This window comes from Populus alba, chromosome 1 (assembly GCF_005239225.2).
Source record: "Populus alba chromosome 1, ASM523922v2, whole genome shotgun sequence".
Taxonomy (NCBI): Eukaryota; Viridiplantae; Streptophyta; class Magnoliopsida; order Malpighiales; family Salicaceae; genus Populus; species Populus alba.
Genome location: NC_133284.1, coordinates 35,814,367 through 35,872,658, shown reverse-complemented (window position 1 = coordinate 35,872,658; position 58,292 = coordinate 35,814,367). Strand labels below are relative to the sequence as shown.

At 32.0% G+C, this 58,292-nt stretch overlaps 8 protein-coding genes and 2 non-coding genes across 10 annotated transcripts; 7 read left to right on the top strand and 3 right to left on the bottom strand.

Moving 5' to 3' along the window:
* Nucleotides 1-10,339: 10,339 nt before the first annotated feature.
* LOC118055199 (selenium-binding protein 1) lies at nucleotides 10,340-14,618 on the top strand. The gene is made up of 7 exons (XM_035067020.2): nucleotides 10,340-10,619; nucleotides 11,608-11,803; nucleotides 12,322-12,549; nucleotides 12,810-13,041; nucleotides 13,218-13,325; nucleotides 13,428-13,700; nucleotides 14,154-14,618. Exons 1-7 carry the CDS (start codon nucleotides 10,487-10,489, stop codon nucleotides 14,433-14,435), a joined length of 1,452 nt encoding a protein of 483 aa, XP_034922911.1. The 5' UTR covers nucleotides 10,340-10,486; the 3' UTR covers nucleotides 14,436-14,618.
* Nucleotides 14,619-15,263: 645 nt separating this feature from the next.
* LOC118055200 (protein RALF-like 32) lies at nucleotides 15,264-15,638 on the top strand. The gene has a single exon (XM_035067021.2). It carries the CDS (start codon nucleotides 15,264-15,266, stop codon nucleotides 15,636-15,638), a length of 375 nt encoding a protein of 124 aa, XP_034922912.2.
* A 3,478-nt stretch (nucleotides 15,639-19,116) lies between these two features.
* LOC118055201 (uncharacterized) lies at nucleotides 19,117-19,859 on the top strand. The gene is made up of 2 exons (XR_012168987.1): nucleotides 19,117-19,658; nucleotides 19,790-19,859. It is a non-coding gene; the product is annotated as an uncharacterized protein (transcript).
* Nucleotides 19,860-27,625: 7,766 nt separating this feature from the next.
* On the top strand, nucleotides 27,626-27,697 carry TRNAP-UGG (transfer RNA proline (anticodon UGG)). The gene has a single exon. It is a non-coding gene; the product is annotated as a tRNA-Pro (tRNA).
* Nucleotides 27,698-28,170: 473 nt separating this feature from the next.
* LOC118055202 (uncharacterized) lies at nucleotides 28,171-31,065 on the bottom strand. Its single transcript, XM_035067023.2, has 8 exons — nucleotides 30,766-31,065; nucleotides 30,616-30,681; nucleotides 30,399-30,465; nucleotides 30,177-30,277; nucleotides 29,601-29,645; nucleotides 29,185-29,505; nucleotides 28,998-29,100; nucleotides 28,171-28,657 (listed from the first exon to the last, which is right to left on the bottom strand). The coding sequence occupies exons 1-8, from the start codon at nucleotides 30,886-30,888 to the stop codon at nucleotides 28,578-28,580; spliced, it is 906 nt and encodes a 301-aa protein (XP_034922914.1). The 5' UTR covers nucleotides 30,889-31,065; the 3' UTR covers nucleotides 28,171-28,577.
* A 3,192-nt stretch (nucleotides 31,066-34,257) lies between these two features.
* Nucleotides 34,258-36,551, bottom strand: LOC118055203 (probable xyloglucan galactosyltransferase GT14). The gene has a single exon (XM_035067024.2). The coding sequence runs from the start codon at nucleotides 36,033-36,035 to the stop codon at nucleotides 34,431-34,433; it is 1,605 nt and encodes a 534-aa protein (XP_034922915.1). The 5' UTR covers nucleotides 36,036-36,551; the 3' UTR covers nucleotides 34,258-34,430.
* Nucleotides 36,552-39,543: 2,992 nt separating this feature from the next.
* Nucleotides 39,544-44,546, bottom strand: LOC140955225 (uncharacterized). The gene is made up of 8 exons (XM_073407262.1): nucleotides 44,258-44,546; nucleotides 43,997-44,092; nucleotides 42,430-43,613; nucleotides 41,162-42,152; nucleotides 40,897-41,017; nucleotides 40,019-40,758; nucleotides 39,868-39,950; nucleotides 39,544-39,696 (listed from the first exon to the last, which is right to left on the bottom strand). The coding sequence occupies exons 1-8, from the start codon at nucleotides 44,544-44,546 to the stop codon at nucleotides 39,544-39,546; spliced, it is 3,657 nt and encodes a 1,218-aa protein (XP_073263363.1).
* Nucleotides 44,547-46,318: 1,772 nt separating this feature from the next.
* Nucleotides 46,319-49,375, top strand: LOC118055204 (heat stress transcription factor A-5). The gene is made up of 2 exons (XM_035067025.2): nucleotides 46,319-46,624; nucleotides 47,915-49,375. The coding sequence occupies exons 1-2, from the start codon at nucleotides 46,385-46,387 to the stop codon at nucleotides 49,160-49,162; spliced, it is 1,488 nt and encodes a 495-aa protein (XP_034922916.1). The 5' UTR covers nucleotides 46,319-46,384; the 3' UTR covers nucleotides 49,163-49,375.
* A 682-nt stretch (nucleotides 49,376-50,057) lies between these two features.
* Nucleotides 50,058-51,098, top strand: LOC118055205 (fasciclin-like arabinogalactan protein 12). Its single transcript, XM_035067028.2, has one exon. The coding sequence runs from the start codon at nucleotides 50,150-50,152 to the stop codon at nucleotides 50,879-50,881; it is 732 nt and encodes a 243-aa protein (XP_034922919.1). The 5' UTR covers nucleotides 50,058-50,149; the 3' UTR covers nucleotides 50,882-51,098.
* A 2,863-nt stretch (nucleotides 51,099-53,961) lies between these two features.
* On the top strand, nucleotides 53,962-54,354 carry LOC118055206 (protein RALF-like 24). The gene has a single exon (XM_035067029.2). The coding sequence runs from the start codon at nucleotides 53,962-53,964 to the stop codon at nucleotides 54,352-54,354; it is 393 nt and encodes a 130-aa protein (XP_034922920.1).
* Nucleotides 54,355-58,292: the final 3,938 nt, after the last annotated feature.

Sequence of the window (58,292 nt, the reverse complement as noted above, 5' to 3'; positions counted from 1 at the left end):
TTTGAATTTTGAACGCTGCTTGCATGATTTTAAAATGTTATTTGTTAGTTTTGTTTATTAAAACATGTTTTTTATGGTAGTGTGACTTTTGGACCTAATAAAGAAAGCCATTGTTTTAGAGTTGAAAATGCTAGTTTTTGATGGCTTGACATATGTGGGTTCTTGGCATTTTTCTGGGTTGTTAGGTCAGTGCATTTTTGGGAAGAACATTGTCTAAAGAATTAAATTTGGAGAAGAACACATTGTCTTATACACTAAACTTAGATAACTTAGACGCAGTTTTTTGATCCATTGTCTTTTTCAACATAGACACAGTTATCCTTGTTTAGAGAACTTGATATCAAGTATGTATAATCCAGCTTTAATAACTGTATGACTTGCATCCTCTATTTTGAACTTGTCTTAAAGTTTTTTGATTTCTATATGATTTGGTTTTCATCGAAAAACTCCATAAAATGTTGTGCAATTTTGACATAATCATCCTGAATGTTTATATTTACGATTTTGATAATGTAGAGGTGAATGGAATGCGCATAGACTTGGAATTTATACCTTTATATGATTTACAACATGCAGACGATTTATTGCTTTACTTTGATGAGTGTATCAAGTCTAGACCATTTGAAACCCATTTTGCTGGGTTTTAGGATAAGATGTTCTCCGTATTCTTTCATTTTTTTGTGTTTGATCTTCAGCGCACACTTTGTTCAAGAATATGAGTTTTTTGTATGTTTTTGGTTTTTAGATTTTTTTTCCGTACCTTTGTTTTTTTTCTGATTTTATTTTATTTCTGAGGATACACAAACTCAAATTTTTGGTTTGGCATTACAAATCAAAACCATCAGGATATTACTTTGGTTAATCGATTAGGAAAAGAAAAAAAAAATCAAAAAATTATATCTGGGACTCTAAATTCTCCAAATGGCTAAGCCATTTGTTTGGCTAGTAATCGTTTCTCAACTAAAGGGTTTTTTGGTTTAAAGGTGTGTTTGACAAACACCTTATATTAGCTTCTTAGACATACTGTTTGATAAGTTTTGATATATAAGAAAAATAAGTAAATTTTATTAAACAATAAGCCTAAAAATAATTAAAAAATAAAAAAAATAAAAAGTATATGATATTTTCTTTTTTTTTTGTTGAATATGGCGACAAAAAGTAATTACTTTGGAGATATTTTATAATAAAAAAAAAGAATCTAAAGAACTTTGGCATTTAAAAAAAAAAACATTTTGGCGGTGGATTTTAACACACAAGTTTTGTAATAAATTCAAAGGGGATTTGGCTATATTTCAAAAAATTAAAAATAATATAATCCATTGTTTTTGTCAGAAGGAATATATTATTTACTATGTAATATAGTCGGAATAAAAAGTCATCAAAGGGGATAATATCTCAAAATATCGATAGATTAAGTTTTAATAAATACTTAAATATATACAATTATATCTTTATTCTATATAAGGATAAAAAACATGTATGAGGTTTATATAAAACACTATTTTTGAAAATAAATAAATACAGACTCATTCACACGAGTGTGCACTCATAATATAAGGATTTAAAAAATAAACTGAAAAAACTTTTTTTATCCTAAAATATTATATTGGAATTGATATGCATAACTAAAAATTTCAAATTTGGACAAAAAAAAAAAAAAAAAAAAAACGCTCGAATTAATAATTGAGGACATTTTCAACCAGTTTTAGACCAATTCATTGAATTAGAAATCAAGGTTTGTTCATCTGTAACACAATTCCATCCATAGTAGTAGACTGATATAAAATAGAAAACATCATCAGACCATAGCAAATGAAAGAAAAAAAACTTATGCAGCCCCTACCTTAGGTAAAGGTGTAGTATGGCAGTGTTAAATCTTCTATTTATACGTAATTAGTCATTGCCTACAGAAGTCTCTAAAAGACTAGTAGGATTTTTTAGTAATCCATAATAATATGTGACGGGACTCCTTTATCCTACTAAAGACCATTCAGAACACTGCCCGAAAAGTGGTCATCACAACATCACGCCCTATAAAATAGTGTGCGACAAAATAAAGCATTTGTTCTCATATTCTTAGGTATAAGTGATATATAAAACTAATATTTATGTGCTTATTAGATGACATGTTCACTTAACTAACCCGCATAAGAATTCTATATGAAGAGATCACTTGTGTATATGGAAAGGCTCATGTGACAGTTGTGTAAATAATCATTAGACTTGAGATCACTAAGTTATCTTATAAAAAGAATGTTATGTTTTGATCCAACTACACGTTCTAACGAAGGGTAACAAATGAGTAGTTATTGAGTATAGCATAAACTATATGACGGTATTTGAGTAATCAAGAGAGGATTCATCACCCTAAGTAAATTAGAAAAAAAATATCACATCTATTCTTCAATGGTATTGATTGTAAATCCTTGCGCAAAGTGGAATGAAATTTGAAAAGAGTTTCAGTTCTTATTCAAATAATCAATGATATGGTGTTGAAGAACAAATATAATTTGACAAAGTAACACATTTTATACTATAATGTCTAAATTAGAATATTGTTCATAAAAGGATAATAATTATTCTAATAAACTAGTCACTAAAAGATCAAATCAAACTCACTTTTGAATTTTCTAATATTTGAAGATCATAAGTTACTAGACATTATACTTGATCTTTAAATATAAATCAATCAATTGTTAAATTAATAATAAATTAATTTGTTTAATTTATTTAATCATATTTTATTTAATGATTGTGATTTATATTTTTGATAACTTATTAAATGACCTACTAGTTACACATGTAAAAACTATTTGTTGGAAATTAAAATGGATGATTAATCAAGTGTGTCTTGATTATAAAATAAGTTTTAGAAATTGAGAAATTGAGTGTAATTTTATATAGTGAATTACAATTCTAGACCTAGAAAAATCAAGTAGAGACTTTATTGAATAAATTTATAAAACTATCTTAAAATAATATGTGTGATATTATTTAGGGGACAAATTGATTTTTTGTTATTTATAGAGTTTTTAAATTTCTCTATAAATAGAATGTTATACCTCTTTTTCTGTACAGAAATTATGCAAGTTACTTGGACAATTGACTGTGTTTTGCGATAACCCAGCCTTGAAGCAACTATTCAAAACTGAAAATAATATCAATCTTTAGGTAATCTTTGTATATACCTGAACAACCATAGATCTCTGATAAGATCCTTATGGCTAGGAGAAATTTAAATTTATCATTTTTGTTGCATAAGTTTTAGAAAACCTAACACTAATGTATCTTATATTTGAAGTATATAAATTCACTCCCAAATCTATCCATAGATAAATTTATTTTTTTTATCTTTATTTTACTCTTTATTAAACATGTATTTATCTTTATCATTTTTATTGTTATATCTCACTTATAGTCAAATGCTATCTTAAAATCATCCACTAATATACCTTTCAAATGTCCATTCCTTCGATGACATTTCAGTGGAAAAAAAAAACAATTAAAGACTTTTTTTCTGGCTTAAAAGAAATTATACAGGTTCAATCCAATGGTTATGTAAGACATTAATGTACCACAACTAAGAAATTCTAATTTGAAATTTCAAACAAACAACGCTCTCCCGGAGCCCACCGATAGAGATATGTGGAAGGTGACGTTGCGTGACATGTGAAACGAAGAGAATCTTGCCTGATCGAACATAGATTATTTCAATGTCAAAACAAAGACATCACCTCATGTGCAATGACTCTTTTATCATAACTCGAAGAATTAATATGAAATCAGAATGATTTAATGTGCTTAAATAAAATCCTTCCTTCTTAAAATTTACGTTCATGTATAACGTCGAATTGGCTTATATTCAAATTAATCAACTAATAATTAAGAGCATTCAATATCATATAATCACACATTAATAAGTTTGAATTCAAGAGAATAACATATTTTTATAAGCAATATTTTATAAACACATAAATTTAATATACAAAAAACTATATATATTTTTTTTTTTTATCCTGAATGGTGTAACTAACTAGTTAGATCTTGTGTTTGCTCCTTAAAAATCAATAGTTTCGAAGTGCCACAAATCTAAAAGACTACTGAAAGCTTACATGATCGTTAACTTCAGGATATCAAGAGATTAATCGAGATACGCATAAGATAACCAAACATATTACGTTACAAAACAAAAAACTCATACTTTTTTATATACATAACAGATAAATTCATATACAAATAGCTTATCTAAAATATACTCTAAACTTTAAATAGCAAATAATCCACATTTAATTTATTCAACTCAACATAAATAATCATTAAAAAAAAAATAAAAGTAAAGTTTATTTTTAATTAAAATTATAACTAGTGTTTATAACATGACGACACATGATAAAAAAATTCATTAAAAAATAGGGTAATTTAGTATTATGTGCTAGTCATGATATAACTACAAACCTCAATTCAGACAAAATCTAATTTATTTATCTTTTGTTGATTTTTCTTGGAATTTTTAACGGTTTAATAAAATTCTAACTATTTACACTTTAGATAATAGCCCATGTCCTAACACATTTTACACTGAAAAATACATGAAAAGTTGTTTAAGGATATCTGACTTTTTTAAAAATAAAATTGCCTACTCCTTATTTTTATGGGATTTTGATCTCCCAGCACACATTATATTAGTCAAAGATTTATCTCCATCTTAAATTATTTTTTCTCTCGTGAACCAATCTGAAAATTAAATTAGATTTAATTAGTTTTAATAATTGTACTCCTTTATCTGATGACTAGATGACTAATAAAAGAGTACATCCAGGTCCCATCCCGTTCGACCCACTTATTTGTACAGCTCGCACGCTCCGAAGCAAATACTACCGTTGGTTATCTGACACGTGTATATCCATTCCCACTTGTAATCTTAAGCTTAACTCATTTGAATCGGCAGGTATGCGTTTGACAGATCATAGCTGACACTTTCCAATGGAATAATTCCTGCATGATATTTGGTGAAGATTTTTATTAAAATGAATCTGACAGCTGTCTTGGTAAAAGTTTTATGTCATGCGCTGAAGTGTTAATTTATTTTTTTTAAAAAAATAAAATATATATTGTTTTGAGAAAAAATATTAATTAATTCTTTTACCAAATAACAATTTTTTATCCATATTTTTTATATTAAAATTCAGATAGGTTCTAAATGAATTAAGTTCTCAAGTTCAATTGTTAAGGTTACAGGATGCGTTTGTTTTTTCGGTTCATCCATGTTTAAAAAAAATTAATTTTTTTTATTTTAAATTATATTTTTATTATTTTTTAATTGATTTATATGCTAATATCAAAAATAAATTTTAAAAAATTAATATATATATATATATTATTTTAATATATTTACAAACAAAATATACTTTAAAAATTCACATTTATCATAATTCAAACACAAACACACTGTTAATAACCATGGTAAAAATTGTGGTAAGCTTTTATTTTCACAAGATCCTATTTATTTTTGTATTTTAAAAAATATTTTTAAAAAAATTAATTTTTTTTATTTTTTTCTTCAAATTAATATTTTTTATTGTATTTTTAGATCATTTTGATGCACTTATATAAAAAATAATTAAAAATAAAAATATTATTTTAATACATTTTCGAGTGAAAAACACTTTAAAAAAAACAACCGGTAACTATAATCTCAAACAGACTTAATAATCTAAAGCATGTTTGACATAATAGTTGAACCATTATTTAAAAAAAAATTATATTATTAAAGTAATTTTTTATATATTGTTTTTAATAATTAATATACTGATATCAAAATAAATTTTAAAAAATAAAAAATATATATTATTTAATATATTTTTAAAAAAAAAAAACAACAACATATGTCAAATATCTACCAATCCTCTCTATTTGTTTCCCGGAAAGTAGTTTCCGGGAAACCATTTTCAAAACTTCCTGCTGTTTGTTTGTCATTTGGTCAAAGTCAACGAAAAACACTTTCCAGTCAACGAAAATACTTTCTAGTCAACGAAAAACATTTTCCAAATTTCCAGGGAAAGAGTGTTTCCCTTTAGTATTTCCAGTTTAAAAAGAAAATTTGGACAGGAAAGTAAAAATTTGATGGAAAACACTTTCTTGGAAGTTGCATGTATCAAATCCTCAAACTTTTGATTGCTATATATATAGGGGCGAAATCTATCAAATTTGGTGAACTTCTTTTTTTAATTTAATGACTATTATTTTATTTTTTTTTAATTTTTTAGCAATTTCATTCTCATTCAACTTTTTAATTTGTAAGATTTGTTCTCATTATTTTAATAAACTTAAGAAAAATAAAAATTAATAAGTTATTTTCTAGCTCATTTTCCATGACATAATCAAACACTGGAAAGTGTTTGCCAACTTATTTTTCATTCTACCAAACATTGAAAATACTTTCTCGGAATTCACTTTCCTCGAAATTCATTTTCCAAAAAAAACTACTTTCCAGCAAACAAACGGAGCCTAGATTCACAGGAAAGAAATAGCAGGCATTCAATATTATATTATATATCCTCCCCAGGATTCACGTGTGGACTTATGATAGCTATCATTATCATGACGTAAGAAAGTTTACATAGAACATATTTTTAGGCAACCTTAACATATATATGACTCATTTGTCCTAATCCTAATGATAACGTTATATATTGTTAACAATTTACTTTTTTAAAGATAACGTTCACTTCAATTTAATAATATACATGCAACATAACTACTTGCAATCTAAAAGCATCTACTTAGCCTATATATTTTTAATTACATGACATAAATGGAAATTGCAAATTTTAGGTAAATACAAAAACTACAAAATGCTATCAATAATCATTGTTGGTGGACCTAGAAGAACCTAAAATGCATATTTAATTAACATTTTTTAGAACCAACAATTGCATTTTACACTCATACAATTTCATAAGATAGAAACCTTGAATACAATAGCTTATTCTTCTAGGCATCCCATACTTCTACAGTAAAATTCTTTATTACTAGAATAAAACCATTTTCTATGTCATTTCATCATTATAATATGCTTAATCATCAAAATGACATACCACTTCCTTAGACCAATAATCTCAACTGAGGGATCAATTTTGTCATATATATATCCAAATCATCAATTATAACACTTTAATAATCTCTTGTGAATGACTTAATATCTTTACCCTGCTATTTATTTATTTCTTTAACTCTCACTCTCACTCTCACTCAAGTGTTACACTTTTTAATTCAAGTTTAGAATATTATCATTTCCTTCGAGACTTTATTGCTTTCCATGTGATAATTTTATTTCCCTTATATACTAATACTTTCTTTACATACATAATCTTAAATTTTCTGAAAAGTACATATTTAATCTTGGGGGTTTACATATTTGTTTATATATATATAAATTTTTTTTTTGACTAGGCAACTAATTTAATTTTAAGGATGAAATCATGAAAAAATATCATTTTTAAAAACTTGCAAAAGAAAAAAAAAAGGCAATAAAAAATAAGGATCAAATTTTGATAGGAAAAAAAACCTCATGGAGAATGAATTATAAAAAAAAACCCTAAAAAATGATCAATAATGAATTTGAAAGATAAAAAAAAAATAGAAGAGGATGAAATTGAAAAAATATTTGTAATTATATGACTCAAGCGTGTTTTAATTATTATTTTTAGATGACTCGAGGCATAAACGTCACCAAGAAAAAAAATGCTGATATATGGACAAAAAATAAGGGAAATGACAAGAAACATCAACTTTAGAAAAGAGAAACAAGCTCAAGAAAACTAGGTGAACCATCTAAATTTAGGCAAAGATCTCAAACTCACAACCCATTAAATCTAGATCCGAGCCGAATCAAGTTCAATCCCTAACCAATTTAATATTGATTAGTCAAAGTGAATCCAACAAAAAAAAACAATTAAAAAAACCCTAGAAAGTTCGGGTCATTATTAAAATTAGTGGAAAATTCTAGAGAAAAAATTAAATTAAAAAACTTATATCAAATAAAATAAATAGCATTGAAAAGATTGGGAACAAAATTTAAAAGAAAAACCCAACAAAGAATTGTAAACAAAAAGACCTAAGATAATCAAGTATTTTTTAAGACCAACAAGAAATTCCACATGGAAAGCAAGCTAAAAAAAAAAAAGGAACCCAATCTTCAATTGAATAAAACACTATAGGATAAAATAGGAAAAACAATTAGCTTAAAAAAAGAAAAAAAAAAAACCAAGTAAACCCAAAAAAAATCCTAAACCTAGTCAAATCTTTAAAACTCGCAACCCATACAACATTGGATCTAGGTTCAATCAAGAAGTTTATTATGAACCAATTTAAAAATAACAATTTTAAAAACTTGTCAAAGCAAAAAAATTGGCAATCAAAATAATTGAGATTAAATTTGATAGGGAAAAAAAAAAACCAAAGGATGGTGAAATTGTAAAACAAAATCAATTTAAAAAATGATTTCGAATAAAAAAATAGGGACCAAATTTAAAAGATAAAATAATTTAAGAGGGATGAAATTGAAAAGACATGCTAATTTTATAAATTATTCAAGATAAAAAAAATCATAATAAAAAGAAAATAGACCAAATATGAAGAATCAACAAATTAAAGGGTTTATCTTGAATTTTTAAGGGACCATTACAAAAATCTAGGTTGGCAAAGAGAGAAGAAGGGGGGAAGAAATATTCGCTGATGCCAAATTGTCGTGAATCTTGGAACATGTGCCGCCTCATTGAGTTAGGGGTGCTGAGACCTTTCAAATGTTACCTCGAAATGCAGCATTTGATTGTCGAACAACCCCTTATGTGCTACCTAAATAGAATGGGGGTTGTCCACTTGTTGACATGTGTACAACACATGCCAACTATTTTTTTTTAAAAAAAATTATATTTCATAAATGTAATCTTGCAAAAATGCTCATGAGTACTCTTGAAATTTACAATAAAAACAATGTAAAATGATAAATAAAAAATTAATCTTGGGTGAAAATTTTGTTGGTTTTGTTTTTAAAAGCATCAAAGTAATTACAATATTATAAAAAAATTAAAAATACAAAAATATACTTTAGTAGTAGACATTAAGTTATTTTGTTATAGTTAAATGAGTACTTTTATTATATAAAATAAAATAAAATAATCAATATTACCCCGTCCAATTTGTAAAAGATAATTATATCATGTTGAAAAAATTATTTTATCCCAATAACTAGTTCAAAAAGATTTTGCAAAGGACAATAATAAACTTTCATATAAGAGACTATTTATTTTTGTTTATAATTATATTTAAGTATGTTTTAAAAATACATTTAGCTTAAAAAATATTAAATTAATAAAATTTAGATATAAAAATAGTAACAAGATAAATTAAAAAATTATATTTATTATAATGGGTTGATTAACGAAACTCATAATGATATTGATGAATATCTGAGGAATAATTAGGAAAATGAAGACACTAAAGCTGGTTTTAGTTTACATGACATACCATCAAATTGTTTGTTTTAAGTTTGTTAAATTATTGGCTAATGAAAAATTATTTAAATTATATATGAATTTTTATTTGAATTATGTATTTAAGATGCTTGAACTATATATGAATTTTTATTTGAAGCATGAATTTTTTGTTAATGTATTTTAAAATTCCTTACGATCCGAGTTTGTATTGCATTTTCCGTACCGTGTTAAAATCGTGATTTTAACAACCTTACTTATGAGTGCTCTTAAAATTTACAAATAAAAACAATGTAAAATGATAAATAAAAAATTAGTCTTGGGTGAAAATTTTGTTGGTTTTGTTTTTAAAAACATCAAAATAATTACAATATTATAAAAAAATTAAAAATACAAAAAATATATTTCAGTAGTAGACATTAAGTTATTTTATTATAGGGTTAAATGAGTACTTTTATTCTATAAAATAAAATAAAATAATCAATTTTATCCCATGCAAGTTATAAAAAGTAATTGTGTTATGTTGAAAAAAATCATTTTGCTTCCGATAACTAGTTCAAAAGATTTTGCAAAGGACAATAATAAATTTTCATATAAGAGACTATTTATTTTTGTTTATAATTGTGTGTTTAAAAAATATATTTAGCTTAAAAAATATTAAATTAATATATTTTAAAAAAAACTAGGTAAGGCGTCAAGATGCACCCCCCTGGACACATTCAACAAAGGTATCAAAAGGAGGCTAAATTCAATTAAAAGAAATAAAATAGGACTGCCATCTCAGTTTCAGCAAAAATAAATAGAAACAGCTACACGTTAGATGGGAGTTGTGCTCTTCTAAAGTAAGATTGCATGACTTAACTATTTTGTGTAATATTACAAAAAAAAATAAAATTGTGTTATAAATTTGAAACTTCTTGTTTCTTGCTGCTCATCATCATCATCCACAGAGAGAGAGAGAGAGAGAGAGAGAGAGAGAGAGAGAGACAGAGATGGCTACAGGGACAGAAGTGGTGAGTGCTCATGGACACGGATGCTGCAAGAAAGGACCAGGTTATGCTAGCCCACTTGAAGCCATGTCTGGTCCAAGAGAGTCACTTATTTATGTCACTTGTGTTTACGCTGGTAATTGTTGTTGTTGTTAACTTTATTTATTTTTCTTTCCCATTATTTGTTTTAGTTGTGGTCTTTGTGTGCTTGATTCTTTTTCTTTGGAGTTTCTTGAAGTTTTCTTCTTGATGGATGACAGTGGTTTTCTTGGTTTCTTTTTCTGGGAAAATTTTGTTGTGACTTCAGATCTTGATAAGCAGTGTATATCTTCATACTGGCACCAAAATTTCTGTTCTTTGTGATTTTTTTCCCTTTAACTTTCTTGGATATGATCTCTGATCAAGTTAACTTACGGAGCTTTGTGCATATAATTGGTGAAACTTCAATTTTGGTGGGGTCAAAGGAATATTATTGTGAATCTTTCTTGTTCACAGTTGCTTTTGTTTATAGACAGAGAAAGTGAGCTACAGGGATACTGGGAATTTATTTGCCTTTTCATTTTGATCAAAGATTTCCTCCAGTGCCTGGGATATGCTGGGGCATCATATGATGTAGAAATACATTTCCTCCAGGGAATGCTCTCCTGCTGCTGCTGCTTTTAAGGAAACATGATTATGGTTTTCGCCTTTTTTTGGATTCAAGTTTTTGGTCTAGGAAAGTGGTATCTCCTATTAACGAAAATGATCTTGTTTAGTGCATGCTTACAACATTTTCTTGACAAGAAATATGGGAACACTTTAATTCTATATGTTAATGGACTTTTATCTCTTACTTTTGAGAACACTACATGTTTAGTTTTATAGGAAACCTCAGATTTTAGCAGAATATTGTGAGATGTAGGCCTGTTCTTGATTTGCATGGCTTAACAACTTGATATTTACTTTTAAATACTTGCTACAGTTTCTAATGTATGCCTCTTAAAGCTGCTTCCTTTATTGATGGATCAATTTTAAATGAATTAATGTTCCCGAGTTATATCTTAACTCCTTAATATTATCATTCTTGACAAGCTCATGGAAAATAAGTGATGATAAGGAATATAATTTTTTAAATATCTATACAGGAACGGGAATAGAGAAGCCTGATTATCTAGCCACTGTGGATGTAGATCCCAACTCACCTAATTATTCTAAAGTTATCCACAGACTACCTATGCCAAACTTAGGAGATGAACTACATCATTCAGGGTGGAATTCTTGCAGCTCTTGTCATGGAGATCCATCAGCAGCCAGGCGTTATCTGATCCTGCCTTCATTGATGTAAGATACTGCAGTTTATTTTATATTTTCGAATTTTAATCTGGACAAGAAGAGAGTTGCATTGTTGAAAACTAGGAGCTATGCACGTGGATTTTGGCATTGAACCAACAAACACAGGTACTAACATTGTTATTGGAGGGTGCTTTCATGGTATAAAATCAAAACAAATATAAGAGTTGATTCTTAGGTTAAAAAATTAACCATGCTGTTTAAGAATTACCAAGCTAGAGTTGGGTCGTGAGCATTCATGAGTGCGTTGAAGTTTTGAAGATTTCGTTTCAAAAAATGTCATGCAGTGGTACCAACTGAAATACTCCATTGTTTTTTTATACTCATTACTTGCCACTTGTATCTGAAAGCTGAAGCATGCTTTGAAATCCATGAGTTTGAATCAGTTCTTTGAATATCAAGTTTCCTTTTTATTCCAGTCAGATATCTCTGCCATCTAATGATCATCAATCATTTAACTTTTTAAACCAAACACTCAATAAGTTTCTTATGCAATCTATTTCCAACAGATCTGGTCGCATATATGCAATTGACACACTAAAAGATCCAAGGGCTCCCTCATTGCATAAAGTTGTTGAGCCTGCGGATATTGTAAAGAAGACAGGATTGGCGTATCCACACACATCTCATTGCCTTGCTTCTGGAGATGTCATGGTATCATGCCTCGGAGATAAAGATGGAAAGGCAGAGGGAAATGGATTTCTTCTACTTGATTCAGAATTCAACGTAAAGGGGAGGTATTTGTCCATGCCCCTAACCTAAGCAGCTTCCTCTTCAACTTTTTGCTTTGGTTAACGCATATGTTTGGTTTGATTCACTTAATTCACTCTACTGGTACTAAATAACTAAAAAAATGTTTTCCAGACACATGAAATGGGGTTGATTATGTATCAACTTTACCTTTAATGTTCTTGAAAGTGTGCTGAGATGCAAATTTCACTGAAGAGTAAGAAAAACGTGATTTTTATAACCTTTAAATCATCTTCATGACCATTAGGTGGGAGAAACCAGGGCACAGTCCGACATTTGGTTATGATTTCTGGTACCAACCTCGACACAACACCATGATTAGCTCCTCATGGGGAGCTCCTGCAGCCTTCACCAAAGGCTTCAATCCGCAACATGTTTCAGATGGTCTTTACGGGAGGCATTTGCATGTCTACAGTTGGCCTAATGGTGAACTGAAACAGACATTGGATCTTGGCAGTACTGGACTCTTGCCCTTGGAGGTGATTTCTTTAGATCAATATGCTAGCTGATTCCTATTATTTAGATATGGCCAACGTTTCTTTGCTTATGATGCATGCACGAACTCACTTTTGTTTATATGTTGTCATCATTGCTGCAAGGAATCGTGACTCTTCAAATAAAATCTCTGATAAATCCCTGTTTGACTGATTTGCAGATAAGGTTCCTTCACAATCCTTCTAAAGACACAGGGTTTGTTGGATGTGCCTTAACAAGTAACATGGTACGATTTTTCAAGACCCCTGATGAATCATGGAGCCATGAGGTATGCAAATGGTAGATAAGATGCTTGTTTTCCTTGTGGATAATGTCATTCTAAAATGACTCCATTGCCAAAATACTTGGCGATCCCCATTTGTCTTTTCAGTTGGCAATATCAGTGAAACCATTGAAGGTGCAAAACTGGATTCTTCCAGAAATGCCAGGGCTTATAACTGATTTTCTCTTGTCTCTTGACGATCGGTTTCTATATTTTGTCAACTGGCTGCATGGAGATGTCAGACAGTACAACATTGAGGACCCCAAAAATCCTGTCCTGAAAGGGCAAGTCTGGGTTGGGGGGCTGATCCAGAAAGGAAGCCCAGTAGTTGCTGAGGGTGAAGATGGAAAAACCTGGCAGTATGATGTTCCAGAAATCCAGGTTAGTATGATCATTGTAAATCTAAAGTACTAACACCTATATCTAAATTGTCCTCCTAAAAAATCTAAACTGCTTTACTATTATTTTTATATGTCAGCTGACAATACTGTAATAATGGATTCTAGTTTAAATGCATGTTAATCTGATTATCCTTCCATAGTAGAATGCATTTGGCCCATCCCTCACGTATCACACAGCCAATTTATATTGATGATGCTACAATTTTCCACCGGACCAATTGTGCAGTGGGAGTTAATTAATTGGGAATTTGGAATGAAGAACAATTTTTTTTTTTTCTCAATTTGTCGTGTATGATTCTGGCTCATAAAAACACTTATGGAATAATGTTTTAGTTTTGGATATCTTCCCTAGAGCTTATTTGTATCTCTGCCAAAGAGTCAACCTTAACTTGCATTGTGGTACAGATTGATAAACTTCATAATTTCTGTTTAGGGACATCGATTGAGAGGAGGGCCTCAAATGATTCAGCTGAGTCTAGACGGGAAGCGGCTTTATGTCACCAACTCACTTTTCAGCACTTGGGATCGTCAGTTTTATCCAGAAGTCGTGGAGAAAGGATCTCATATGTTGCAGATAGATGTTGACACTGAGAAAGGTGGTCTTGCAATAAATCCAAACTATTTTGTAGACTTTGCATCTGAACCTGATGGACCTTCCCTAGCGCATGAGATGAGATACCCAGGAGGTGACTGCACATCAGATATATGGATCTAAGCATTCTGGATGGTTTGGCAGTGAGGGGTTACCTGAGAACAGACCTTAGGAAGTAATAATATCAATGTGTAAATTGCAATGGCATGTTGTGGCACTTACTCTTTGATGGATGAGTAACTACGTTCCTTTTAATGCTTTAATCCATCGTTTAATATCAAATGATAATTACAGTTTCATAATCAACACGAACTTATGCCTGATCTGGCCATCATGGCCCTTTTTGGGTTTGCTCCCTCGATTCTTTGCTAGTTTTTGTGCTTGTAAATCTCTTTGGTATTCTTGCCCTTGGCTACTGGCCTCAATATCGTCTAATAGAACTGTCTCTCATTCATCAGAAAACGGGTTCCATTTTATCAGCTAAGATTGTAAGCAATTCTTTGATTATATACATGACCAATTAAACAGAAATCATAACGTCCATGGTCTTAGAACTTCATAATTTTCACATATTTGAGAGATTGAAATCCTGAACATCATTTATTGATGATGAAGTTTGGAAATCAAGAATACTTTGATTTCCTGCAAGATTGCAGCACTTGCCTACTTGCTAGCATGTGGCTTCAAATCTTCCTTGGCTGGTTTCTTGAGTAAAATCATGTTGTTTTCTTTCTTTTATCAAAGTCAAGACTCAAGACATAAGTATCTGTAGGGATTTGAGACAAAACAAAAGAAAGATGACAGAAAGTTATTGGTGGGATGTTCACGTGAATTTGATTATAAATAAGTAGCGAGTACACAATAATTGAAAAATGTCTTGATAGAGACAGCTGAGCTAAGTAGCACCTAGATAAAATGGAAGCCTAGTGGAAGAGAACTCGCGATCAAGAAATGGAAACAAAGAGGAACAGAAACATTTATTCCTTGCAGCTTTTTCTCGCAGCCTTCTTATTAGTTCTAGTGCTTGTAGAACTGAGCTCCCAGTTTAGAGTTGCTGCTATGCAAGCAAGTACTGAACGAGTGCAATACAGTGGTTCCATGGTAGAATGTAGTGATGAAATGGCGGAGGAAGAATTATCCATGGAGTCAGAGACAAGTCGAAGAATTGTTAGAGCTGTCAAATACATTACTCCTGGTGTTTTGAGGTCCGACTCACCATTCTGTGGCAAGGTTAAGAGAGGTGAACCCTATCAAGGCAGCTGCCTCCCTCCACCATCAAACAATTACAACAGAGGGTGCAACAAGTACTACAGGTGCAGGTCATGATTAGTATTGCATAGTTTGTGATAATGTGGAGGGCAATTTCCTCTTCAGGAACTTTATTTTCTCAATAATTGCGTGTCATTAAGGTCTATTTTTATGTTCTTAAGATTTGCAATCAAAATAAAATTGATCCGCAGGACCGGATTCCTATGCATCATCACACCTCTGTTGAAATCAAATACATTTTGTTCAACTGCTGCAATCATTGCTAGTGATAAAACTGCATCATTTTTTATTTTTTATTTTCTAATTCTCCTGTCCAAGGATATGATCTCCAGTGCTTACTCAGTAAATACTATCTGGTTGAGCCGGGCAGGCATGGATTGATGGTGGTTCGTACAGGAGTATACATTCTCCGATGACTCCACCTGGAAAATGACAGCCATTTAATTCAGCAATGAGTCTAACCTGGACCATTACTTCTTGAAGACTCTCCGGTTGGTCTTCGACACACACCTCACAAGCTGATCTTAGAACAAAAAAGTGTCAATTTGCTTAGCAATGAATGGTGGAATATGTTCACCCCTTGATATTGACAGGAAATATAGGAAGCTGTTTCAACATTTTTATCTACACTTTCAATTTTTATGGCCATTTTTTTCCAATTCAGAATTGATTTTCTTATAGTTTTTCTTTGGCTCTCATCTGCGACCGATGATCATATGTGCTAGCTAGCTAGCTAGAAAGAAAATTTCTCAATTTTCAGCCGAAGCATTTGGGGTGAGAAAAAAAAAAAGGAAACCAAAAAAAAAATATAAAAAAACTGAATAAGGAAAAAGACAGATTAAAAAACCCAAAAAAAAATTCTGGTTAGTTTGGGTGGATTGCAAACTTTTGAAATCATCCAAATCGAATTGAACCGATTCTATTTGAACCCTAAACTAAAATCAAGTATAAAAGGCTAATTTGTAGATGTTCTGAGTTGTGTATATGGTGAAAGCTTGCATAGAATCTGGTGCATTACATGAATACAATATTCTTGTCGAGAAGTATGTTTAGAAGTGTAATTACAGTTGCTTTTCAAATTATTTTTTACCCAGAAATATATTAAAATAATATTTTTAAAATTTTTTTGATATCAGCGCATCAAAATGATGTAAAAATATCAAAAAAATATTTATTTAAAGCAAAAAAATAAAATAAAATTTAATGTTTTTTTCAAAATTATATTTAAAACACAAAAACAAACCGATAAGTATGATAAAAAAAAATTTTTTTTTTTCCGAGAGGAATCGTGAGTCATGCATTGGTTTCTTTGCTGATTGGTTTTGGTACTGTATTTTGCCCCTTGGTTTCTTTCCTCATTAATAATTGGAGGCATGACTTTCGAATTGGTAATGAGTAAAATAAAAATAAAAAGGGTGATTGCAATTTGTTTTTTACATAAATAAAAACCCGAAAAGGCCCACAAAAGGCTCGAACAAGCCCAATCATTGAAACATAGTTGTAAGCTGTTCCGTGGAGTATAGAGAAGGCATGATTCCTTTATTGAAATAAACAAGACTCCACATAGAATGAAACAAAAAGGTGGCAGACATTTTAACATTGAGGAGATTGGGTGTGTTAATATTAATTAAGTATTAAGAAATAAGAATAAAACTAAAAGTTGTCCAGAAAAAATTGATTTATTTTTTTCTTTTGTATTTTTATTTTTTTGTATTTTTATTTTTTTTTAATTTAGTTCTTATACAATGTGTTTGTAGAGATTTAGAGTTGATAATTTATTTTAATTTTTTTTTTATATAGTTATTGCAGTATTAAAAAAAATATTTCATTATCAAGTTGGTATCAGAAAAAATATCACAACATCATGATATAGTCTATTTTTTAAAAAATATTAATTAAATAAAAAAAATTCAAAAACAAATTAGGTTATTAAACTTTGTAGAGTCAATAACTTGATTTACGAAGTTTGACAAGATAACTCTGGTTGCGATGATTTATGGGTTTAGTGGTGGCTTTTTCTTTTAAAAACCCCTAGGATGGTTTTTAAAAATTGATTTTTTTTCCCGGATTTCATCATTTTTATTATATTTACAATATCATATTTTATTATCATTCTTTTTATTACTTTTTTTTTTTTGCCTTAACAAGTTTTTAAAATTAATATTTATCTTTTTAATTTTATCATTCAATATTAAATTGAACTTCTTGGTTGATATCAGATATAAGATTTTTTACTAATTTTAAACATAAATTAGGTTATTTCAAGTCTTTTTGTTTTTTTATTGTTTGTTAATTTCTTTAATTATATTATTAAATTAACCTGATTTAATTGATTTCAGTCAAGTTAATGGCCTAATTCTCATGTTTTCTTTTCTTCTTTGAATACATTGGCATCACCTAAGTATTTTTTTTTTTTTTTTTAATGTTAGAACCAATTTGGTCTAGGTCGTGGCACAGCATGGGCTATTAATCTAGGTTTGCTCGAGTTATTTTTTTGAATTGATTTTTTTTTCATTCTAAGCCTTGAATATTTGGTTAATTAGAATTAAGTTTCTTTGGATTTGAATTCCATATGGTTATCACAAATTCATACCCTAGATCATGGGTTAAATATGACATTTTAATTTTTTTTTTAAAAAATCTACCAATATTTTAAAAATGTTTCATCCATTGTAAATATTTTTGAAAAAAATTAAAATTTTTTATTTTTTTATTTACTTCAAATTAATATGTTTTTAGTATTTTTCAAATTATTTTAATGTGCTGATGTTAAAAATAATTTTTTTTAAAATAAAAAAAATATTATTTTGATGTATTTCAGCATGAAAAAAAATTTTTTAAAAACACACTCACAACCATATTCTAAAAACTTTTAAATCTCAATCTTCACATCATTAACCAGTAGTCATTTTGTACTTATTTATTACTATTGGAGTTTTTTTATATATTTATTTATTTTCCACTTGCAAGTGTCCAGGTTGTGATCTATTGATCTCAAAAGAAACCAATTCCTTGTGGAAATTTACTAAGAGTAGATCGTTACTGTTGGCTTTTTACCATAATCATAACAACGAATTCTTCCTATAAATGCTTGGGTTGATTGAATTTTCTATATTAGATAATTCTTGATTATCATGTAAAAGTGAGATAAAATCAGTTTATTTATATGTTTAATAAAAAAAATCATTTTAGGGTATTGTATTTAAGAATTAAAAGGGTCCCAATTCAGTATAGGCCCATTGAAAAACCCAATTAAAAACCCATTGGATACCTTGTTTTATACCAAGAAAAAAAAAATCAAACCAAACCAAACTCATTTCATCCTGTTTGAATTAATTTTTAATTCAATCTTAATCAAATTTTTCAGAAATTAAAAAAGTAGTTTCTGTTAGGTTTTTAGTGCGAACCGAACTGAAACCAGTTTTAAACGCCCCTAAATATAAGCACACTTGACATCCACTAAGTAAATGTGAAACCAAAATAAGTTCAGACAGCTAAATTCAATGACATAGTAAAATATGTATACCAAGTTGAAACTAACACTTGAAAAAATCGAAAAAAAGCGACACATCATAGCTGGGTTTGGTGAAGTGCGGTCCCTCATTCCTTCTGTTTATCCCTAATGCGTCCTCCACTAACTAGCTTTACAGGAAGGAAAATCATCTCCATTTCAATCCATCACCCTATATTTAAGTGCTTGGAACTGCAAACAAAGACAAGCACCAACACCAGACCAAAAAAAATTAAAAAAATGGAGCGGAAGTGCTTCCCTCATTTCTGCTTCCTCCTAGTGATCTTGAGCCTTGCAATATTGCAGCTCGGCGACAAGGTGGCGTCGAAAACGAATGGATGCAATGGTTCGATAGCAGAATGCGATGAAGAATACGAGTTCTTGATGCCATCTCATGTTAGTAAAAGGTATCTTGAAGAGAAGAGGAAGTATATATCACCTGGTGCTTTAAAGCCAGACCAGCCAGTTTGTAATGATGGCGCCAGTGGTCAGTCTTATAGTAGTAGTTGTCTTCCACCTCCATCTAATTCTCCTTCTCGCGGTTGTTCCAAGTACTATCGTTGCAGGTCTGATGATTGATGATCCAAAGCTTTTGTTTTCCTTTGCGTTTTTGTTTGATCTGTCATCAAGTTTAATGAAAATTTTAGACTCTATTTAAGATCCAATTAAACTTCATGTTTATATTGTTCATATATAGGGGCAAGAGGACTAATTAAATGCAACAGCTTTCAGTTCTTAGAAAACAAGAAAGATGGCTCTTGATATGATTTTGATATGATTTTTCGATCCTTCTGTTTTACTCTATCCCCGTGTATCAAGATTTATCTCTTTTAGCACAACACCCACAATAGTTTTGGGCCCATTTTCAAAGCCCATTTCCAACCTCTTGTGGGCTCAGGCTAACACCCTACTCAGATGCTGGGGCGCACCCAGCCCTCAGCTCAGGTGCTAGGTGAACACCTAGCTCTTTTTTTGGGTCCGAACGATGTTCTCAAGCCCAGTCTCAAGAGGTATGTTTGGTCATTTTTAAAAAAAAAATTTAAGACTCTATACAAATCTTTTAATATCTATTAAAAATAACTTTTTACATGTAACTTTTACCAATCATATTAACTCATTAGACATCACCTTCTATTAATTATCAATCACATGAACTTTTTATATCAAGTTATCATAATTACTTGAACCAAAAAATTAATCAACCATTGAATACATTAATCATTTTCATAAGCATCTTGTATTTTGATACTATAATTTGAGTTAAAAATAAAAATAAAAAACTAGAATTGTGTTTCTTTTTCATTTTGAACCCAGAGGATATGGTGAAACATAATCTATAATTCAAATTTCACCTGTTTCATAGATATTGTATTGTAAACTATATATTATATATTTCCTAATGATTAATGGAACACCTTTGCTGTGAGATTATATGTGTTGCATGCAAAAGCTAGTGATATCCAGAGTTCAATGTCGACGAGATTTAAAAGAAAATAATTGTTTTATTAATACAAGTTACCTCACCTAATTAGTAAACCATGTCTTATACTGAGTTGATTTTCTTACATAACAGCACAATATAAAAAAATATATTTTATAATTGGTAGGCCAGTTGAGGTTTTTAAAGCTAAGATAACAAATTAACTTGATGGTGATATAGATAGAACAATATGAACTAGCTTTTAAATGTTCAGCCACAAAGCCTAAAATTTACTCTCTTCTTGGTCCTTTTATGAATGAGAATGAGAGATTTTTTGTAGCATTTTTATTAAAGAAAAAACTAAAAGGGATCATGCTTTCACTGATGCTTAACCAGTGCAGTTATATTTCTACTCTTTATAATAACAACCAATGAAATGAAGATTATAAAGTAAAATAGTCTTTTCATAAGGTTAAATAGGCATTATTAAATTGGATGGAGGTACATCAATTTTTTATTATTTTTATACAGTATAATGATTTAATTATCTTTAAAATTAAAAAAATAAACTGACATATAAGAGTGTTTTAGTTTTTTTTTTTACTTTTTTTCAAAACAATAAAATGACTAAAGCATTCCTAAAAGCAAAATTTTAGGTGATTTTTCATATTTTCATCATGATATTTTTGTTATAATCAAGTGTATTAAAAAGCAATTTAATATTTTAATTAATATAAATATTATTAAAATAAGTGGTTAACGCGTGTATTACACGCATTAATAAGTGGGTAGTGTTCGGCCACTTTAAATTATACGTGCAGCCCTTTTATGCCTGAGCAGTACATGTATATAACATATCTCTAATTTGGCATCAACGGCATTTACTTTCTTTTTTTTTCCCTTTCTTTTCTCTCCCACCTTGATTCTCACGCTAAGCTTTCTAATTTTTCAAAGCAACCCTTCAATTTTATTTCCTTTGGATTTAATTCATGTTCTTTTGATTACTATTTGTTTTGTATGGGATAATTTATAAAATTGAAATTATTTTCTAATTCCATCCTTCTTCAATTTCTTCATCTATCATATTTGATTCTTATTTTTTTAATTGTTATATTTTTTTTTTATCATTTTCTTGATTTATTTTGTTTTTTTCACTTTCATCCTTGATTACTTTATTTCATTTAGTTTTATGTCAGATTTTGCACTTATTATTTTTAGTATGATTTAAAAATATATATATATAATTGAAAGTTTGTCTTCGTGATTTTTGTTGGTTTGCCTTCTATGGAGTAGCATGATCTCATGATCCAGGTCACGAGTTTTGAGGATTGGCCTGATTTAACTTCGGTCTTGTTTTAGGTTTTTTTTTTTTTTTCTCTGATTTCATGTTTTGATATTAGATTAATAGGCCTCCAGCTATCATGATTTTTTATGTTATTTTTCTTATAGGGTTATCTTGATCTCATATCTAGAGTCACAAGTTAATCAAGTTAACTCGAGTTGACTTAGGGTTTTTATTCAATAGTTTTTTTAATTTCACCTTTCATTATTTAGTTTTCATGGGACTTGATGTCCATTTTTTTTTTTTTCTTTTGCACGAGTTTTTTTAACTAAAGATGGGTTTTTTTTGTTATTTTTTTAAAAAAAAATTTTTTTTTCAATTTGTCATTTAGCTTTTTATTTGAATATTATCATTTGAATATTTTTTTTATATTAGAAGAAATTTAAATGATCCATCACTTAGCATAGGCCATTAGTACAACGTTTTTAGTTGTTATCTATACTAAGTGCAATTATAATTCTTTATTTTGTAATGGAGCTTTATGTTTATTTTAAGAATGTATTTTTATGTATAAATATTTGATATAAATTAAGTAAAATGATTTATGTACATACATTAAAATCTTGTTTTTTAATAAAAAAAAATTAAAAATTATATAAACATTATTCATTGATGGAAGCAAAGAAATACATTGATTAACTTATTAGTTAAACTAGTTTGGAGACAATAACCTTTGGATGCTTGCATAGAAGCACAAAATAAAGTGGAATTAAGGATTTTGGTGGTTCCAATGATCATTTTAGAGGCCATAAATAGAGGTAACTACAATGAAACAATGAGACTAACAAGCTCTATCATTAGATATAGATTTGGAATACTTTTTTTTTTATTATTATTAACGTGCGTGTCCGGATCAGCTTGCGCGCAATTCGACTAATCCCACGGACCCTGAAGTTAACAAGTATGTAAACTTTCAGTGGCCCTAAGGTTTTTGAAACTAAATTTGAAATACTTCTTAATTTGATGGGAGTGGGGACATTGAAGCAAGGGATAACTCTACAACACATATATAAAACTCACCCACACTATGTCCTGGTTAATTTAATATCTAAATCAGTCCATGTTAAAGAAAAAAACTTATATAACTCGATAAAAAAGAACTGACCTCGTCAAAAATCAATTTACTAATTTTTTTTTTTAAAAAAAAAACATTGGTCAAAACAATTTTTTATCATTTTTCTTATTTTTTTTAGTTAATCCTCCTTACATATGATTTGAGTTTTGTCTTGTACCAACTCCAAATCAGATTTTACAACTATATTCTAAAATTAATATTCTTAGCCATTTTATTTATTTATTTATTTTTATAGAGATACATCTATAGCTAATACTTATAACGATTAATCATATCAACCTTTTTAATAATTAAACACACCCACTATCATAAAAAATTAATATCAATTTAAAAAAGGTTAACTAAGCTGGGAAAAAAACATAGAAAATGGGTATTAATTAAATAATATATCAAAAAATTATTTTCAAAATTTTATATAAAATAAGGCATCAATTAAAATAAAATTATTTTTTTAAAATAAAAAAAATAGATTAGACAATATTGGGTCTAGTAAGCCAGGCCTAGTGCCTAACCCATTAAGCGACGGCCCACACGTGGGCCTTTTTTTTTTTTAATTTAAAAGGGTTGATGTAAATGACACATCATCCGCTGAGCCTAGAATCTGGTCACTGGTGTGGCAAAAAAAAAAAAAATAGGGGGTTTTTTACCCAAAAAATTATTTTTAATTCAAAAACTTAAAAAACACCCAAAGAACCTTGTTAAACTAATTTATAGCCCTTTAAAAACACATAAGAAAATCAGTCCAAAATCTAAAGTCAACCTAAAACCCAAAATTCTTCCCATGTCAATATTATTTTTCTTAGGTGTTTTCAATGTAAAAAAAACATATAATCATAACCCTATCACGGTTGTGAGGTGCGTGTTCGCATTCATCACACAGAGGAGTCACGACCATAGGTTTTTCTTTCTCTCCTTATTTCCTTTCTCTCTAACTGGAAAATGGTTTGTCCATTACAAAAAAAAAAAAAAAAAAAAAAAAAAAGTATGGTTATTTGTTTGTTAAGTTAAATTAAATCATCATTCTTTTGATTGCAATGTATAATCATTTATTAAGTTAATTTATTTTTTTCAATTTTATCCCTTGACACTTGATTTTTATATTAGATTGGTAATCATTCTTTCAATTGCAATGTTTTGGTCTTGAATCATTTATTAAGTTAATTTTTTTTTAATTTCATCCTTTTATACTTGATTTTTATACTAGATTTATTCCTCATTGTTTTAATTGTGATGTATGTGGTCTTGAATCTTTTACTGAATTAATTTGTCTTTGAATTTTATCCCTTGATATTTTATTTTTATATCAAATATGGTTCTCATTCATTTAATTGTTATTTTTAGTTGTTCTTATCCAATTTCTTAATTAAAATTATTTTAAATTTCATCCTTTATAATTTGGATTTTTTTTTTCTTTTTGTGTCTGATTTGGTTCTCTTTCCTTTCAAGTCTAGATTTTCTAAACCACTTCTTTTTTTAATTTTTTTTTTCAAGTTTATCCTTAATTATTTTGGTTGGTTGGGAATATTACATTGTTATTTTTCGGGTTTGGTTTTTATGTTGTGATTTAGCTTCATGATCCGTGTCACAAATTCTAAAGGTGGAATCAAGTTGGCTATAGTTATTTTTAATTATTTTTTTAGTGATTTCATCCATCATCATTGAGTTCATTGGAAATTGATATTTGATTTTTTTTTAATTTTTTCCTTTAAATCAATATTTTATGATAGTTAAGGTTTGGTCCTTAATGTTTTTATTTTTAATTTAGTCTTTTTATCAAATTTTTTTTTTTTCAATTAATCCTTTGATCTATAATATTGATTTTTCATTTTTTTAAGATTCAGTCCTCATTCTCTTGATTTTCATTTTAGATTCATTTGTTAATTTGATTTTTTTTTTAATTTTACCCTTCAATTCAAAAATTTTGTTTATCCTCTCAATGTTTTTTTTTTCAAATGAGGTCCTTATTCTCTTAATTGCTATTTTTTATCCTTCATTTATTTATATTTTATTTCATCATTCAACTTTATTTATTGAGATTTGTTCTCCTTGGTTTTCCTATTGTTTCTAGGCCCTATCCAAGAGTCAATCTAGGACAATTATTAAGTCACAGGTCAAGTGGGTTGACTTGAGTGAACCCAAGTCGACCAATCTTTTAGTTCTATAAAAAAGTAAAAAATGATGTCATTTGGAAAGGAAAAAAAAAACAGTTAATAGGTTTTGACCCGGTTTTGACTGGGTTTTCTCCAAGTTAACTGAAACATGGTCCAACTCGAATTTTTGGTCGTCTTACACTTGATCAATTCTCCCACAGTTTCTTTGAAAATTCAATCCAGTCTAAGTCAAGGGTCACCTAGGTCACAGGTCAACCCGTAAAGCGAGCCAAGTTTGAAAATAGTTGCTTTCTATATGTGGTGCTTTCAATTTAATCACAACCTAGGGTCATTGGTTTGAAAAGTTAACATGAGTTGACGTTGTTTTCTTTCTCGATTACATCCTTTGAATTAAGTTGTTCATTTAAAAAAAAAAAGAATTTTGTTATTTTCTTTAGTTTTCTTTTCAGTTAAGTTATTTCTATCTTATGATCTACGTAAGAGGTTTATCCAAGTCGCTCAAGTTTTTTTATGTTGTTTTTTAATTTTTTATTTTTTTTATTTTATCTTTCAAACTTTGATTCTTTTTAACATTAAATGTTTTTTTTGTTTTGCCTCATATTGGGTTATTATATTTGCATGATTGTATTATCAGTTTTTTGACAATCTCACTTGCTTTTAAAGATGTTTTGTTTTTTTAATACTTTTTTTTGTAATTTTTTTTTAAAAATTTAATCCTTTTATATTTTTATTTATGGGGATTGAAAATCATTATTTTTTTTTATTTCTCTTTCTATAATATCGAGCCATGGATTTGTTCTTCATTCTTTAAAATACAATGACAATACTTAAACATCGTTTTTCACACTAAAAAATTCAGTCTAACCAACAACAAAACACGAGTCTATCAATCTAGTTTTGACTTATAATATGGGTACCAAGGCTAACTCTGATCGATGAAAGCCCCAAGACTAAGGATGTCTTCAGCAGGAAAACAATGGCCTCATCTAACAGTATGTTTGTGACAACATCTCTTGGACATGAATCTATGGCCCAGGATCAACCCTAGATTGGAATGGATTTCATAAACTTGCATAGCATTATCTCGATGTGCTTCAACCTAAATACTCAGCCAAAAAATTCAACATGCTCTCAAGATTATGCACCGATAACATTTAATGCTTTAAGAAATTGTAGGAATAAACTACTACTTTTTCTCAAAAACCTAGATGGATGATAACAGATAAATTTATTCTCATATCCACATGATCATGGCATCTCGATTGTTTGTAAATTCAATAATCTTTGTATATGGAATATTCTTAACACATTTATATGGGTTGCTTCATGGTGAATTCCACGACTAGATCATTTCTACCCCAAGAAAAAGAGGATCTTTTACCTCTATAAGGTCGAATCTGAGACCTCTAGGAACAATACTCAGGCTATCATTTGGAGGAACAATACCTTTATTACTCCTCCATGACAAGTTTTTCACTTTAGGCAGGATTAATAATTCCCAAATTTACTCCATTGGAAATCCTTGGGATCATAATGGTTTTGGGTCCTTTTCGTTGAAGTTCTTCAAAAAAGTTATGTGATAACCACTTCGAGCTAAGCACATAATTTGTTGCCATCCCATGCAAGGTGATCTGCTATTCTTTTAAGACTCAAGTGGGATTCTAGCTCGCCTCAAATGGTGGAACAATGAGTTAAGTAAAGGAACATCTCATGCATGCAATATCCAATGCAACATAATATATATATATCTATTGCAATGCATGTAATTAATGGGAAAAAACTCATGAATGAATTGAAAGATATATATCTTATGGGATAAATACAACACGAGAAGAAAAAACCATTTATTGATGAAACAGATAATCGATTGATGATCATCCTATTATTAGCATGAAAGGTTGAAAAAGAAAGAATTTATACAAGGAGGTTGGCCTTGAATTGGCATTGCCTTATTCCAAGCGCTAGCTTATAATATCATTCACTAGCTAGCTAGCTCCTCTACCTCGCCTTCCCTGCATCGATTTTCTGCTTTGCAACCTCTTCCTGGAGCGACTGGATGGAGGCAATGGGGATTCTTTTCTGGGTCACAACGTGGAAGCCCTTCGTAACTTATGTGTGGTGGTTCTTTTGTGTTAATGGTATTTGCTACATCTCCTGCAACAAACGTGCTCATCAAGAGCATTAAAACACCAAAAGCCATCAATCCTTTGGACATTGACATTGTTAAATTATGATGAGAGCAAACAATACACAAATGTTGTTCTTTTAAGAATTTTGATTTGGTGACAGTAAATAGCAAGGTCTGGCTTATATATAGCATAAACATGGAGTGTTTGCCATTTATGGCACAATTTCTTGCGGATGTTAAAAATAGTTAATTCTCTTCACCTTTTCAGATTGTAGACGCACCAATATCAGATCGGTTTCCTTTTTACCGCTCACTGTTCTCCCTATCCCTGGTATTATGGAGAATCGAACAGTATTATGCAAACTTTCCTTAACTATCACACAAATCACTTTGACCAAATCAGCCATGTGATGAATATGTTCAGTATATAAAATAAATATGAGCTAGTTAATAAAATGGGCATTTGGTCTAGTGGTATGATTCTCGCTTTGGGTGCGAGAGGTCCCGAGTTCGATTCTCGGAATGCCCCCTGCTCTGCGTTTTCCTTTTTTATCCAAAAGGCAGTGAGGTTTTAGATATACCATCCCAAGCCTGTTGCTTACCATCTTTTTGACAAATGGGTCTCAACTCGACCAATCCGCTCTCCCCATATTTTGGTCTTTTCCTTTGGGTGATATTTTATTTTTTATTTAAAAAAATATATCAAAATAATATATTTTTTAAATTATTTTAAATTTAAATGTCAACGTATTAAAACAATTTATAAAACACCAAAGAAAAAATAATTTAAAGCTAAGAAAAAAATTCTAAAAATTTTAAGAGCATAGTTAGACCACAATATTAAATAAAACCTAAAGGTCCCCAAATATTAACTTCCTGGCCAGGGATCGGGAAAGATAAGTACTTATATCCAAAATGTGAGAAGTTCATTCAAAACGTCCAATTTTAAACACTTGGACATAACCGCAAGATTTATCAGTATCATATTTTAGCACAAAGAACTCATCAAAAAACCAGCATGTAATACCAAGCTGGAATACAAATGCTAAATTATAAGAGCAGCCCAAATATTGACAACCATGAAACAAAGATGTCCAGCCAGACTCCCAGTTCGTTAAATTTTAAGCAAAGTAACTGCAATTCTTGGACAAAGTTCAATAAAATTTCATTGCAACTATCTATGGTCAGCTATGCGAGACTTGACATTCAATCTCAGAATATTTAAATAAAAAGTTTATGCAGTACAGAGAGCAAATGTGATGGCAGCCCTCTGATCTCATCAATAAATATCTCCAGCCATGTTCTTAGCATACCAGGTATCATTTATTGAATCTGATACCCACATATAGGAGCTCAAATGGCCACATCTTGCATTAGACATTGAGAGCTTAATTGGAGGTCTTGGTCTGCTAAATTGAGAGCTTCCACACTTCGCGGACATTAGACGATCCATCTGCAACTTCAGCAACAAGACTTGCAGCCATAGCACCTAATTAAAAAAGAATGGCTATCTACTGAGATATTGCCATATACAGAAACCTCCATGGGTGTATCTTTACGTTAAAACATGAGAGAATATGAGGTGACAAGAATGACAGACAACAAAGGTAACATGCATTTACATAATTCAATCTTGGGTTAAATTTTATGTAAATTCAATCTTGGGTTAAATTTTATGTAGAAACAGTTTAAAATAAGGATGGTAGTACATGAAACAGCTAAAAAGGAGATACTGCATGAGCACATAAATGCAGAATAGAGAGGGAGAGAATCAATCACAAGTGTACGTACTAAACTACTGTACAGTCATCTCAAAAGGACTAGCTCACCATCTTTTTCTACCATAGAGAGAAATTGTCGTGTTCCTCCACCTACTCCAAAATAGTGCTTTTTGGCTGCCATATATACAACTCCACCAGGATGGCTCAAGCACTGCAAACGAACACTTTCAGAGCTCAAAACTATTAAGTTCATGACAGAAAAGAGAGAATAACCAGTAACACAATCAAGCAATACCTTCTTTATAAGGCTGTAGAGATTGTGTTGAGCAGAGATTGAATAGATTGTCTCTGCCATCAAAACAATATCATAACCAGAATGTGGACTATGCCCTGAGCTGCAACTAAGGTCCTTCTCTTTTTTGTTAGCATGAGGAAGACATTGATGGACTTGGCTCCAGTCACCAGCAAAGAAACGCAGTTCTCCTTCAGTATCAGAACTTGCATCTTCTGATGTAGAAGGGCTCAATTTTTCTGAAAGATTGGCATTTACATTGGGAATGGTGAGACATCGAAGGACTTCAGCATTGAAATCCTGGAAATGTACAGCACTAGCACCCTGATTCAGCAGAACAAGAAGCTCAAGAACGATGTAGATTTTCCAGGATCAGGAACTTCATTTAAAATAGTGATGTCCAAGATGCAAAAACTTACCTCAAGGAACGCAAAGATCCCAGGAAGTCCATGGCCACACCCAAGCTGAAACAAGTGCAGAGACTCAGGAAGAAGAAACAAGTAAAGAGAGATGATGCAATAAAAGAAATATGTCTCATAACATTTCACAATCTTCGTTCATGATGACCAAAAAGTTCTCCCTTCATAATATTCTTAGCTAAATCTTGACAAGAACTACAGTAAATTCCCTTAAAATTGCAAGCTTACAGACTAAAACCTATAGTTTGAGGTGAAGTTCTGTAGCTCCCTGGCTTTGCATAGCTTTACAGTTCACATTTAAAACAAAAATAAACCTGGAACCACACTAAGTTTGTAACCGTTATCTCACTATTATATTGATAGAATAGATGACACAAAAGATCGACAGCTAAAATCTATTGAGAGGAACCCAAAATGCATAAAGTTCCAACAATCAAAGTAACAGCAATTAGACTCATGCAGCGAAAAGGGTTAGATTTAAAGCAGTCAACAACAACAAATTCTAGCCAAACCATAGTATCAGCATATTGAAGCAATGCAAAATAGCATACAATCACCTGAAAATTATGTTCCCACCTCTAAAACTCGCTTTCCACTAAATGATAAATGGCCATTTCGAACCTCTGCTTGAAGAGCTTTAATAAGGTCTAGTGAACCCTCCCACAGCTTTAACCCCCCTGCATCCCAAAAAACAAAACGTATCATAAACAAAAGCAGAAAGCATAAAAACAAAAACAAAAATACAATAAATCAAGCAAATTAAGTAAATGCAACAAAAAAGAATCAATCTTTGCACACCTTCATATACACCAGGTACCAAGTCTGAGTTAGGCAACCCAAAAACCTCTTTAGTACTAACCCTTCCCTACAAAAAAACAAAACCCACAAATTAATTTGGTCGCAACTCACTTTAATCAAATCAAAATCCAAACTTTTGTTCTCTATCAAGCACACCTAACTATAAGCAGGTTTCGAAAAATAATAGAAGCTTTACAACACGAGCAAAACAACTGACCTTGAGTAAAGTAAGACCGTCTTCTAAGTTAACCGGCTCCACAGAGCATTTTACAATCAAAGAAACCTGTAAAAGTCATACGCAATCCAATCAGTATGTATTAATGTATTGATGGATGGAAGGATGTACTTATGGATAAATGGGTGACACTTCAGAGGAGAGAACTTCAACTGGAGGAGGAGGGGGAGGGAGAGGAGGCTCTGTAGAAGAATCAAAGAACCCTGACGCTGCGGATGATGAAGAGAATAACTGAAAGTTTGAGTTCGCGGCCATTTTTTCTTGGGGTCTTCCTGGTTTTTGAGCTCTCCCTCACTAGTGGTTGCAGAGACAGGGAAAGTGCAAGTGTTGGGGTTTATGGTTTTGGACTTGCAGGCTGTTGCTAAGCTCGTTTGATGGTTTGGGTAGTGGACAAATCGTAGTTGTGGTCCATGGACTATCGTACGCCATTAGGGTTAAAAGGCTAGACAAGGATTTAGATTGAAGTGTGAATTATTAAATTGCCTAAATCTACTATATTTATATAGAAATACGTTCTTAGAATTATTTAAAAATAAATTTAATATCTAAATTGGTTTGAGAAAAAATTTAAATCAAAAGTGGATTTACTCTTATGAATTCTTATTGCCATGAATTTACTTTCATCTTATTATTTTATATTTTAAAATTGAAATATATATAACAAAAAAATTACATAATATTCCAAATGGCCCGGATAAAGAATTTAACTATTTAAGTGTATCAAATTTTATTCAAGAATACCTTGATGTGTGTGTATATAATTGATTTTTTCATGATTTTTTCTTCACAAAATCTTAACAAAATAGGATAGAATAATAAGAAAATAGAGAGTTTTAGTGATTAAAGGAAGGTTTTGAGGGGTTTTATGGGTTTAAGCTTGAAAAAAGGGAGAGTAGGGTGGTAAAAAGAAATTGAAGAACAAAGAGGAATCAAAGCCTTCCATTGTTAGATTTTCTTTTCTTTTTTTAGCATTATTAAGAAGTAAAGAATTCTAATCTAAGCTAATTTAAAAGTTTTTTTTTTTTATGTATTTGTGAGAATTTGGTATTGATGTTCATTATGGAAAACTTGAATTATAAGAAAGATTATTTGAATTGGTGGTTTGATGCTTGAAACATGTTAACATGTGTGGAATGATGAGTAAAGTGTTGATTAAGAAATATCAAAGAGAAAACATGCATTCCTTAAGGAAGGAAGTTTCGACTAGGGTTTAGAATATGGCTTTAAATTTGTTTGATTTAATTGTTATAAAATTTAGATAAAATTATGTTAGGATTGGTATAAAATAACTGGGTAATGCTTGAATTGTGGAAATTTTTAAAAGAAGTGTAACCTCCCCTATACTCTCGTTAGTCGAAAAAAGATTTATGAAGGGAACTAGAAATTGATTGGTTAAATTAGCCTTTAATCCATGTTGTAAATGTGTTAATTTAGATGTTAAATAGATGAGTAATGTATTGAATTTCAAAAAAAAAAAAAGGAGACAAAACACATGCATTCCTTAAAAAAAAGAGGTTGTTTGCCGCATTTTAAGGAAGAAAAAAAATGGAATAGAGTTTTCAATGTAATTGATGGTTGAATTATGTTTAGATATACTGAAAATAAGGGGTAAAGTAGGAATAAAGTGTTAATTATGATAAATTTAAATCAAGCCAATGTATCTTTTTTTATTTCATAATAAGTTCAGTCAAGACTTAAAAGAGAAAAAAATAATAAATTGGAGAAATCAAATTATTGTTAAATAAATAGTTATGACAATTTAGATAGTAATGTGTGTGATTGATCAATTAATGATTTGATTTGGGGTTATCTGTGAGAAATTTAAGAAACTTGAAAGAATTTCTTTGTCTTTTAATTTTTTGAAAGGGTAAAAAGAATGATGGATGGAATTCTTTTAGTTGTTGTAAAAGAAATTATATTATAATATGTTAAGTGAAATGTGCAATGTATAAATCATGTGCCAAATTGCTTGAAATTTGTAAATAAAAATATGTTTTTTTGGAAGGTGGATTCAACCTATGCAGCATAAAAATAATGGATTTGATTTAACCAAATTGATGAAAAAACTTTGCTTAAATGTGTAAATTGATGAGTTTGTTTAGGGGTAAGGGATTTTATTGTAAAGAAAACTCATTTCTTTTATATGGGATGTGTGGCCAACTTTTAATAAAAGTAAAGAAAAGGAAAAGGAAGAGGGATTTGAGTTAAGTGAAGAAAATATATGTAATGTTACCTATATGATGTAAAATAGTATATTAAATAATATGTTAATGAAGAATATTTAAGTAGGAAAATTATGTGTTTTTCTTAGCATTGTTTTGGAGACTTGGATTTGAAATGAAAGTGCTGGAATTGAAATTGAAATTGGATTTTTGTAATAATTAAATTGTGTATAATGTATTATTTTTGTCGATACAGGAGAGGTTACAAATGTTATAGGATCCAGTAAGTAGCCGGGGATTTTTGCTCGAGTACAAGTGTCAAATAGGTGCTTTATATTGCAACCATTTATTATGCTTAAATTCATAATGTTGAATAACAGCAATTTCTTTAATTAAATTATGCTATTCTATTAATTGTAATATGAATATTGAAAATGTAGAAATTGATTAGATATCTAAATGAAATTAGTGGTGTTAGTAAGTCTGGCAATCAAGATTGATAATTAACTAGATTCTTGGAATGAGACTAGTGGTATCGTTATATCTCATGGTACAAAAGCATCATTTTGTTTTCAACAATCAGATTATTTTAATTTGAAACAGTGAATTATACCTCAATTACATGTGGATACATGAAAATTAGTTTGAAAATGGCCGAGTAACCTTAAAAAACATGAACTGCAGGAAGAGTCGTCTTTGTGGATAGATCTCTGTCTCGCAGAGCAGGGCTGGGCTCGTGTCCTTACTTTAGCTTAGCTGCTGGGTTTAATGCCTGTAAGCTTCCTGGGCCCAGTAGCAACGGCCTGTGTCCGAATTAGTTAAATCAATTTCATAAATTTTCTTAAACATGCACAAGGAGATTAATCCGCCTCAAATTACGGGAAGATGAAGGAAGAAAGACAAAGTCTCATTCATTAAAAGCAGTCCATTGGGAGAAAGTTCTTGTCCCAAAAACACTATGGTTTCCCCCAAATCTGCCATGTTACATGCTTCCAAGTTTCAAGTCCAAGAGGATCTAAATTACAAGTTGATTTGGCCAAATAGACCGATCATCTACTCTGTATTTACGGAGCAATGTATCTGGGAAAATTCTCAAATGCACGGTTGAATTTATTTTCCGGTTGATTTACAACCCGCGGAGGCGCGGACCGACTCGTGTATTTGGGAAAATTCTCACATGCGGGCGTACAATATTTACTTTGACCACACCATGACATTGTTGGGTGGAGTAGGGTCTCGTGTACCAGACAATGGTCATTTTTTTATGTTTTTTTCTGGACCAATTCATTGCCTTGGTCGATGGAGATATCACATGACATGACATATCATGGGTCCCTCACCTGGCGTCGGCAAGCTTTCATAAAAGAGACAAGTGAAGGTAGCATTAAATTATGATTAGTGATAAAGAAGATCAAGTATGATCTGCTCAAGAGGGCAAAAAAGATCGTTCAATGGCGAGGCGGAGAAAATGCAAACAGTCCAATGACATTAAATAATGATTAATTATCATACCATAGGCAACAAACAGTGAATAAACTATATGGAGTTTTGAGTAAATGAGTATGTATGTAAGCATGCTTGCTTGCTAAAAGAACATGGACTAATAAATTCATATTACGATGAATTGAAACTCCTTCAAGTTTCTCCTCCATACCCAGAAAATGTATACTTGAAATCATCCCCATCTGCAAAACCAGCACTAGGATCACCCCCATCTCTAATTACCTTCCTAACTCCATCTATTCTATCAAGAATTCCCTTAACTGCTAAATCAAATGCATCTTCGAAGGTCTCCAATCTTGACCTTGGATCTGCATATATTATGCTTGGAATGAGCCTTATAACCTCCTCCCTCATTGACATCACTCTTTCCTCAGGGATTCGGAGCAGTGTCTCATTGATGCCAGCTTTCCAATCTTTAACATCTTTCACTGGTATAAACACGGAGTATTTGCTGTAATTCTGTGGTAAATGCCATTTATATTGCGCGTAAGCAGTACCCGGATGGAAAAAAACTGGAATGCACCCTGCTAAAATAGCATCAAATATCGATCGCCTAGTGTATGAATCCCCTGCAGGTTGCAAGCAATAAACTGAATTTTGAAACAACCTCATCACATTGGCTGGATTATCACAGGTGATGGCACCATTAACACCATAACTACACTCTAGCAATTTGCACAAGCTCTTTGAAGCTTGGCATTCCTCAATGATCTTGCCCCGGACCGAATCTTGCAGATCAGACCTTGGAGCACCAGCAAAAGAGAATAAGTAAGGCCTTTTTTGCCTTCTCATTTTGTCTTGCCATTGAAGTACCTCACTATCTTTTGAGGGATGAAAACAAGTTGGATATGGTATGGCATAATCATTGTTCCAGGAACTAGACTCAATTGACAACATTGACATGTTGTTAGATTCCGGTAAGAACCTAAGCTTGCTGCCCCAGTCAGATTCGTTATCAGTTTGTCTCCTAAAATCCCATGAAATCCTCCCAACAACCAAGAAATGGTCTCTACCCCACATTTTTTTCCACTCAGGTTGTGAAACCATCCACTTGACAAAATCAAAAGAAGATTGATCTCTTATTGACGCTTTAACACCCCAAAGATATCTACCAACATCAAGACCAGCATAAAACGGTACATAAATAGCTGATGCAAGTGAAGAATCATTGGTTAAGCACTTGTACTGCTTCATTTTGTTGTGGAAAATAACCGCTAACAAGAACTGATTTGTTGAGTACCAACTTTTGTTTAGCAAAACCCCTTCAAAATTCTCTACCTCGTGACCAAGACCAGAGTTAACCAGGTAAGGACACATATTACGCTCAGTCCCAACAGTGATTGACTCGCAACTCTCAATCAATTCTTGGTTGAACCGCCTAGGAAGATCATGAATATAAATGTACTCACCTGAACAAGAATCTGCAACTGGTTTCTCTTTCACACTTTGCTGATCTTTACTAGGTTGTCTGGTAATAAAATCTGTTCTGTTTGGTCTAATGAGGGTTTCATTGAGACTAGTAGTGAACTGAAGGGATTCTGATTTCTGGGTGGTGATTGAATTTTCATAATTACCGACCAAAACAGCAGTGACCCCATCTTGGTTTCCAGTTAAAGCTGAATAATCAAAGCAGAGCAAAACAAAGCATAAAACGAAGGAGATGAGAATGACCAACCAGAGTTGATTGTTGCAGCACTTTCTGATAATTGGTTTCTCCGTCATCTTCACATAATGCATCAAACAATAGCAGAGAAACTAGGTGGGAATCTAAGAAACTGGTGAAGAAAGTAGCCCTTTTGTCAATCAAAATGCATAATTTAAGGTAGTGAAGTGAACGAGAAGGCAAGAACCTTGAGGTTAAAAGAAAGATCTCAGCTTGCGCGATGGCTGGTGGGTATACTCTTTGGATTTGTGCTAAACCCTTTTGATGGAGGGAGCAAACGTCCGTTACTTTGTAGGTGATTAAAAGACAAGAAATGGGGCACCGTTATATTTTATTTTATTGCCATGCAATAACTTTTGAAGCATCAAATTCAAGGCAGTGAATCAGAGGAGCTTCAAGTTCTTGGTTAACTGTTCTCCCAGAACTTTGTTCAAAGAATCAAGACAAAAACTCTGGGTTGCTCCTTTTCTTTTAAATTAATCAATGGTAATTGGTAGGTTTGCTACATGAATCTTGTGATTGGAGAGGAGAAGAAGGGAAAGTGAACAGGGGATTCAACTTCGAGTTGTGACTAGCAATGCTCTGGCTTTTTATTTATTTCTTTATCAAGGGTTGTTGAGTTAACCAAATAGGACTCAAATCTATTTTATTTAATGTGCTTTGTTTTATTCTTTTATTTGGGGAATTACGGGGCCCTATGTGCCAAGTGATTGTAGGTTCTTCCATTAATTTTTGCACAAAATCATTGATTGGTGGCACATGCAATCAGTTTTTTTTTTTTTTTTTTTTGACGGTGGCATCTTAGAATGTATTCTTGCCTACATTAAAATTAAATATACATGTATATTCCCACAAATATAAAGTGTTGGGAGAAAATTCAAAATTAAATTAAATATCGATTTTATGACAAACAAAATATAAATCCATTAGAAAACTTCATTTTTAAGTTTTAATTTATGCACTTATTTGGTCTTGTAAAGTTTTAGGATTTTACATTTTCATCCTAGATTTTAATTTTTCACATTTTAATCCTTGAATGTTAAAATGAAACATGAATTGAGAGAGAAAAAGATCGATCAAGTACATTCCAACTATAAAAATGATCAATTTTGATGTTAATAAATTTGTTTTGTAAAGAGAAGTTTCTTAGAGATGGTTTGAGTGTTTTTTTTTTTTTTTTTTCATAAAAATAAATAGAGGGTCGCAAATGTATTTTTATTTGATTTAATTTTAAAATTATATCAATTGAAGGGGTTTTTAAGTTTAAAATAGGTTTAATAATGTTTTTCAAGTATTTAGAAGTGAAAACAAGTTGAAAGTTAATTTTTGGGAGACAATAACTTGCACTCGACTTTTTAGCTAAAGAAAATGATCAAAATTTAAATTGAAAGATGACATATAGTGTGCTTAGACACCAAGCCGTTTTCATACTAACACAAAATTCATGCAAATAAAGTGTTTCTGACCCATTAATTAAAAAAAGAGAAAAGAAAGTCGGTCATATGAGTCTAACGATCCAAACTCATGCACACACATAATTTTTTTTAGGCCAATCATGTGGGCATGTCTTTTCGTACCTAAATGAAACATAACTTGTTTGTTAAACAATCCCTAACTATTTTATTTCTTTTATTTTTTAAATAGAATAAAATTATTTTTGAATAAATTTATTAAAATAATATTTAAACAGTTATGCCATAGTTTTTAAAGATATTAAAAAAATTATGGTAATATTAATAATTATTTTGGAATAGTTATATATCAATAGCTTTTTTATATAGCATTAATATTTAATAAGAATAGAATATATGAGAGAGAGAGAGAGAGAGAGAGAGAGAGAGAGAGAGAGAGAGAGAGAGAGAGAGAGAGAGAGAGAGAGAGTCATCCATACTATTAAAAAATTAAAGCAAGTAACATGTTTCCCACCCATTAATAAAAGATAAAAATTGTTATCAAGTCAACATGTCTTATCTTTTTATCTTATTAATTCCTAATACCTTACTTGTTAAATGGTTAATTTAGATTTATGTTGTTAAACACTTGGTACAATAAATGCTTAGCATTTTCATAGCCAACTATATGGTATAATCTACACTTGTGCTATGAAAGGAACTTGATTTGTTGTTAACATAAGTTAGCATCATGAATTCCTGATAATATTTAAAAGTATGGTGTTATTAAAATAAGATAATTAATATGATCATGTTAAAAATTTATAATGAGATATTAATAACAAATCATCCGATTGAAACCTCCTTTGTGTGTGGTTTTCAGTTGAGTAATAAAAAGAGTTTATATTATACTTATTTGAAATACCATTAGGATCATCTAACCTTATTTGATTGAAATCTCGTATTAGTCTCCTTTGGTTTAACATTATTTACCGTTTTAGGCTTCCTTCTTTTATTAACTATGAGCCAGCCCCCATGAATTTCGAGGTGGTCATAAGAACACGCTAAATTAATTGCATGAGCGTTACCCATAACCTTAGCTCTTTCTTCCACCGCCATATTGGTTCTATCACCACTTGTCGTTGTCGTCAAGTGTTCCTTAGATTCTGTTCTAGGCAAATTGTCTTGCGTTGAATCCTTCGCTGGACAATCCTTGCAAAGATGGCCATAACAACCACACTTGCTACAAATAATGTGAAGCCCCTCGTACTCCACTTTATATGATACAAGAGTTATTTCTAATGAACCTACTGGAAAGGAATCCAGTATTTGACAATGGTTACGTATAGAAGAAAGCAGGTTTTACAATGGAATTCAGAGGATTAATGGCAACTCCATTCATCATACTTTCATTATGTTTTTCAATGCCAATTTGTTACAACTGTGCTATATATATATATACACAACGTCTACTATCTTTACTGGCCTAACCGTTTCCTTTTATTTAGGAACGTGAGCACACACAAGCCGTGTGCTTTGAATTAGTTATGAGAACAATATCACTTAATGAAACGGGGCGTATGACTATAACGACTTTTTAACAAATTGAAATCTACCCGCCTTTCCTTGCATGTAATTAAGTAGTACATGTAACAGGTATTCCCCCTTCAAAAATGACCTTGTCCTCAAGGGAGAATTCAGGAAACCGACACCTAATTTCATCTGCAAACTCCTAAGTAGCATCAGACGGGGCAAGACCCTTCCAGTAGAGTAGAACTTAAGTAGTGGCTTGGTTACCCCTCTTTACCATCCTACGATCCAAAACTGCCTGTGGAATGATCATGGGAGCTGAAGAAGTAATCGGCAATGTGGATTGTACTATCTTGTTCCCTATGTGTTTCTTTAATTGTGATACATGAAAAACTGGGTGGATAGAAGCTGTGGGTGGTAACAATAGTTTGTAGGCCACCGAACCAATCTTTTTTAAAACTGAATAAGGTCCATAGAACTTTGAAGCAAGTTTCTAAGAGGTTCTGCATTTTATAGATGTCTGACGATAAGGCTGTAGCTTGAGGTAGACTAAGTCCCCAGGAAGAAATTATCGGTCACTGCGTTTTCGATTGGCAAGTTGTACCATTCGATGTTAAGCCTTGAGTAAGTTGTCTCTGATTTGTGCAAGCATCTCTTCCCTCTATGTAAGCAATTGATCAACAGCCTCCACTGTGGAATCCTTAGGGAAGTATGGAATATGTAGGGGAGGAGGAAAACCATATAAGATCTTGTAAGGAGTAGACTTAGTGGATGTGTGATAGTTGGTGTTATACCACCATTCAGCAAGAGGCACCTATTTGGACCATTGATGAGGACTACCACCAGACATGCAACGTAAGTAATGTTCTAAGCACCTGTTCACCACTTCAGTTTGGCCATCCGATTGTGGGTGGTAAACTGTAGAGTGATGTAGATTTACTCCCTGATGTTGGAATAATTGCTGCCAAAAATAACTTAAGAAAACCGGATCCCTGTCACTGACAATTGTAAATGGGAGCCTATGCAGCTTATAAACATTGTCCATAAAAACTCTGGCTACCGAAGAAGCTGAATAAGGGCCATAAAATGTGCGTATTTGCTGAATCGATCCACCACCACAAAAATAACTTCTTTACCTTCTAATTTAGGAAGGCCCTCAATGAAATCCATGCTGATATCAGTAAATGGAGCAAGAGGAATAGGTAAAGGTTGTAGTAATCCTGGTGTTAGCACATTCTCATGCTTATTTTGCTGGAAGATACTACATTCCCTCACAAATTGTCTAACATGTTTCTGTTGCTTCTTCCAATAGAACAGGCTACTAACCTTTTGAGCTGTGACCACCACCCCTGAGTGGCCCCTTGAAGCTGTGTCATGATATAAAGCGATCAGCTTGTTATGAAGTGCAGGATTGTGGCCTACCACAATTTTTCCCTTCCGGTTCAAATGATTGTTGACCCACGCATAGTGAGGATGGGAACTTGGGTCATGCAACAAATCCTGTATAATGTGCTTAAGACTATCATCTGATGCCCAAGTCATTTTGATTTTGTCCATGATAGGAGTGGAAATGGAAGTCATGACCATGATGCATAATTGACTGCTAGGAATCCTTGACAAAGCGTCTGCAGCTACATTTTCCTTCCCTTTGCGATACTCAATCTCATAATCAAACCCAAGCAATTTAGTGAGCCAGAGGTGTTGAGAAGGATATGTTACCTTTTGATCCAGCAAATGCTTAAGGCTAACGTGGTCAGTTCTTATACGAAAATGTCTTCCCCAAAGGTAATGTTTCCATTTAGCTACGACCTGAAGAATTGCAAACATCTCCTTTTCATAAGCCGATAGAACTTGTTGCCTAGGACCAAAAGCCTTGCTGAGGAAAGCTATAAGATGTCCTTATTGCATTAGCACAGCCCCCACATCAGTGCCTGAAGCGTCAGTTTCAATAACAAATAGCTTGGTCAAGTCGGGTAAGGCCAAAACTAGAGGGTTTGTCATAGCTTGTTTTAACCTTTCAAAAGCCACCTTGGCCTCTTCATCCCACTTGTAAGAATCCTTCTTTAGGAGCTGAGTTAAAGGTTTACAAATGGCCTCATAACCCTTGACAAACCGCCTGTAATACCCTATGAGTCCTAGGAACCCTCACAGTTGTTTGATGTTTTTAGGAAATGGCCAGTTGATAATGGCTTGGATCTTGAGTGGATCGGTAACTACCCCAGACTTGGTGATCACGTGGCCCAAATACTCCACTTGAGAGCTGCAAAAAACACACTTACTCTTCTTAGCAAGAAGCTTCTGATTCCTGAGTATCTCAAACACGATCTGCAGTTGTTCTACATGCTTCTCCAAGGTAGGGCTGTACACCAAGATGTCATCAAAGAAAACTAGAATAAATTTTCGTAAATGCCTTCTGAAGATGTCATTCATTAAGCTCTGGAAGGTTGTTGGTGCATTAGTCAAGCCGAATGGCATGACCAAGAACTCATAGTGACCATTATGGGTTCTGAAAGCTGTCTTGCGTATATCCTCTGCCAACATCCTTATTTGATGATAACCAACCCGTAGATCAACTTTAGAGAATACCATAGACCTGCCCAGTTCTTCCAACAGTTCTTCTACAATTGTAATTGGGAATTTATCTTTGATGGTCATTTTGTTAAGAGCCCTGTAATCCACACACAATCGCCAAGTGTCGTCCTTCTTCTTTACCAAAACCACTGGGGAGGCAAAATGACTGGTGATGTGTTGTATAATGCCAGAATCCAGCATTTCGGTTACTATTTTCTCCACTATATTTTTTTGCAAGCCCGCATGACGATAAGGCCTAAGGTTGACTGGTTGAGATCCCTCCTTGAGAGGAATAACATGGTCATATGCTCTCAGAGGAGGGAGTTCTATTGGTTCTTTGAAGATGTCCTGGTAGGTATGTAACAATTCATTTATGGTTGTATTGCTCCCAAGGCTAGGTTGAAGTGTTGTTGTTAATGAGCTGATGAAATGATCCTTTTCACCCACTACCCTGAGACTGTATAGATGGACCTCCACGAGCTGGTTTGGGCTGTTTATCAGACTATTGAATTGTTCAAAACCAATGGTTTGAAGCTTAGCTGGGATGTCCCCTTGTAGCACTATGTCTTGCCTTTGCCATACAAAAGACATCCATAATTCATTGTAGTTGGATAAAATATTACCCAATGTAGCTAGCCATTGTACCCCCAGCACTATGTCACAATTGTTGAGCTCCACAACAAAAACATCTGTAGAGAACTAGACTCCTTGCATTTTCCACAGAAAATTCTTACACACATGAGTGCAAATCATCTGGCCACCATTTGCTGCTTCTACTACTAATGGCCGAATTGAAGTGAGAGTGCAGCTCAATCGCCTTGCCACCTGAGTGTTTATAAAATTGTGTGCTTCCCGAGTCGATCATGATAAAGAGGGAAGTCTTGTCAACCTTACCAGTCACTCTCAGGGTCTGAAAACCTGAAGTGCTTTCTAAGGCATTGATGGATATTTATGGTGTGAAGCTGTTTGGATCAACCTCGCTGCCTTCCTGGATCTCTTCCTCTGAAACATCCTCATCCTCCACAATACATAGGGAATACACCCTTTTATTTTTGCATCGATGGCCCGGTATGAATTTCTCATCACACCAAAAACACAATCCCTTCGCCCTTCTCTCATCTAGCTCTTTATTTCTCAAGGTCTTTGTAGGTCGGTATGGTGTGTTTAGAGATTTCTGGTGGTAAGGAATCGGTTTGGCAGTGTTGTTTGTGTGGTAGAGATTGGTTTTTGTGTTATTTTGGGCAGTGAAAGGCTTCAGTGGATTAACATTAGTAGTGTTGTATGTGTTTTTTGAGTAAGAATGGTGTGGATGTCTGTGGCTAATGGTGTTCTCTTGTAGCCTAGCTAGATTGTAGGCTTGGTATAGGGTCTTAAGTTCAAACATTTTGACCATGTTTTTAATCTCAACTTCTAAACCTCCCAGAAAGAAAACCAATGCCTGTCTCTCTGTCATCTCTACTCTATTCCACAGAATATCAAATTCCTGTATATAAGTTTCTAAATCAGCCTTTTGTTTAAGGTCTTTTAGTTCCTCCAAAGGATCATTTTGGCCTCCAAAACGACAGCACAATGCATCAATATATTCACTCCACAGGACTTCAGGTCGATGCCTAACAAAATTCTGATGCCAACATAAGGCTCTGTCATCCATGTAGTAGGATGCTTGTTTGAGTTTTTCAGAATCAGTCATTTCTATAATTTCAAAGTACTGGTGACACTTGAATAGCCATTGATAGACATTGTCTCTATTAAAACTAGGGAAATCACGTCGAGGTTTGTATACCTGTTGAGGATGTTGATCTGCTTCTCTGGTCCAGTTGTTCCTGTTGACTCCATTTGAGCATCCTGGTTGTTCATGGTTAGCAATTTGTTCACCTCTTCCCGAGCTCAACCTCTGTATGAAGGAGTTTTGCTGAAATGTTAAGCCACCAATTAAGTCCTTGATCTCCCCAAACTTAACCTTATGGCTCTCCATTTTTTGGCCATATACTTCTAATAACTTGGTTACTTGCTCATATTTGGCCGCATGCTCCTTGTTGGCAGATTCAATCGTCTCCTCCAAGCGCCTTAGATCCTGTGTTCTAGTGTTTGGAGGCATAGCTGGTGTCCAAGGTTCGCAAGCTCTGATACCAGTTGATACAAGAGTTATTTCTACTGAACCTACTGGAAAAGAATCCAGTATTTGACAATGGTTACATATAGAAGAAGGCAAGTTTTACAATGGAATTCAGAGGATTAATGGCAACTCCATTCATCATACTTTCATTATGTTTTTTAATGCCAATCTGTTACAATTGTGCTGTATATATATACACGGCGTCTACTATCTTTACTAGCCTAACTGTTTTCTTTTATTTAGGAACATGAGCACACACAAGCCGTGTGCTTTGAATTAGTTATGAGAATAGTATCACTTAATGAAACGGGACGTATGACTATAACGACTATAACGACTTTTTAACAAATTGAAATCTACCCGCCTTTCCTTGCATGTAATTTAGTACATGTAACATTATACCAGTGATCTCTGATCCATATCCTACCTACCGCAGGTTGATCTAGTTCTATCTCTACACAAATACGAGCAAATCTTCCTCTTTCAACATTGAGAGTAGTCATATCCACCTTAAATGGAGTCCCTAATGCGGAAGCCATAGCCGGCAAGAAATTTTCATCATAGAATACCAAATTAAGGCTTGGAATTCTTACCCAAACCACAGTGCGATTAATAACAACAGAGGAGGCAACGAAATCAGCCGTCTATTTTTGCATTGTTAGATAGTAATCAAAGATCATCCATGGACCCCCGTTAATGATCCTCTCCCGATCCTCCGCAATATCAAACTTGACCATGAAGTAGCCGTTCCCAATATCCATGAGCTCAAACCCTCCTGACAATTTCCAAGCAGATTTCAATCGACTCTGCATCTGAAAGTAACCAACATCCTTTCCCAGCAATGTGATTACTAAAGAATCATGCCAAGGATCGTTGAAGATGGAGTCATCTATCAAAATCTTAGGCAGCAATCTGTTCCCATTCTCATGCTCAATTCGTACCAACTTTCTATCTATCAAATTACTTTTTTCTCTCATAGGAGGTGGAATCTTGTTACCCAGAACTTTATCTTTGAAAGAGGTTTTTTAAGATTAGGAGGTTTTTGTGGAATGGAGTCCACCGGAATCGTACCCAAGTAAACTCAGCGTTTATGTTTGGTCAATTGTCTTAAGGATTTGATTTCGAGAATGCTTTAGTATCATACAATTTAAAAAATTTGAAATTATAATTTTAAGTTTCTACCCATTAATTATTGTTTCTATATAAATTTTTATGTTTTTAAGTATGTAACAATTAATTTAAAAAATCAAATCCTAAAAGAAAAACATCTTAGTCTATCGTTTTTTTACCATTTATTCATTCTTTATGATGCTTTTCCAGGTAGGTTCAAATGCATTTTTTAAATAATATTTTTTATATATATTAATTTTTTATTATACATAATGAGTAATGAATGATATCCTATTAATTATTATTTTAGATTTATTTTGAAAAGAAATATACAAAAGAGAAAATAAAATGTACCCTCAGCAAACTCAGCAAACTCAGCGTTCATGTTTGGTCAATTATGTAACAATTAATTTAAAAAATCAAATCCTAAAAGAAAAACATCTTAGTCTATCGATTTTTACCATTTATTCATTCTTTATGATGCTTTTCCGGTTAGGTTCAAATGTAACTTTTTTTAAATTTATATATATTAATTTTTTATGATACATAATGAGTAATCAATGATATTCTATTAATTATTATTTTAGACTTATTTTGAAAAAAAATATATAAAAGAGAGAAAATAAAATGTAGAACCATAAAAAAATAATAAAAATATCTATATCTAAACTTTCTCTCTTATTGGATTTTTTTTTTAAGAATAGTTTTTTAAAAAATTGATATAATACAACTAGTTAATTCCCAAGCATTATAATATTATTAGATGATTTTATAACTATGTATGATTTCAACTTTAGATATTGGCGTGGAGAGCAGATTCACTTAACCAAACTAAACTGAAGATTACTTTCTTTCTTGTCCCTTTTATCATCTGTTATAAACTGTTCATTGCTTTTTAATAAACTTGATTGTATTTAAAAAAAAAAAACATTAATTAACATGGGTTGACCAGCCTGAATTTTTTTATATATAATTTTGATATTTTTCTTTGTTTTTTTTTTTTTAAGGAAAAACAAAACTCATTTTTATAATTTAGTGGGGAGATGATATTTAAAAAAGAAAAATTGATAATATAGTTTATTAAATAGTATAAATATTTATTTATTTATTTATGTGCACTCAAATAATAAGAAGCTTTTTAGAAGAGTTAATTGTATTTTAATATATTTGATATATAACTATTTTAAAAATTTGATGTGACTCAGTTGATTTGAAGAGTTTAAAAATAACCTAAACGATTCCCAGTTAACTAATTAATATTAAATAATAAAATTAAAAATAATTAAAAAATAACTCAATTTAACCCTAGTGAAACTCATCGAAATCATGACATAAATAATAAAACCAGAAATAATTTTATAAAAACAAAATCAGTGAATTTTTTTTTTTGATATTCTTACAAGAAATATAGGAATTTTATTTTTATATAAAAAAATAATAAAATAACATTTTGTTTAGTTAAATGCTTGAAATATATAAAATAAACATTAAAAAATTAAAATAATATATTTTTAAAATTTTTAATTTTCCATTTAGCATCTTCAAAACAAAAACGTTAAAATAAGTCCTCAAAAAACTGACGTGTCACATTAAAAACATGTACTAACGAACTGGACGACAACAAGAATAACATAGGCTCCAATTTCTCCAAATACGTTCACAAAATTCAACACGTACTCGTCTTTTTTTCGACAGAACAATCAAAATGGAAGCAGGACCATCGTCAGCGACCTCAGGAGGTGGTGGTGGAGGAGGAGGACCGGCGCCGTTCTTGGTAAAGACATATGACATGGTGGATGATTCATCGACCGACGAGATCGTGTCTTGGAGTTCGAATAAAAACAGCTTTGTTGTTTGGAACCCTCCAGAATTCGCCAGATTGTTGCTCCCTACCTTTTTCAAGCACAATAATTTCTCTAGCTTTATCAGACAATTAAATACCTATGTGAGTGCTCTAAATTTTGTTTCCTTTTTCGTTTTGTTATTACAAGTTTGAATCTTTGTGGCAAAAGAGTCGTTGAAGGGTTTTTTTCTAAATTGAAATTCTTGATATCATGGTAGAATGAATATTGGTAGTGAAGAAATTTTTTTCTTTAGAGCCTTTTTAAGTGTAGAAATGGTTGATCATTTTTTTGGGGAGTTGATCATTTTTAAGTGCAGGGTTTGGGTTTAGAGGCTGGCCGCGGATTGAGTAAATGTTTTGATGGGATAGGGAGGTTTAGAAATGGAAGAATCAATAATCCTTATTGGAAGATAGATTAGTGAATACTTGTAATCTGAGTATAGATTAGTGACTACTTGTAGTCTGAGTATCTATTTTAGATGCAGGAGCCCTTGGCATAATCAAAGCGTGTCTCTGATCTGGTCTAATATTGAATGAATGAATGTATAACGACGGAATCAGCTCGTTTATCAGATGCTAAACTACTAGTTTGCTGTATTGGCTCATTCATTCCCAATATGGCTGGGTTTTGGTACAGGACATGTATTTGGAAAGAATGGTTGTGAATTATTTGATAAAAATAAGTAAATGACGGGCAGGAAATATTGGTGGGTAATGGATTAACTTAAAGATGTTTGATTTTAGTGAAATTTGAAAATTTCTACATGATATGCATTTTATAATTGTCAGTAATGAAGGAAGAGCATTTATATTCAAAGATGGAATGCAACTTTGTTGTTGTAGGCAATGATGGTTGGGTCTCAAATGGATAGTCATAGAAAAGAATTCGTATTGTTTTCATGCACTCTTTTACCTATGGGTTTGAAAGTTTATCGATGTTTGATTTTAGTGAAATTTGCAAATTTCTAGATGTTATGCATGTTCTAATTGTCAGCTATGAAGGAAGAGCCTTAATATTCGAAGATGGAATGCAACTTTGTCCTTGTAAGCAATGATAGTTGGGTCTGAAATGGATTGTCATAGTGAAGAATTCGTATAGTTTTCGTGCTCTCTCTTTTACCTTTGGATTTAAAAGTTTCTCATCACTTGTTGCTTCACAAAACACTTCTCGGACTGTGTGCAAACTGCCTTATACATTGTTAACAGCTCTTCAGTTGGAATAACATCAATCGTGTATGCTTTTTGATAAGAGAAATTTCCCATTTTCTAAGGTATTATCTAAATTAGAGGGGAGACTGTATTGGGTTTAATTAGCTTATTGTCTACATGTAGAGGATTTTTTTTTTTTTATAAAGCCAGCTTAACTTAGCATGGCATAATTTCTGTTGACAGGGATTTAGAAAGATTGATCCTGAGAGATGGGAATTTGCCAATGAAGATTTTGTGAAGGATCAAAAGCACCTGCTTAAGAATATCCACCGAAGAAAACCAATCCACAGTCATAGTCAACCTCAAGGTTCTTTAGTGGATCCAGAAAGAGCAGCATATGAGGAAGAAATAGAAAAGCTTGCACATGATAAAGCTAAACTCAAGGCAAGTATTCTAGGGTTTGAACAGCAGCGGTCATCCGCAAAGCTACAGGTGGAAGATCTAACACAGAAGATAGATACTATGCAGCAGAGGCAGGAAAAGCTGCTGTCGTTCTTAGAGAAGGCTGTTCAAAACCCTACTTTTGTTGAACACCTTGCTCGTAAGATTGAAGCTATGGATTTTTCAGCCTATAGCAAGAAGAGACGATTGCCCCAAGTTGATCACCCAATGCCAATTGCAGAAAATAGTCTTGTGGAAAATCACAGTAGTTCTAGACCTGAGTCGAATGTCATCCATCAAGATTTTCCACATAAGTTGAGACTGGAATTGTCACCAGCTGTTTCAGATATTAATTTGGTTTCACACAGCACACAGAGCTCCAATGAAGATGGGGGAAGCCCACAAAGAAAAATATCTGAAGGGAATCCAAAAGATGCACTGACTAGGACATCAGGTTTACTATTGGCACCTGAAACATTAGAACTTTCAGACACAGGGGCATCGTATGCATTTAAAGTGAATCCAGCTGTCCCAAGAGACATACCAGCAAATGGGAGCCCAGCACTACATTCACTGCAGTCGAATTTGACTTCTAATGAAGAAGTTGACGGTCATATTTCCTGTCAGCTAAATCTTAGTCTGGCATCTTCTCCTTTGCAAGTCAACAAAAATCCTTATTTAACTAGGATACCTCAACTAGGCCAGGAAATTGGCAAATCTCCAGAATCAAGGTTTAATGAGAGTAACAAAGATTCTGATATCCGAGTTGGTCAGAACAACATAAATCTGGGTAACGAGGGCAGAGCTTTATTCTCCTCCCAGGAGACCCCAAGTAACAATCAAGCACCTGCATCAGCTCCAGTTAGAGTGAATGATGTTTTCTGGGAACAGTTCCTAACTGAAAGGCCCGGCTATTCTGATAATGAAGAGGCAAGTTCTAATTACAGAGCAAACCCATATGATGAGCGAGAAAGAACGATAGGTTTCGGAGTGCCAAGAAATGCTAAAAACATGGAGCAGCTCTCTCTGGGAGCATCACAATTGTCTTAGAGCCTAGCGAAAGGTTTGCAGAGGTTTCTCTCAGTACCTTTGGTGCTCTCAAAAAATTACCATTGGTAACATCTAGAATATAACTTGACATGAAACGATCTATTTGGTTTGAATAATATAATGTTGACGCTTGACATGCCACTAGTAATTGTAGTTGCCATTACTGTTCATACCGCTCCACCCTTCTAATAGATTGCATTCATTTGGCGTGTTGATGTGGGAAATTGAATTTTATGGGTGTAGTATGGTGCAGATTTAAATGGTGGGATAGTAGTAGGCGATGGCTGATCCTTATTGTTGGTTTGAAATTGTCTTCTACTTCCATTAACCAATAGCACATTCCCACGTGTTCTTTCCCTTTTTCCTGCTTGATGCTCTAAAGCTATAATGACAACAACACGCTTGTTCTATATTACTTTGACGCATGTGTAAATTTTAAAAGCGATTTGGTGTTGTACACTGTGTTGGTGGTCAAAACCTTACACTTTCAGTCACATGTTTGGAATTCTGCTGCTGTTTGCATCCTTCATGAAACAAAACTTTCTGAAATGCAAGTGTTGGTGGTCAAATTCCATGAAAACTAACCATAATACCTGAAAAATAAACTTAGTCCATCCCTCCCTCCCTATATTGACTTCTAAAAACAGTGATACTCTGGTATTTACAATCAATCTCACAGTTGCTTACAAATACTCATCTATAGATTGACAAAACCCTATTTCCCTTCAACTCTAAGCAAACAAGTTGCTGTTATATCCCTCTCCATTGATTTTCTATTTCCCTTTTTCTTGAAAGGTGAGGCACCAAACACCTAATTTTTGTTACTAGTATCACATTGCAGGTTACACCTAACTTCGTTTTCTCCTCGGTCCTCTCCATTATAAAAGGCCTCTCTTTGTAAATCTAACACTTGTGCAGAGAAGCACTCCCGCATTTACATTTTGCAAACAAAACAGGTCACCACCACTGGGAAACAACATTGAAAAGATGGAACGATTACACCGCCTCTTGATCTCATTGTATCTGCTTATTCTCGCCATCAATTTAACCACAACCACAGCCCAATCACCCGCGCCCGCTCCTGCACCACCCGGCCCCACTAATGTCATCAAAATACTAAAAAAGGCTGGCCATTTCAAGACCTTCATCCGCCTCTTGAAATCCACTCAATTGGATAGCAATCTAAACTCCCAGCTTGGCAACACAAACAATGGCTTGACCATCTTCGCTCCAAGTGATAGTGCATTTTCAGCCCTTAAAACAGGAACTGTCCACTCCTTAACTGATCAAGAAAAGGTCGAGTTGATGCAGTTTCACATTGTCCCTATGTTCATCTCATCTTCCCAATTTGATACCGTGAGTAGCCCTTTAAAAACACACGCTGGGTCTGGTGCTAGGTTTCAGCTTAACGTTACCGCCAGTGGGAGCTCCTTGAACATATCTACAGGACTTACCAATACCACCATTTCCGACATTGTATACACGGACACCCATCTTGCTATATATCAGGTTGACAAGGTGCTACTTCCTTTGGATATATTTACCCCTAAACCTCCACCACCGGCACCTGCACCGGCACCAAAGCTTAAAGAAGAGTCAGAGAGCCCTGATGATGCTGTTTCTAAGAAGGATATTTCTAGCGCTGTAAGTTTTGTCATGCATCATGATACGGTGTTCTTTATTGTTGGTACTGTTGTTGCAATATCGTTTTCTTTGTGACCAGAAAAAGCCTAGGAACCATGTGACTGGGACAGCTTGTCCTGGATTTGGTCCTCGTAGTTGACAGAAAAACTTGTTACCTGAAAAAGAGTGAAAAAAAGAGTGGGAATTCTCCATATGTTATTACAGGAAACCTTCGAAAGCTAGATGCCTCAAATTGCTACTTGTCGTAAAGAAAGTTGGCATCACTTCTACAAGTTCATTGATTTGTTCAAAATCTCTTTGTCTAGTACTTTCGTTTGTGGTGTGAACTTGGGTGCTGCAATTGCCATCTTCTAAACTTTTCTACAAATGTGATGATGTTACACGCTGAAAGATAAGTTCCATATTCTCTGTTAGGTATGTGTTCAATCCCCCAGCTGGGAATCCTTAATGGTATGCAATGATAGCCTCCCCAATGCAATTGGCCACCTAGAGAAACTAAATTTAGTGGGTTGTTGATCCTTGTGTTAAAGGTAGTGTCGTGGCATCACATGCACCCGCAAAAAAAAACAAGAAAACCCTAATATGGACAGCAAGTATTGAGGATATCGTCGAAGAAAAAGGCCCAAATTATATAATGCAATCATGCCACTTTAACAATTGCATTACAACTGTTTTGGATGTTCAGTTTTTAACTCCAACCTCTACATAGAACCATCTATACCTCCTCTGTGCAGAATTCTTGTCATGGAGCAATCATATGAAGAAAAATAGAACAGAAAGGGGCCACTGAATTTGAGTTGTCTCAATCCCATAAAGTGGAAGCCCTAGAAACCATAGAAATTCTATATTGAATCACGACGATAGAATGTTGATCCATGGCAAGAAGCTAGTCCTATTCGTAAAATCCTGCATTGCCATAATCAATCGTGTATATAGCATACAAAGCTTGAGTATAAACTCTTCAAATGTGCCTCTAGTTGGCTATTGGATGGACAAGATGCGGGCAACTTCTTAAACCTTGCACAGTGTACTTGAGAAAATCAGAATTTTAAACTTTAACATGGTCGGGTTTCTAGTCGAAGTTAAGTTATCTCGACACTTTGTGAAAAAGAAGGAATGTAAAAAAATAATAATTAATACAATAACTTAATAACTCGTGTTTTTTTTTTTCAAATCAATTGTTATTTTTTATATTAGATTATTAAAACTATAAAAAAAAATGATTTAAAAAAAATATTAATTTAATGAGATGTGCTGAGGCCCAAGCAAAGTGCAGTCCCGGGCACGAAAGTCAAAACTTGTTCCTAGAGAGGCAGAAAAGCAAATGTATACACTAGCTAGCTAGCTAGCTAGCTAGGAAGAATAATATAGCAATGATGGTAAGTTTCTGGATTTATTTCCAAACATCTATTCCTATAAAATTCAGATTTATTAAAAATTTATATAATTATTAACTTTAAAATTTATAAAATTAATCAAAATATATTCAAGTTTATTAAATTATAATAAAGAGAGTTCAATATATTGACAGCAAAACTTTACAATAAAGATTAAAGCTTATCTAGCAGTATGGTTGTGGTTGCTTTTCAAATAATTTTTTCGTGTCAAAATGCATGTTAATGATGTTTTTTTATTTTTAAAAAATTATTTTTAACATCAATATATCAAAATGATTTGAAAACACTAAAAATATATTAATTTGAAGTAAATAAAAAATAAAAATATTTTAATTTTTTTTAAAAATATTTTTAAAATATAAGAACAAACAAGTCTTTGTTAAGTGATGATGGTGGCTTGATCCCCTTATTATACCCACTAACTAAATAGCAGCCAAGAGCTATCATAGCTAAGTAGAGATGTTTTTGAAGTAAGATAATTATTTTTTAAGATATTTTTTATTTAAAAATATATTAATTTTTTTAATATTAATATAATAAAAGTGTTTGAAAATATTAAAAAATTAATTTAAAAAATAATAAAAATATTTTAATTTTTTTTAAAAATACTTTTATAACAAAAAAAAACAAATAGTTGTATGTCTGTGACCTCTGACGAAAAAAAAAACAAATAGTTGAATGTCTGTGACCTCTGACTCATTGGCTCATGTCTTTAAGCAATCAAATCATCTTGTCTCAGTAGAATTTAGTGGGTTCATTTGCCTTATCGGAGCTTTGAACGAAACTACTTAAGACTTCACGAGTTATTTTTTTTACTAACTCAGGTGAAAAAAATATTTTCAAAAAAATATTTTAAAAAATTATAGTTTAACAAATCACCAATAACAGTAACATTTATAACTTGGAAGTGGCATGTTCAATTTTATTAAATTGTTAAATGACCTAAAAAAAAATTACAATAAAAAGAAAGGAAAAAAAAAATCTAAAGACACGCAAAGATTTTAATAATAATATTATCAGTATTATTGAAAACATCTTAACGAGATAAATAACTATATTAAATTGTTAAATGACCTAAAAAAAATTACAATGAAAAAAAAGTAATTAACTATATAGTTTCTTTTTTATCAAGAGATGAGATTGAAAGTAATTGAATATTCACTAAAGGGACAAGAAAAAAAACTTAAGAAATAAAAAGAAAGAGGACTAAATTTGAAGAAACAAAATATAATAAATATATATTGAATAATGAATTTTTTTTTTAAATGAAAACTCACATGAGGGCCAAGGAAAAAAGATTGGATATTTTTAACTAAACATATTGAATATTTTTTTTTTCTAAACAATAACTTCAACCATAATTTTAATCAAAACATATATTTTAATTTAATCAATCACAACTAAAATAATTTTTATAATCTTATTTTTTAAAATCATAACCACAAAAACCATCATAATTCTGCACCTACATAAAATTAAAATTCCGAACAAGCCAACTTTCAAGCTATCACAGCAACAATGGACCTTAATTGTCATGTGGTTAAATGATGATGATCTCCTATGCAGGATAAACTGACATCATATGTAAGTGGAAGCCCAATCAACATTGCTCAACACTTGTGAAGGAAACTATTTGAATGTCTTGTCCTATGTAATGACCCATCCATCCACATGAAATCTCACTTTCACACGCCTCCACAGGAAAATTTAACCAGAAGAAAACATTAACTCCAACCAATTCAAGAAAACCAAAAAGAAATGTCCGAACTCCAGCTTTTTCCTCATACTCCCAAGCTACTCTACCTTTCACTGCTTTCCCTCCTCACCATTTTCACAATTTGCAATGCTGATTCAGTTTCAGGCCTCAATTCACTGAAAACCAGTGAGATTGATGTCACTGTCAGTAAGGGTTGCTCAGAGAAAATTGGAGAGTGCTTTGAAGAGCCAGAAATGGAGTCAGAGACCAGCAGGAGAGTGTTGCTGATGCAAAAGAAGTACATAAGTTATGAGACACTGAGGAGGGACTTGGTTCCCTGTGATAAACCAGGAGCATCATACTATGACTGCAATGCTAGACAGGCTCGTCCTTATAGCAGAGGCTGTGAGGTCATTACAAGGTGTGCAAGAAGCGTCAAAGACATTAACAATTAGAAGAAAATAGTATAATTGACATGATCTTGTGGAATTGGTAATCAGCTACTGCATTTCTTGATTTTGTATCCCTTTGGGATTTTCTTGGTTGTATATGTAAATTCAAGAGAATCATGTTTTGATCTGCTATATTAATGAAATTCTTAGCCTGTTTTTTGGGAGATCTGGGGTGTCTTTTTATACATTATTTAGTTGATGCTTATTTTGGGGAGTTGAGGATGTCATGCCTTTGGAAAACTCAGCATTCTTCCATGGAAGATTTGAGGTTATCTTTCTTTTCATTAACTAGTCACTGCTTTACCCTTTTAGTGCATCATTTTTGTGTCAATTAAAGAAATGAAAGGTTGTGAAGCAAAAGCTTAATATTGGAAATGATCATAAACAAGACCCTTCTTTTCTTTTTTCCATATATGTTTATAGAGGCAAAGTAAATGCAATTTCTATATTTCGACCTCAATATCCATCCACCGCACTAGATGGATTGTGAGAAACTAAGGAATGAAAGGTTGAGGTTTGCCAAGATTCAAGGATTCCTGTAGGAAGATGATGTGTTGAGAAGTATTGCATCAGTAGACAAGATGAAAAACTGATTTCAAACTTTAGGGCTTGTCAATCTTACATCCGCTGCAATCTCACCATGTTCTTCTGCCCAAACACTCAGGCTATGAGGAGACCCCACCCGACAACTTCTTATTTAGATGAAGTTCTATGCTTAGATCCAAGTTTTGCCGTGATTGACTTACTGAAGTGGAAATAGGATAACCTAATGTAGATGCCATCATGCTATTTGCTACCATTCCAAACTTCCTTAGTATCAGCACCTATGATCTTGCACTACATTTTCTCTTAGGTACTGACACCATAAATACTCCAAGGAAACTTTGATTTGAGAAAGCAATCACCATATGATGCCCTGCTGCTTTGTAGTTTTTTTTTCTAAAACCTTTTTTGTCTTTCCTTCTTTGCATAGTGCATCTGCATAGCACCATAACTGGTAGGTTTTTATCTAAATACCAAGGATGAAACCAAGAAAAAAAATTAATTAAAAATCACAATCAAAGAAATGAGGAATAAATTTTTTTGGTAATGTTTTTCAAATTCAATTTTATTTGTTAAATCTTTACAAAAATATATATATATAATTTTGACATTCTTGCATAATAAAAAATCAGTTGATCTGGATAATTCTGGTCAGCTTATTTGACATGTGACCAAGGAGCTGCTTGGGGTTAACCCCTGGGTCGGGTCTAAAAACCATGATCAAAAGAATGAGGATCCAATTTCTTTGTTAAATTCTTTTTAAAAAAAAAAAACCCATCTTAAAACCCATTGAATTTTTTATTTTTTTTTTGTAAACTTTTGACCAAAATAATGTCATTTTTACATATTTTTAAAATAAAAAATTTGTTGTTCGGGTAACCCTGGCCAAACCACCTGACCTGTGACCATGGACTTGCCCGGGGTCGACCTCAAGGCCAAGTTTAAAAACCATAATTAAAAAAATGAGGATGCAACTTCTTTGTAAATTGTTTTTAGACTAAGTTGATTTGGGTAACCTTTACCAACTCACTCTATTTATGATCTAGGACTTGCCTGAAGTCAACCCCTGGGTCCGGTTTGAAAACCAAGATTGAAAAAATAAGAATAAAACTTGGCATTAAAATCAAATAAAATCAAACAATGAGGGATGAATCTGAAAAAAAAAAATCAATCAAGAAAATAAATGAAACCAAAAGAAATTATATTTAAAAGATTTGGAACTAAATTTAAAAAAAAAAAAAAAAAAACAAATCAGGTACGAAATTGAAAAGAAAATCTATTAGAAGAAGATTGAAAAGCAAAATAAATATCAATTAAAAGAAAGAGGACCAAACTAACATAAAAATAAAATAAAATAAAATGATAAATGATAAATGATAAATGATGAAATTAAAAAAAAAATCATAAAAAAAATTTAAAGCAAATACAAAACAATAAAAAATATGAGGATCACAATTGAAATAATACAAAAGGTTAGGACATTTTTAAACTTTTGGTGGGTAGAGGAGAGAGAAAATAGGGTGAAGAAAAAGAAATCTAGCCGCCATCTAACGGCGACACTTATGACAACACGTGTTGGTAAAGAAGAAGTTCCGCCCCGAGACGCTTCACCTGAGATGATAGTTGGGTATTTTTGAATACCAAAGATGTCACGTGCCGTTAAATAGTGTGGACAACCTCCACACGTTGGCGCGTTCTTATCACACTCTAGCAACCTTTTCTTATAAATATCAAAACACCCCTAACCCCATACAAAATTTACAAAACAAAACAAAAAAACTGGAGTGCAAAAGACACCAATACCCCTAAACTCAAAAGCATTTATTTTAAAATCTAATGATATTTTAGTAATCTCAGTATGCTAAAAACATGAAACACCAAAAAAGCTCCTCTCCCAAAGCAAACCGAAATTCTGCTTCCAATAGTATTTAGAATTTTACATTATGCATTCAAAAGAGAAAAAGGCATACATACCCCTCACCATTTCTACAACACAAAATATATCTTGTGTAAAAGTTCAAAAATACCTCTAAAGCGAGCCTTTGTGTTTCTCTCTTCCAAGGACAATTTGGTAAAATCACTGTAAGAATCCACAGTTAATTGTGAGAGGGGTTACAAGAAAACACTGAGCTTTTTTAGTATTTTTTGTAATAAATATGTTTGTAGGAACTAGATTGGTGGCTCCTGTAAAACTGTGAGCCATACCAAATTCTTTTTATCATGTAAAAAATATTTAGCCGATAGTAGCACTTTTAAATAAGTAAGTGAATTGTGAAAGTCAGGTTAAACCTAGATTAATTTAATAACATGATAAAAATAGATATTAACAAAAAAAAAAAATTGGGCCAGGTCAAGTTGGGTTAACATGCAAAACTTGTAATCTTGCACATGAGGTCGGGATAATCCCATATAATGATGAAATTGAAAAAAATCAATCATAAAAAAGGACATGAAAAAAAAGAAAGTTAACAAAGTCCAGATAAATAAAATGATGAGAAAAAAAGTTTCAATAAAAAAATTTAAAATAAAACAAATAGCAATAAAAAAAAATAAAGATTAAATCTAACATAAAATAAAATAAACTAGGATACCGAGGGATGCAATTGAAGAAATAATTCAATTAAGAGAAATATATAAAATATTAAAGGCTTGTAATTAAAAAATAATTTAATTAAGAGAATGATTAAGAAAAGTTAATATTCAAAATGATAAGAACTAAATTTAAAAGATAAAAAAGTTCAAATAAAGTTAAATTAAAAGAAAACTCCAATACAATTTAATAAGTTATTTAAAATAAATAAAAAATATCACCACTAATTAAAAACTCCGATATTTTGAACTCTTATTTGAACTCCAATACAATTGAACAAAATCCGATATTTTTTGGTACATGCACCACTAATTAATGGAGGCAATTATCGTGAGGAATAAAACGATATCGTGAAAGCTGGATTTTGGTTGTCAGATGATGCCATATGCATTGAAAAAATATCTAGGAGCATTCACGTGCAACTACTTTTTAGAATTAATTATTATTTTGTTTATGGTAAAATATTAAATTTCCCTTTATAATAAAAAAAATGGAAAAGATATAAAAACCCTTTGACCCAGGGCAAAAATAAATTTAATTCAAGGACATTGCGATAATTTTACTATGCAATTGAAATGAAAAAAACAAAAATAAAAAGTACCCCTGCCCGCCATCTTACTAATTTTTGCCTATAAGTAGATTATACAAGTCATTTTATTGTGCACAAAACAACAAAAAGATTACTTTACCCCCACTTCCAAGGTCATTTATGTTTTGTCGATAAGGTTAAAATCATGTGTTTCAATCAACAGTGACTACAAGTCTAGAGCAACAGTAAGAAACACTACATTGATTCTCTTTCCCTTTC

What these genes read in the sequence shown, in the direction of transcription:
- LOC118055199 (XM_035067020.2), top strand. Translation starts at nt 10,487, where the DNA reads ATGGCTACAGGGACAGAAGTGGTGAGTGCTCATGGACACGGATGCTGC. An exon ending in TGTCACTTGTGTTTACGCTG is followed by an intron (nt 10,620 to 11,607) that starts GTAATTGTTGTT and finishes ATATCTATACAG; the next exon opens with GAACGGGAATAGAGAAGCCT. An exon ending in CTGATCCTGCCTTCATTGAT is followed by an intron (nt 11,804 to 12,321) that starts GTAAGATACTGC and finishes TATTTCCAACAG; the next exon opens with ATCTGGTCGCATATATGCAA.
- LOC118055200 (XM_035067021.2), top strand. Translation starts at nt 15,264, where the DNA reads ATGGAAACAAAGAGGAACAGAAACATTTATTCCTTGCAGCTTTTTCTC.
- LOC118055202 (XM_035067023.2), bottom strand. Translation starts at nt 30,888, where the DNA reads ATGGCCGCGAACTCAAACTTTCAGTTATTCTCTTCATCATCCGCAGCG. An exon ending in ACGGTCTTACTTTACTCAAG is followed by an intron (nt 30,466 to 30,615) that starts GTCAGTTGTTTT and finishes GTTTTTTTGTAG; the next exon opens with GGAAGGGTTAGTACTAAAGA. An exon ending in GTGGAAAGCGAGTTTTAGAG is followed by an intron (nt 29,646 to 30,176) that starts GTGGGAACATAA and finishes CACTTGTTTCAG; the next exon opens with CTTGGGTGTGGCCATGGACT.
- LOC118055203 (XM_035067024.2), bottom strand. Translation starts at nt 36,035, where the DNA reads ATGCATTATGTGAAGATGACGGAGAAACCAATTATCAGAAAGTGCTGC.
- LOC140955225 (XM_073407262.1), bottom strand. Translation starts at nt 44,546, where the DNA reads ATGAGAGAAAAAAGTAATTTGATAGATAGAAAGTTGGTACGAATTGAG. An exon ending in GGAGAGGATCATTAACGGGG is followed by an intron (nt 44,093 to 44,257) that starts GTCCATGGATGA and finishes CTTCCGCATTAG; the next exon opens with GGACTCCATTTAAGGTGGAT. An exon ending in ACTAGATCAACCTGCGGTAG is followed by an intron (nt 43,614 to 43,996) that starts GTAGGATATGGA and finishes CTTTTCCAGTAG; the next exon opens with GTTCAGTAGAAATAACTCTT.
- LOC118055204 (XM_035067025.2), top strand. Translation starts at nt 46,385, where the DNA reads ATGGAAGCAGGACCATCGTCAGCGACCTCAGGAGGTGGTGGTGGAGGA. An exon ending in TCAGACAATTAAATACCTAT is followed by an intron (nt 46,625 to 47,914) that starts GTGAGTGCTCTA and finishes TTCTGTTGACAG; the next exon opens with GGATTTAGAAAGATTGATCC.
- LOC118055205 (XM_035067028.2), top strand. Translation starts at nt 50,150, where the DNA reads ATGGAACGATTACACCGCCTCTTGATCTCATTGTATCTGCTTATTCTC.
- LOC118055206 (XM_035067029.2), top strand. Translation starts at nt 53,962, where the DNA reads ATGTCCGAACTCCAGCTTTTTCCTCATACTCCCAAGCTACTCTACCTT.